Raw genomic sequence first — 72,089 nt, 5'->3', positions numbered from 1 at the left:
GGAGGTAGGTACAGGAGAAAAAGAGAAGGCAGTGGGGAGATTACTAGTTGAAGGTGTGGGTTGGAGGAGGGTTGTGTTGTTTAGCTAGTGATAGTATGGTTTAGGTGAAGTGTGTGTTGAATGAGGTAGCAATATTTTCTGAGGAGTGAGGGATGTTAGGAGGGGGGTACTGACTTTACCTGGGTGGAGGATGGAGTTTATGGAGGACCAGAATTGCTTGGGGCTGTGTTGTGAGGAGTCTAGGGCAGACTGGTAGTATTGGAATTTGTCCCGTTTTATTAGCTTTTTGACTCTATTGCGTAGTTCTAGGAATTTCTGTCTAGCTGCAGGGGTTTTGGTTTTGCACCAGTGCTCCCAGGCTTTATCCCTGTTTTTCATTTCTGACTTAGTGGTTTTCTGTAGCCATGGGGAGGGTTGTGCTTTGGTTCTGGAAAATCTTATGGGGGCATGGTAATTAAGGATGTTCAGGAAGGTAGTATTAAAAAAATTCAACTGCGTCATCTAGACTGAGGTACTTTAGAGCATGCCAGTTACATTCTTTGAGGGATGAGATGAATGTGAATGGGTTAAAGTTTATTTTTTACGTATTTGACGATAGATGACTGGTTTAGCTTGGTACAGGTATTTTTTGAGTAGGAATGTTGGGGAGTGATCACTGAGGCTATCTGATAAGCAGCCTGTTATATATGACTGGGGGTTCTTACTGACTAGTATCCAATCCAGGGTAGTGTGCTTGCTGGAGTTTTTATTTATCCTTGTTGGTGACTGGACTAGTTGGGTGAAGCCATGAAGGTGTACATGATGGGTTGGATTGTTGCCAGAACAGGATTGCCAGTCAATATTGAAATCACCTAAGATGATTTCTTGGGTGAGATGGTGGATAGACAAGCTGAGGAGGTTTTCTAGTGGAGGGATGTTTTGGCCAGGTGGGAAGTAGCATCCAATTATGTTGATGGTTTTGTTTTGGTTAATTTGAGGTTGGTATATATTATTTCTTCATTGCCTATTTGTGGAGCTGATGATTTTAAGATCTGGATGTTTAGATGCTGTTTAAATATTATAGCTACACCACCTCCTTTTTTGTTTAGCCGTTCTACTCTTAGTATGCCGTAACCTGGAAGGAGTATTTGCTCACTGGTAATGTGAGGTTTTAGCCAGGTTTCTGTCAGGATGACTATATCTGGGGAGTATAAGTCTATGGTGGCATGGAGTTCATGGACTTTGTTGGATATACTTCTAATATTTAGGCTTAGTAGAAGGAAGTCTCTTGGCTTTCTATTGGCTGTAATATGGGAGAAGTTGTGGTTTCTAGTCTGATTATGAGGATTGGGGTTGGAGATGGTAGGGCTAGGGTTGGGGTGGATGTCTCCACTTAGGGCTAGTTTTGATATGCATGAGATTATTAGTTTTCTCAGTTTTGAATGTGTTTGTTTATAAGGAAACTTTATGATTGTGCTCTGTGGGTATAGGTATGGTGGGAGGGTTACTATGTTAAGTTGTAGGGATGCTTTTCATTTGAGTAATATAGTTGGTACAATATGTGGGGGGTGCATAGGGATGGTTCTTGAGCTGGTGGGAGGAGCTGAGTATGGGTGAGACATGGGTGGTGGTGTGAGTAGTAGTACAGTGGTAGTGGTTGAGTGGGGAATGATGGAGCTTTGGTAGGATGTAAGATATGCAAGGAGAGTGCATGCAGTGAGCAAAGGAAAGGTATGCTTGTACATGTCAGTTGAGCAGGTGTGATAGTAGAGGAATATGGAGGAGGTAGTGTTGGGTTAAGCTGTGGTTAGCTATTGGAAAGATGGGAGGGGTTTGAGTGCAATAAAGGTGGGACCACTGGGGGTGGGAGAGAATAGGGGCAGGGTGGGGAGCGAAGCCGGTAGAGGCCCTGTTAGGTTCTTGTATGAGGGCTGGAAACAATCACAAAGCAAGACAAGAACATTTGAACACTTAACATCTGAATACACAGTATGTAACTCAACGTAATGTAACAATGATTTTATTAGTTTATTTTTCTTTAATTCTAAAGTTACTGTTACAAAATGAGCTGACTAGAGCCTCTTCCTGATTGGATAGGAATGAAAAAAATAACTATTTAAATTCAACTATTGCTTGAGAAGGTTGTCTGAAGAAGTTTGGGTATAACCTGAACGAAAAGCGCTTTACACATTGGATTTTAGTTTCTGTTTGGCTGCCTTGTAAACCAGGGTTGGAATTGTGTGCTTTGAAGCTTCTGTAAACTATGAAGCATATATCGTATGACAAGAAAATCCTTAAATATTCACAGTGGGAGTCTCACTAATATACTGCTGTTCTTAGGCATATAAGAACAAGTTAATGGAGTAACAGTATACCTTTCAAGTTTCAATAAATACATTGCCATATTCTTTATTTTTTAGAGGAAAGGGGTATTCATACATTAGTAGCTCTGGGAGAAGTACTACTTAATACAATAAGATGCCTTTTATACTTACTAAATTCCAAAGAAAGTTCTTAGATATGCATTTAGCCCAGACTATGTTCAAAAAATTAGATGCATATCTAGCCATTTTTCATGAAGCTGGAAAAGTTAAAAGAAACACCTTATCATTTAAAGTAGCTTTTCACACAGCGACTCTAGAGTTACCCCTATCACTGTTGACACTCCATAAATAAGAATAATGTTCTGGTATTCCAGAAAATGCCATACAAATTCCAGTATTCTGTATGGTAGCATACATAGTGTTGTTTGTTAAAATGCAACTGCAGACTGATTTTTTTAACAAAAGTTTAGCTTTATACAATGAGATCAAACAGAACAGAGAAAAATACATTTTCCTTCTCCCACTGTTGCACCCATTTACCTCACAAAGTGGGCATGGAGGTAGGTGGAGTAGGAGGGTAATTAGTGGAGAAAGGCAAGGTTTGGGGCAGTTTTGCCATAATGAAAGATAGCAATCCTTAGTGCTACTCATTTATGAATACCCCACAAAAAATAGAAGAATCACAAATGTGTGCCCTTGTGTAAACACCATTGTTAAAATTTAGTTCAGTTTACACATTCTGCTTCCCAAATGGCATCAAATAAAACCATATGAAACATCAACTTGACTAACTTAACTTGTAAACTACAGAAAAGTTACACAACCTTGTCTTACATCATATTACTTTGCTTAGTTCAAGTTACCTAAAAATCATTAGAACAAATTATATTTATTTCAACACTGACAGGTGCAGTACTACAAAAATAAATAAAATGAAGTGATAAAACAATTTAAGAATTCAGAGGTTAAGTGCCATACATGACAAGAGATAAAAAAGAATCACCTGCACATACCAAACCTGCATTAGCTAACATACAGAACAAAATTATGTAATTTACTGCATTTTGCATTGCTACAATACTGAAAAGAAATTACAAAATATACTACATTCAAATTACAAATGTTTGTGTGGGGGAGTTGGTTATTAAATCAGTTTATCACTCAAAAGCAGCATACATTTATTGAAACAGAAACTTGGAGTATGTGCCAAAACAGAAACATTAACAGTGACAAAAAGGCATACTTACAACTCTTACATCTACCTTGTAATGCATGTTGCCAGTCAGTGTTGCTGATGCTAATTCTCAGTTACTGCAAATCTGGATGATGTTTCTCACCAAAACTGTTGTACATCTTATGGTTACAGTTTTAGAAAAAATCATTGACTTCACATGTATTTATATAGGGCTCTTCATGAACCAGGCAACTATTATTGTGCAGAATTCTAGCTGCATTCTCAATTCACAAAGAAACTCTTCCAAAGTCCACAGCACAATAGCAAACACAACACTGATTTTCCTGTGGCGCAGGCATCAAGGGCACCAGGGACCAACCTTCTTCTTGGCACCCAGTTCTTCAAACTGCTGCTTCCCCATTCGATTTCCCCAGTTGCCACCAACTTTTATGAAAAAATTGATCTTACAACATCTGTAACCTGTATCAAATAATAGTCTCCTTCACCACTCCAAAATCCTGTCTCCAATCTACCAGGCACACATTCTGACCCTTTCACAGTGGGACTCCCTTCCATGCCCCATCAAAGAATTCTCCAACATAGCTATCTTCAGTAAGGGGCTGACTGTTCACCATCAACTGCAAGCCAAAGCTCCTGTTCCTATAAAGATCACATAATCTAACTCCCCAAGCCTCTGTCTTGTTATTCTGCCAGATTCTCCTTATATACTATTTCTTTTTTTTGCAGAAATAATTAAGTACTTTTGCGATGTACCATACAAACCCTTTTCATCACTATCCATTTGCAACCTATTCCTTTCAACTCCTATATGTCACGCCTACAATTTCTCTCTCTCTCTCTCTCTCTATATATATATATATATATATATATATATATATATATACTTCATTTGGATGAAAGACCACTTCACCAACAGTTATTTCACTGACTACATCACCGACAGTTTAAATCATCGAAAAACCACTTAACCGACTCTTGAATCACTGTATTTCCATTTACCTATGTATAATTAATAAAGTAACATCCACTGCTTTACTTTGCCTAGAATCTTTACAAAAGCAAGTCACACTAAATTATTTGTTGTACTTTGTACCGGACATAAGAAAAATGGATGAGTATGTGACTAACAGTCCTGGAGTTCTAGGAAGAATTTATGAGACTTGTCATATCGTGATGGAGCAAACAGATGCTGGTTATAGATGGTTTTATTTATCACTTAGAAAGAAGTAGGAACAGCCACAAGTACTAGGGGTGTAAGTATAAGATATCAGACAAATGCAGAGGCGCAACACTAGTGGCTGAAGGAGAACGCTTAGAGAAGTCTGTTTCACACAACCATATAGGTGATCAGGGTGAAACTAAGAAATACATGGTGTGTAATGAACTAAAGCAAAGATCTAAGTTAAGCAGCTATACCCCATGCTTACTTGCAGATGATGCTTTAGCATCTAATTCCTTAGAAGCTATCCATGCATTACCACCTACAAAAGCTCTCTTACAGCAAGTAGGTCATGTAAGAAGTAAAGTAGTAATCAGATAAAGAAATGAAAATGTAACTTTACACACCATAGATTTTACTAAGTTTCCTTTGAAAAGTGGAATATTTGTTAGTAAAATCTTGACTGATCCTGCTACAAGAACAACAGTAGTTGTGTTAACTACCATCAAAAATGTATATGATTTAAGCCGAGCAAGTATATGGCTCATGGATGGCACTTTTTTCTCTAAAGGTGTGTGCTGTCGGCAACTGTACAGTGTTCATGAATTAGTCAAGTTTGGCACTCACAGTAAAGCTATTCCACTTATACTTTGCTTAATGTCTAAAAAGTCATTAAAATCTTATAATTACATGTGGCACGGGATTTTCCATTTATTGTCTGAAAATTACTTTGAAGCTACTGTAAGATATGTTTTGTCCGATTATGAAACTGTTGCTACGAAAAGTATATGCCTGAATGTCAGTGGTGCTATTTCTAAAGGTTGTCTATTTCATTTAGGACAGAACATATGGCGAAAGGTGCAGCAGCTTGGACTTTGCGCTTTGTACAATAGTGACGTAAGTTTCAAATTGAGTGTTAAAAGTTTATTTGCACTGGCATTTGTGAAAGAAGACCATGTGCTTGAAACATTTCAACTGATTAAGGACAATTTTCTAACAGAAGGGAGAAAGTTACTTTGTTACTTTTCAGATTGGTACATCTATGGGAAGTTAAGGAAATTTAATACGAGAACTGCTTCATCAGTTAAGTTCTCACTGTTATTTACAGTCACATTTTGGAATGTTGCAGAGCTGAATGAGCTGTTCCTTCCAAGAACTTAGAACAACATGGAGGCGTGACATAAACACCTTAAGTGTATTCTGGGTAGTAGAGGAACTGATTTGTCTGTGTTACTTAACGCTCTTAGAAGGGAGCAGAATAGAGTTGATGAGTTCTGGATTTTGATGGTGACTGGTGTTCCCCCTTCTCCAAAGAAACATAAGTTACTTAAGAGACACTCACAATTTCAAACTGTACTTGAGAATAAAGACTCATATGTCTGTCTAGAATTTATTCAAGCAATTGCTAAACTGCTGAAGATTTAAAAGCAGTAGATTACAAAGAACATTTTCTTTGATTTCTGTTTATATTAAACATTATACTTCAAAAGACTGTGACTGAATAATAATTTACAATTTGGTGATTTTGCAGCTAATTGTGTTATATGAAGAACATTTGATTCTGTTTCACTTATAACTTTATGGATAATATGATACAAGAAGTACAATGGAATGAGTTGCTAATCAAGGAGATTTTTGAGAACTTGGGAATGGACACTATGGTGTGCTTAGCTGTTGGTGATTTGAGAGTCAGGTATTTGGTATTCGGGTAATAGTTGGATGGTTAAGTGGTTTTTCGCCAATTCAATCTGGTGGTGATGAAGTCTCAGTGAAATAACTGTCGGTGAAGTGATCTTTCGTCCAAATAAAGTAGACCCATATATATATATATATATATATATATATTACTGTTATCTATCTATATCTACAACTTTATATATATGTATATATATATATATATATATATATATATATATATATATATATATAAAATTACTACATGTCACTATTGTGAATCATCTACACCACTTTCCTAACTGTTTGCAATGTATTTAATATGTTGTTCTCATGTTTGATTTCTTATGTTTTATTCCACTGCTGTGTATCCACATTTGAATGTTCATTCACCTGGGATCCACATTCATTAAGTCTATACTGAATAGTGTGCTATATTCTTAAATAGCAACAAAAACAAATAATGAAATAAAGCAATACAAATAAATAAATTCCCACTTATAATTAGCTGATGATCGTGAGCAATTCTTGCTGGTATCATGACCTAGTGCATAATACCACAAAAATACCCCGCTTCATTTGCTGTGCATATACATCCGCCCCTCCGCAGACACACATACAGACACAACTGAACCTCAGTCTCTGACAGCATCAGAACATATTTTATGTTACTAAAATATATAAATATATACATTACATCTGGATTGTACATGTGAGCTCTGTAGTTTTCATTATTTAAGCTGTCTGTCTTCTAGAAAAGTACTCAGTCTGACTTCCTTGCTATACTTTTACTGGTTGTCTGCACAGGATGTAAGAAGTACTAACAACTGAGGCTCTCTAATACCTTCCAGTAGAGTGAAAGACTCATTAGCGTAAACCATTGTACAGTGCTACAAATAAATGCATACGTCATTAGTGCTGATATTTTAGCTATTTGTTCTATTAAACAAGTAAAGAGTGCTGGGGGTCTTTAAATAACAAAAACATCTGAAAGGTGCAAGAATGGTGAAAGTAGTTTAAAGTTGAAAGGACTCATGCCAGAGTCCAGAGTATGCCAGAGACCAGGGTTTGATTCTGTAGCCATCATCATTGTTGTGAAAGCTTCTTCAGTTGGATGGGGAACAGGAAATTCATCCCTGGCTTGGCACCTATGTCTCTAATGGACACAAGCAACTTGTAAATGTTTCATCTCCCAAATCCCTGCTTGTACTAATCAAGGGTACCAGAACTTATCAGAGGTTTGTGATGCATGGTTAGGATTAAAAAGCCCCTTGTAGTCATTAGCCTGGTAAACACCTATGAACCTATGTTTTACATGGCCTTTGCAGAACTAAAGGGGGGAAATATGTCCTTTTATTTATAATTAGCAAAGTAAGTTTGTGGATCCTATAAACAGCAGCTAATTATATTTGCACACACACACACACACACACACACACACACACACACACACACACACACACACACACACACACACACTGTTCTATTGTAAAATTTGAATGAATAAAGTTTAATTGGTGGGGCTAATATACCATTAATAAAAGCTTAGGTATAGAGCCTTTCTTAAGATATGGATTTTTTTACTAGGGGGAGCAATCTTTCCTGCATGTTCCATAACCCTTTTCTTAATTATTTGCTTTCGGAAATCACATACCCATATGGATAATTTGTGTCTCTTTTCTGAGACCTAGTTATGTGGCCACATACCCTTAGGTAAAAGGGTATAATCCTTCTCCAAGACTCTGCAGTATTATGGTCAGAATTGTGGATGTTGTTGTTATTTTGTCTTTTAAGTCAACCTTCTGATTGACATCATGACAAGTGAAACTCTTGCACAATCTGTATGGTTTTATATTTAAGCCAAAGAGTAAAAAGAGTCACACAAACTACTTAGTAAAAGCTAAAAGAAATGCCCAGCTAAGCTAAAGACTTCACTGTGTAATACCTTAAAAACATCCTGTAATGGAGGCTCATGGGGAGATATGTAAATGATCCCTTAAGGACATATAAATGTTTAAGCTGCATGGTCTCTGAATGCCCATTGTTCTTTACTTTTGGGATTATTAGCCTGAATGCACCAATAAAGACTCAAGAAAGTGAAAGAAAAAATGCATGGGCATTCAGAAGTCATGCAGCTCAAACAATGTTCTTAAGGGGTCATTTGCATATATATCATAGGCATGCACTAATTAAGTTATTACACAGTGAAGTCTTTAGCTTTGCTGAGTCTTTCTTGTAATTTGTATTATGTGGTATTTGTGACAGTCCCACCACTGTCAACCAATATGTGATAATCCCACCACTCTGCCACCAATATGTGATGACCCCTATCTGTACCTGTAATCAAGGAACCTGAATCCTCACCACTGACACTGAAGAGGGACGTTCACTTGGAATTCAGATGGATACATTTAGTATTTCCAGATGCAGACCTCTCTGCATCAAGCACAATTTCCCTTAAAAGCACACAGGGAACACATTCAGTCTGGGGTCTGGATTTTTCTGTCTCCCTCTTGGACCCCAGTAAAACTCCCCACTGGCACAGCTATAGGGATAGGGCCTCGGCTGGACTGTCCAAGCCAAGACCTCCAGCATCCTCTGTATAAACACAGTGCTTTGTGTCCTTGTGCCAAGTAGCTGACACACACACACACATGCACACACATACACACACACACACACACACACACACACACACACACACACACACACACACACACACACACACACACACATACACACACACCCTTAGGAAAGGTTGACACAAATTTACCTGCTGTGCCCCCTTCTCTCCAGAGTATAAGGTAGTTATCACTGCTATCAGACACTACACAATCAGCTATGTTAAGGCCCGTAACAAAGGGTGTTCAATTATACTGTATAATATTAGTACTAATAACAAATGGTAGTAGTTGACCCAGAGAGCTAGGCCTCCTGGAGTGACCACATAGTGTCACCAAATAAATATAAGCACTCTCAAAGGTTAACTACTTTCTAAAAGGACCATCCACAATAAAACTTTTAAATATACTTAATAATAAATAATAAAAGAACATGAAATAGTAAATATATATTTACAGTAGACCACAGAGTTCAATTCACAGAAAATAATGAAAATAACGTTGATGGACAGACTCAGACAAATAAAGAAGACAATAACTAAAAAGACAAAATCTAAACTAAGCTTCACTATATTCCTGACTGAATTTAGGAGAGTTGCTATTCCCTACTTACTTAATAGAGCAAGGCTGATGATATGGTGTCCTTCTTGTTATCAGGCCCAAGACCGAATACCCAATGCTCGGGTGTATATCACATAATCGAAATCCCAAAATATCGAACACCATAAGCTTGAACTTGGAATGTCGAAATGTGATATAATCGAAAGCTCAGAACAGCAAATTTTTCCCCAGGGAAAAAAAATTGCTGTTCCAAGAAACACACACACACAACAGAAGCACACCAAAAAAAGTAATCCACACATATACCTTTAAAACCCTACTTCTAACCCTACACTAAGCCATACATACACTAATATCTATCCACTTACCTTAACTCAAACCCTAACCCTAAGGTCCATAACTATTGCACACTCACCTTACTCGCTCCCTGACCCTAAGGTCCCTAACTATCGCACACTCACCTTACCCGCACCCTAACCCTAAGGCCCCTAACTATCGCACACTCACCTTACCCGCTCCCTTACCCTAATGTCCCTAACTATCACACACCCACCTTACCTGCTCCCTAACCCTAAGGTCCCTAACTATCCAATTCTCACACTCACCTTAACCCGGTCCATTCGCACACTTACCTTAACCCGGTCCGTAACCTTCACACCACAGTGGAGAAAATAGTGAAGCGGCAGAAACATCCCACAGAATTCTTTCCCTAGGAAAGAATTTGATGTTCTGCAGCTTCACTATTTTCAGCGTTCGCTGTTTTGGGTTCGATATTTTAGCATTCGACATTTTACTAGTTCAAAGTTATAATATAAACCACAATGCTCAGAGACTACTCCCTGAATATCTAAAACATAACTTCTGAGATGGCTGACAGAATGACTTCATCTCGTCACCTGACTCTAGGTTCTCACAGTATCACTCTTTGACACAAAGACAGGAATTTAGCATAGACAGCTACATACACATCTAAATGTTTACAGAATTGCTCTGGAGCCATGAAACATTTCCAGTACTCCCCCTGTTCTTTACAGAGGCTATTAAACATTTACCTTTCCCAGACCTACTGACTCCAGTTCCATTCAGCACAGTGGGGTGCCGTGTTTATGGCTTAACAGCTAACTTACATTTCCCTTATTTTATTTAAAGTAAGCTAGCTGGTTAACCTCTGCTATTCCAGGATCATTTGCTAACATATATACATACGGTTGTAATACATTTGTAACATAAGCATCTGTACAAGTCAGTTTGGTGTTCAAATGCCATACAGTTCTAATACATTTAAATAATAAGCATCTGTACAAATCAGTTTGATATTCAAATGCCATATATAGTTCCAATACATTTGTAACGCAAGCATCTTGTACAAATCAGTTTGATATTCAAAGGATATCATTCTTTACAAAACTCCAGCTAGCAATGCTGACACTAGCCCATATCATCACATCTCACCTCCTCTCGAAGACTCAAGCTAGTTTTTCAGGTGACCCTTGAGAAAGGTGGCATGAAAGAAATAAGCCTATCTGGGAATATGTTACCCCATTCCCTGTATTGAGAGCCCATATGTATTGGCATTGCTGATCCCACTACAGTGTTGTACTGTCATGTCATTTGCCTGCAATCCTAAGCTCCACCTTAATATCTTGGCATTTTGCTGGCTGGCTCTAAGTAGTCATGTTAATGGACTATGGTCTGTAACTACAGTGAATTTCATTCCATACAGATAAGGCTGAAGTTTCTGCAGTGACCATACTATGGCTAGACATTTATTCCATACATATAAGGCTGAAGTTTCTGCAGTGACCATACTATGGCTAGACATTCTTTTTTGCAGCTGCATCACATTCCTCTTTGGGTTGGAGTCTATGGTTGAGCTATACCAGTGGGTGCTCTTACTCTCTGAGAAAACCTGGCTAAGTACAGATGCCACCTCATGGTTTGAAGCATCTACCTGCACAAGAAATTCTTTGCTGTAATCTGGACTGGTTAACACAGGGGGTCATCCCAAAGTTCCTTTAAGCTTCTAGAATGCCTGCTCACATGCTTGGGTCCACACTACCTTATCTGGCCTGTTTTTCCTCATTGGGTCTGTGAGGGGATCAGCTATTGTACTGTAATTGGGGACAAACCTTCTATAGTACCCTGCTGTCCATAAGAATGCCCTTACCTGCTTTTTGGTAACAAGGGCAGCCCATGTCTGAATGGCTTCCACTCTGGTAGGTTCTGGCATGATTTTACCACTCTCCACTCTATGTCCCAGGTATGGGACCTCTGCCATACCCACCTGACATTTACTGGGCTTAACAGTCAACCCTGCCCTTTGCAGTCTGCCCAGCACTTCCCTGACATGCTGAAGGTGTTCTTGCCAGGAATGGCTGTAGATGGCAATATCATTCAGGTAAGTAAGGGCATAATCTCCTTTTCCTGCTAGGATATTATCTACTTGCCTCTGAAATGTCAATGGAGAATTATTCATCCCAAATGGCATCTTCATGAACTCCTACAAGCTGAGAGAAGTCACAAAGGCTGACCTCTCTCTAGCACTGAGAGTCAAGGGCACCTGCCAGTAGTTCTTAGTCAAATCAGTAGTGATCAGATACTTAATCCTACCCAGCTTCTCTAAGGTTTCATGTGTCCTAGACATGGGGTAAGCATCTGACTCTATGTGACTATTTAGTCTTCTGTAGTCCACACAGAACCTGGTGCTACCATCCTTCTTTGGTACCAGCACCACTGGGAAAGCCCAGGGACTGCCAGACTCCTGGATTACTCCCGATTCCTACATCTCCTGCATCTCTTCCCTAAGAGTCGGTCTGACTCGTGCAGGCACCCTGTAAGGGGCCTGCTTGATAGCTCATTGAGGCCCTGTATTCACATGGTGCTGTACCAGGTTGTGCATCCTGGTTTGCCAGTGAACATCTCCCCAAACTCCTGTAGCACTGCTCACATTTCTTGAACCTGTGTTGGGGATAGCCGCTGGGACATTGCTACCCCTTCCACTGAGGCATCACTCCAAGCCTCACTGAAGAGATCAGTCACCAGATCCCCCTCAGACTACTCCTGCCATCCACTGCAAATACTTAGCAGAAGGGCCTCCCTATCATGGTAAGATTTCATCATGTTAACATGGTACCATCTGTACTCCTGCCACCTGCTTGCAGTTCTACCATGTAGTTAATATCACTGACCTTCCTTACCACTTTGAAGGGACCTCCTAACCTGCCTGCAGCTTATTATTTCCAACAGGAATGAGCACCATCACCTGCTGTCCCACAGCATACTCTCTGGCTTGGTTTCCTGTCATACCAAGTCCATGAGCTCCCTAAATCTTGTCCAGAGGTTTAGGATATATGCCACAATAGACTCCTTGACAGATTCACATTTACCCTCCCACTCATCATAATTCAAATCTAAATGCCCCCTCACCCTATGCCCATACAGAAACTCAAAGGGTGAAAACCTGTGGGTTCTTGGGGCACCTCCTTGTATAAAAAACAACAGATGGGGCAAATATTTGTCCGACTCTCTCTTAAACTGGCCTGCAAATGTCTGTAGCATGGTCTTTATTGTAGAGTTTAACCTCTCCACAGGACCATTAGTCTAAGGACGGTAGGGGGTGTTTTTAAGTCTTTCACCCTACAGTGCTTTCACAGACAAGCCTGCTTGTCTGACATGAAATTGGCATATCTGTCAGTCAGTATTTTGTTTGGGAAACCTACCCTGATGAAAATCTCTAACAAAGCATTTGCCACCTTTTCTGCCTCAGTGGAGGACAGAGTCACTGCCTCAGGGTATCTAGTAGCATAATCTAATACCACTAGGATATACTTCTTCCCTGTGTAACTTGGGGTACTCAAAGGCCCCACAATATCCATAGCTACCCTCTGAAATGTATCCTCAATCACAGGTAAAGGCATCAAAGGAGCTTTGACTTTGTCTTTTACGTTGCCTACTTTTTTTCACTGCTCACATGTCCTGCAGTACCCTGTTACACTCCTGACAATCCAGGGCCAATAAAAGTTCTGCATAACATGTCTGTTGGTATGCTTTATGCCCATATGACCTGCAAAGGAAATGTCATGGGCTATGGCTAGAAGTGCCAGATGATCGGCTCTGAGCACTAACACCTACTGTATTACCTCACCTTCTAGCCCTCATTCAGGGGTCCACTCTCCATACAGTAACCCTTTGTTTCAGTATACAGACTACCCTTTTCCTTGAGAATCAAGCACCTCCCTAGCTGCCTCCCTCAAGCCTTGTAATGTAAGGTCTGAGAGCTGAGCCTGTCGCAACTATATCTTTCTGACTTTTCCCAGCTCCCCTTCCACAGGAAGTCTTGTATCTTCTGACAGCAATGCCTCACTGTCAGCTGGGTACTACCTCTCACCTCTGCCCTTGCAGTCATCCTGTCCAAGGGAACATCAGTACCTACCAGCAGCTGTGGCTCATCTTCAGGCTCACTGCTACAGGGTAGTTCCTCCCTGAATTACTCACATCAGCAGTCCTGACTTGGGGGTGCTGTCTGTCTGGATCTCCCCCAGGCTACCAGACCCACATGCCTGTCTCCAAGCCTGAATGTGTGCCACTGCATGCACACACAGTACTGCATGATCAAAATCATTATATATCAAGACATCTGCAGGGATATCCCCAAACACACCTACTTGCTTGCTTCCTTTTCCGCCCTATCAGTCAAGGTGAACCCTGTCCAAAGGCATTTGAAATAGGATCCCTCCTAAAGTTCTGACTGGAGTGGACTGCCCAATCAAGTACTGCTCCTCTTTAACCCCTGCAGTCTTCACAATGGTTATATCAGAGGCTGTGTCTCTTTCTTGGCAGTGGCATGTTTTCCATCCACCAATATAGGATACAAACTCTGGTGGTAGTTTGGTACCCCTGTTGTCTCCAAACAACTTACCACTGGCATTCTCCTACTTGCTAGTTCCTCCACCTTTTGTTCCCCACCTTGCCTCCATGTACATCTATATGCTACATGTCCCCACTGGTTACATTTAAAACATTTAACCCTTGATCCTGGCCATGTACCCAAACTAGTGGCTTCCCCTGTTACTGGCATACTCTGTTAGGCGATTTAGGCTGCTCACCATAGGTTCCCTTATATCCATGTGCAGCACTGGGTATTGCCTTCCTGTGTACTGCTGTCCTGCTTGCTAAGTAGAGATCCCCTTTTACCCAGCTCATCTGCAGAGTTGCATTCCTGGTCTGCCAACCAGATTCTCGTGTATTCAGCAAAGTGCTAAGGGCTTATTGCCTCAGCAAAAGGTCTGCCAGCCTTTCAAAAGTGGTGACCTGACACCCACTCAACTACCTATGAAAATAAGTACTTAACTCAGTAATATAATCACACACACACACTCTCATCTGCCTTGCATCTATTCTTATGAAACTTTTTTCTGTAAGCTTCAGCTGTGAACTTGAAACATTCCAACAAACATTTTTTAACTGTATCATAGATTAAGCAAGCAGTATCAGACAATTTAAAACCAACAGTTATAGCTATACCATGGAGTATGGGGGTCAGAAACTGTACCCAGAGCCCTTGGTCAACATTATACTGTTTACATACTCTTTCAAATATATGAATAACACTATCAAAATTCTCACCCTCTGCAAAATTGAGGAAAGAATTTACTGACATTTGTAGCTTCAGGGGTTCAGTTGCTCCCTTCCCCATTACCTCCATGACCCTAGCAAAGTTCCAGTTTTTCTTTTTTCCTGTTGCCTCTGTATCTCATTTTCTTTGGCCTCCAAATGCCACATTCTTTCTGCTGACTCTAATTCCATCTGTTTTGCTTACCGCAGTCTCACATTTTCTTCAGCCTCCAAAAGCCTCATTTTCTCTGCTGATTCTAATTCCAAATATTTGGCCTCCAGTTCAAGTCTCTTTAACTCCAGATGGGTTTTTAAGTCCACTAAAGAAAAGATGACCTGTCCTGTTTCTGAGAGCTGCACATCCCTAATGCCAGACTGATTGTCCTCCTGGCTGCAGCTGTGATTAAGGCTGCAATCATTTCCCCTTTAGTCAGGTTGGCATGCACCAGTCCTTTGGCTTGGCACATCTCAGACAACTGGCTGCTTGTCAGCTTGCCATAATCCTCTGCCGACTTCCTTGCCTGCTCTCCCTGACTATGCTAACAAAAGGTAAATAATTAAAACTATTGTGACATGAAACTCTGAATGTTTACTTTGTGGCTGCTTGAGAGCACAAACACCTTCTTTAGCGACCACTGCTTAAAGGCTACAGAAATTCAATATCCACACCACTGCTCACCAATATGGGTTGATCCCACCACTCTGCCACCAATATGTGATGGTCCCACCATTGCCAACCAATATGTGCCGTTCCTACCACTCTGCCACTAATATGGTATGACCCCTTTCTGAGCCAGTAATCAAGGAACCTGAATCCTCACCACTGACACTTGAGATGGATGTTCACATGGAATACAAATGGATACACTCAGTATTTCCAGCAACAGACCTTCCTGCATCAAGCACAATTTCTCTTAAGAGCACACAGAGAACACACTCAGTTAGGATCTGGATCTCTCTAACTGTCTCCTTCTAGGTCCCCAATACAACTCCCCAATGGTACAGCTGTAGGGCTAGGTTCATGGTTGGAGTGTCCAAGTCAAGTCCTCCAACACTCTCTCTGTGAGCACAGTGCTTTGTGTCCCTGCTCCAAGGAGCTGACACACACACACACACACACACACACACACACACACACACACACACACACACCTGGGAAAGGCTGTCACAGATTTACCTGCTGTGACCACTTCTGCCCAGAGTATAAGGTAGTTATCATTGACACATGACACTCCACAATCAGTTACGCTAAGGCCCTTAACAAACGGTGTTCAATTATACTCTGTAATATTAATACTAATAACAAATGGTAGCAGTTGACTAAGACAGCTAGGCCTCCTGAAGTGGCCACAAAGTGTCACCAAATAAATATAAGCACTCTCAAAGGTTAACTACTTTCTAAAAAGCCCAGCCACAGTAAAAGTTTTAAATAATAAATATTAAAAGAACATGAAAACAGCGAATATATATTTACACTAAACCACAGAGTTCAATTCACAGGAAATATTGAAACTAACATTGCTGGACAGACTCAGACAAATCAAGAAAAACAGTATCTAAACTAAGCTTCACTATATTCCTGACTGAATCTAGAAGAATTACTATTCCCTACTTATTTAATATAGCAAGGCAGATGATGTGGTGAATGGTCCTTCTTGTTGTTAGGCCCAAGACAGTATACTCAGTGCTCAGAGATTACTCCCTGTAATATCTAAAACACAATTTCCAAGATTGCTGGCAGAATGACCTCATCTGGTCACTTGATTCTAGGTTCTCACTGTATCCCCCTTAGAACCTGAGCCAGGAATTTAGCATAGATGGCTACAATACACATATAAATGTTTATGGCAGTGCTCTGGAGTCATGAAACAATTGCAGCACTTCCCTTCTTCTTTACAGAGGGTATTAAACAATGGCCTCTCCCAGACCTACTGACTTCAATTCTGTTCAGCACAGTGGAGTGTCTTGTTTATAGCTTAACAGCTAATTTACATTTCCCTTATTTTCTTAAAGTAAATAGCTGGTTATCCTCTGCTCTTCTAGGGTCCTTTGTAACATGTATACATGCAGTTATAATACATTTGTAACATAAACATCTGTACAAGTCAGTGTGGTATTCAAATGCCATATAGTTATAATACATTTGTAACATAAGCATCTGTACAAATCAGTTTGATATTCAAATGCCAAACAGTTCCAATACATTTGTAACACTAGTATTTTGTACACATCAGATTGATATTCAAAGGATATCATTCTTTACAAAACTCCAGCTAGCTATGCTGGCACTAGCTATATCATCACAATGTTATATTTATTGTTGATTATCTTGGCTGTAATTCCCTTCCACTTTTTATTATTATCCTATGCATCTGTGCAGCCACAATGTTCATTTAATGTTTCAATGCCAGACCTCAGTTTAGGAAAGTGTTAACAATTTATGATGAAAAACCTTTTTTTTGTATATGCCCTACTGTTACTCTGTGGTACACCTTCTTATGTAGACTTTAAGTTCTCACTTTGTTTTAATGTAGCTTTATTCTATATACTTTTTTCTTGGTACTTCATACAGTTAGATGTCATCAGAACATGTTTCATATAACCACATACACATAAAGTACCACCTAATACATCACTGCACATTACCAGGAAAGAAGCCCCTGATGTAAATATTTGACCTTTATTTATGCTGCACAGTTTCTACCAGTTAGGACAACCGAACTTTGAGTTGTTTCCCCTTGCAGACTGCAATGAATGTGAATGCAAAGAACTGTATTTCTGCACTGCCATCTGGTGGTGAGAGCTAGTCACCAATGAAACAATAAGTGAATTACAAATAAATTGTACAACAAAAATTTTGAGTTTTTTTAACTATTATTTTGTTTGTTTGTTTATTTGTTAGTAAATCAAGTAAAAACTACAAGTAGAGAAGCTTATTTCCATAAATGATTCCCCGGGATTCAATAAAGCCTACACTATGTACGCAATATGTATTCAATAAAATTCTTATCTCATTTTTGTGTTTTCTAGTCACTCAGAAAGATTACGCTAAGTGTACATGTAGTCTACACTTTGTGGTAACCTTTATGAATCCCTGTCAATATTTAAAGCAGCAGAAATATCAGTAGGAAAACTAAACTTAGGAGGAAGGAGGTGTGTGTTATGTCTGTGTTTGTTGTCTGTTACTCAGAACAGTGTACACTTAGTGTAGGCTTTACCGTGAGGTTATGTAAACTGTGTGTGTGTGTGGGGGGGGGGCTAAGCAAAAATGCACAAACCACATATGCAGACCCGTTTACTGCCACAGCAATATTTACTTGTATAGATGTATACTAATTGGTTGATTATAGCCCTGCTACCTCTTGAAAGTAATTATTAAATATCCATTTATCAGTCATCATATACAGTTTCTAGTAGTGCTTCAGAGCATGCGCAAAGATGCTGCAGTATGCTCATTACCTCACTATATATCTATTAGTCTATTTTCTACATCCTTACATCCAACAAGGTTGCACTATGTCCCTTGCCAGTTACCACTATCCATTATTAGCCATTCTTCATTCTGTACATATGGTACTGCTTAGTCAGTCTCAGCAAAGGGAAAAAAATTATTTCAAAATCAACATAGTTGTGATTTACTTTTCCACCTCATGCAGTTCAGAAAACAACAACCTATCCCCGATCAACCTTACTCTTTGCACTCCATTATTTATTTTTTTTACATATCACCATCCAGAGCAAACATTCATTTAACCTATACATCCTGAAATGTGCATTATAAATACAATATAATATTTTACAAACTGGCTGCTATAGAATTATGACCTGATATGCCCCTCCAACTCTGTCACCATAACAGCATCCTGAGGTAAGGGTATTATTCCATAGCTGCGCAATTTCTTCTCAAGTTGCCACTGTAATAATCCATTTTTAATGTGAGTATATGTAAGTAGGTTGAGGTGTAGCAACCTTCACTATTAACCCAATCTCAATATTAATGTGCTACCATAATCTATATTAATTTTTATTTATTTATTTATGTGTTTATTTATTTATTTATTTATTCATTTATTTATTGTTTCACTTTGGAAACCAGGGTAGAGCACTGATCCAAACTGAGCTATTTCAGTCTCAGCCAGGACAAACAAAAATGACAGTAGACAAGCAGGTTAGCAAGTATTATGAATACAAACAAAATGTTGTGTGTAGATTGCAATGAATAATTAATAATAATAGTAATAATAATAATAATAATAAAGAACACAGTACAGGGGACTATAAGAAGGGATAGTTAGAGGAAGGAGGGAGGAAGAAGAATGTTAAACAGTGAAGGGAAAGAGCACAAAGTGTAAAAGATAGCAAAGTAAGGACTCACAGAAATTAACTTTATACAATATATGCAGTGTGGAAGAGATGTCGCAGTTTAATGTAGGGAAATAATGTGAGGAAGACAAAGGCACCTGACTGGTGAAGGAGAGAGTTGGGAATTTGGTAATATATACAGAGGAAAAGCATTTGCAAACTGACTCGGACTTAAGATGGTCTTTAAGATGAGCACAAATGATGGATACAAGGTGAGGTCTAAGATTAGTAAGGAGGGATTCCTAGAATTTGGTGCCTAGGATGGAGAAGGCATCGTTAATGCATTGAAGTCTGGTTCTGGGACACTGAAGAAGTGACCAGACTGGTTAAGACATTGGATTGTAACTGGGATGGTTGTCTGAATAGGTCGGGGACAGGAGTGTGCTTTGAGGAACTTATAAAGTTGGAATCCAAGAAGTAGGTAACCAAATGGCTTTTTTAAGCATGATATGATGATTGTCATTGCTGGGACACAGGAGAGTGAAACACCAGATAGAACTGCTTGCAGTTTGCTTGGTGGAGGAGTTTTTCTGCAGCAATCAGTGGAAGTCCATGTTCAAGCTGGCAAGTAGAAAGCCTTTTCCTATGGCATTCCTGGTTGATCTGGAGTGAAGGAAGGAAATATTATAGGATCAGAATAGGAGGGAATTGATTTTCTTCTGTATTTGTTCTAAGCAAAGTCAAACGTTCAGTGTGGGATCAAACCACATTCCAAAGTATTTGAGTGAGATGACTACATCAGTGGGGTTGTCAAGATGGCCATGGTTAAGAAGTGAATGACTGTATTTTCTGTTGATTAGGAGGATGGCACCAAACAACATTATTTATGTTTTGTAAGTGTTCACCATTAGCTTTTTGTTATTTAGTCATTTGATAAAAGAAAGGAAGTCTGCTTGTAGCTGATGTATGGCCAAAGAGCTCAAGATTGAGTGAAGTAAGACCATATCATCAACATAAAGTAAGAAAGAGAGAAGAGGGAGGTGAAGTGGTAGTTTATTAATGAAAATTGAAGAAAGAAAGAGAGGGGTGGAAGCAGAGAGAGTGTTCAGAAACTGAACACAGAAATACCAATTGGAAAGATAATTTTTAAAGCAGAGAGCTGTATCTGCACTATTTCCAGTTTCATTTGTGATCTAACAGAATGTTAGTTAAACAGATTGCAAGCTCTGTTGAGGCCAATAAAGGTTGTTCCAGTGAGGAGGCCTTTGTCCATAGCAAGGAAGATGTTATCAGTAAGTGTCCAGAGTGCTGTAGAAGTACTCCTACCAGCCCCAAAGTCATGCTGTTTTGAGAATTCAGATTACACTGGGAGATTTAATGGGTGACTTGATTGTAAATTAATGTATCAAGGATTTTACAAGTATGGGAAGAATGGAGAAGGGATGGAAGCCAGTGCTCTGGGATGGGTTAGTTTTTGGGAGGAGGGGTTTAACAATGGCTGTTTTCCAGATATCAGGCATGATGATTTGAGTTAGGCAGAGATTATAAATGTGAAGAGGGGATGGAACTATGAAGTCCTTACATAGAAATAAGACTATGTGAGAAGACTGTCAGGACTAGGGGAAATTTTGGCCAAGGCACTGTCTTACTTCCCTTACACTTTTTTCCAATAAGTACAACATGATCTTTTCTATCCAACTTAGTTATGGCTAAATAATGCACATGATACCTCAGTTTAACATCTCATCCAAAGGATGAGATAACTGATAACTTTGGTCCAAACTGGATCATTGCTGATTATTGACATGGCTACTCACAAACTAAAGTATGGTAGCAAACGTATCTCCCACACCCTCAACCAGTCACATACAACAAATGTCTGAACAGTTTTACAGTCTCTTCCACATTCTTATAAAGGCAGTGCTGTAAAAAGGTTTTAGTTATAACCTACTTTTTCCTTAAAGAAATGGCAGAATAGAAATAGTTAAGGATCTGGGTTTTTTATCAAATGATCATCGAACCCAATGGGGATTTATTATTATTTATCAATGAAAAAAATCACTGAAAGTCATTTTCAGCTAACACTAAACCTTTTTATTCAAGGGTCATACCCTGCTGCATCCCTTCTGTGGGGGAGGATACCCACAACTTATATATACCAACACTACAGTCACACAACAGTGGAGAAAGTGCAACTCCATATATTCGTCTAAAGTGTCTTTCAGCAATAATGTCCTTGTGTTGCTGTCATTTGGACAAATAGCGATTGACAAAGAAACACAATGCTCTATATGGAATATATTTCTTTAAATATGATAATGTGTAGCTAAAGACAGCTTTATATCAAGTTTAATGCACTCTGTACAGAAAGTTAATGCACAATGACTAATGCTGATCCGCATTGTCTCTTGTGTATACCGAGTATTCCAATGTTCATATGCTACATTCTGTTTGAAGTAAAGAAATGTACTAGCAGAAGTAAAGAAATGCATTTTTTTCAAGAATTGATGTGTTCAGAAGTAAGTTCTTGGTGTAAATACTCCATCAGCAGCCATAATGAATGTCCTCACAGTAAGACAGTTTAGTACAAATTCATTCTGTTTCTTGTACCAAGCGGAGTAACTGAAAAGTATAAAAAGTTCCAGTGGGCATCATCTCTGTATATCACTGAAAAAGAAACCTTCAAGCATTTATAACTTGTTTAATTTTTTAGAGAAGGAAAGAATTGTTGCAATTATAGAAAAGTTCATTTTCAACAATTATTGTGAGCCCAGAATAAATTGGCATTTATTTCCCACCTTGGACTTTTTGGGGATATGTGGTCATGCAAAAACTATTGGTGCTTCTGTTATTGAGTCAAGGAATCAATCCAAATACTATGAATTTGGTAAACTGCATGATTCATTGGGCTGGATTTTTAAAGGGCTGAGCAAGTAGTGGCATGTCAAGGTGAGTGTGATACTCCACTCCTAGGTCCAAAAAATAGGTTTCTGACAGTCCCCATTTAGCATATGCCAATGGTAACTGGTGGAGCCATGCACCCAATACCAAAAGGATAATCAAGATTGTTTCACTAACATAATTTAGTATTGTGCAATGGCAGGGCTCACCAATATATGCGTCTAATTCAATGGTACAGCTTATTGGATGAATGGGCTCCTTGGTGGGGCAGAAGCTCCACTTGCATATAAAACTGGAAAATGCAAGCAGTACCAGGTCAGAAGATGGACTGCTTTCAGTACCTAAATTCATATAAAGGTGGAGGTGTTTCTGGAGCTGGGGAGGATGCCTGGCACTGCAAGTGCTAATTGTACTGTTTTTGAAAAACATGCTAAGATCCCCAATGGGCTGGTGGTCCTGGATACGTGTCCCTCTTCTTGGATGAAGTGAAATATGGTCACCTGGGATCACTTAATTGGCTCTGCTTGACAGAGGCTCAGTTAATTAATCAATGGGGTGGCGAAAGCCGACACACTCTGGCTAGGCTTATAAATGCCCTCAGGCAGATAGCCTAGAACCTACCTATGAGCCTATGAACCATACCAGTACCTACCTATGAACCTGTGAACCATGCCTGCTTTAACCAATCTGTCTTACAGACTGAGCTCTTGTAGTTAAAATCCTCATGGCTATGCAGCTCCACCTATATGTTGAACCTACATTGCAGACAGATTTTCTGCCTGCAATACCAGATTCACAACACAGATAGAGTTGCTCCACCTTAGAACTTTGGGCTTACTTGTTGGCCCCATTAAGCCCAGCTTTGGCACTACACTCAGCATGGGAAATGACATTCACTAACATAAAGTGTAAATGGATTTCATTAGCTTATCTGGGCATTGTGGAACTCCATGCATTTCAAAATATCAACACTGAAATATGTTGAATTGGGTGGATCCTACCATAAATAATGTCATCTTAGGAGCAGGTTGGAATTTAAGTTAGATTGTGTGATGTTGGGACAATAAATTATGCTCAAGTCTTGCTATGCTACTGTTTCTGAATCCAGGAGATTATGAGGCAGAATAGTTTACAGTATTAGAAGTAATTAACAAAGAGCAGACTCCTAACAAAATCAGATTTTACTTTATCAAAACACAGTGCATTTTTGTAGACAAAGTGAATTTATTAGCACAAAGTTAAAATAATTAAAGTGGAGAAACAAATACATGCAAGACAAAAGTGAATAAATTGGAAAGGTGCACATGAGAAATGAAGTAAGAATGCATTTTATATTAAAGAAAAGAATTATGAGATGTGCAGAAAATATAAGGCAGTTGAAATTTTATTCTTATAAGCTTTGTATAAGCATAAAAGGAAGCAATGACTCAGTTTGAATTAATCTTGCAGAATCTGTGCTTTAAGGAGCATTTTTTCAAAGATGTGTAAAATGAAAAACAACTGTTGAAAATAAAATGTAATCCATTGAAAAGAAGTATGACATTAACTTGCTCCCTGGCACAATTAACTTGAAAGGACCAATGTTAAATTATACATTACAGTCTGAAAATGCATAAAATGCAGTGAGATACACACAATGCAGATTGTTGGAAAAATGCTGAAAATTAATAAGCCAAATGTATAATTTAAACAACATGCAGGTGCAGTGCTGAATAATATGTTTGAATGTGATTTTGAGACACTTTGGTGCAAAATAAATGAAAAGAGAGATATGTGGACAGTGCAAATATTTATTATTATTTATTTATTTATTTATTTAGTGATATTTGTTAACCGGGAAAGTCCACTGGGCATTGACCCATTTTCAGTGGAAGCCCAGGGAGGAAAGCTCCATACAATCAGAAATGTTTACATAACATCAGCTTAACTGTTTTACACAATACAAACTGAAGTAGATATAAAAGACAAATACATATTTAGAGATATACAATACAAGAAAAATAAACCCAGTGTGTTAGATTTTTAGTAATTCTGTTTGTATATTCTCATAAGTAAGAATACTGTTTAATCAATTCTGTTTATTCAGCCACAGAAATAAAGAAAGCAAGAGAGATTGGATACAAAGACAGATAGTGTAAATTGCAACTATATTAAGTTAGTAAAAGTATTTGTAGAGTATAGTGGCCAAAACATTTAAGGTGGTTTAATTATATGACAAGAACAGACAAGGTTATTCAGATAGTGTTCTTTTAGTGCAAATTTAAATGTTTTTAAAGAGTCTAGTTGAGTAAGAGAGAGAGGGAGTGCATTCCAAAATTTGGCAATGGCATGGAAATAGAGACATTGTCCAGCTCTTTTGTTGGGTTTAGTTGTGGTTAAGAGTTGTTTGTTAGAGGACCTAAGATGCCGAGTAGGGGTGTGTGTTTGTATTATAGTTGGAAGGGATGGACAGAAGTTTGGATTATTTAGTAGTTTGTGGGTGAGAGTAAGTTGGGGGTAATGCAGGTAACAAGGGAACTCAAACCAGTTTATAGATTTAATGGCCAGGCAATGTGTGTGAGTTGGCATGTTGGAGACAAACTTGGCAATTTTATAGTAGCATGACTGCAGTTTGTTCAGGAGAGATGTGTGTAGGTTAGTGAAAATGGGGCAACCATAGAGGAGGGAAGGTAGAAGTAGACTATTAACTAGTTTCAACTTGGTAGACTTGTCCAAAATAGAGTTTATGCCTATAGAGTTTGCCAGGCTTAAAATGAGTCTTTTTGATTGAGTTGAATATATGATTCAAAAAAGATAGTTTGTCATCAATTGTGACGCCAAGTAGTGTGGCTGTTTTTACAATTTCAATTTCCGTATTGTTTTGAGAGAATATTTTAAAGTCTAGAGTTAGAGGTTTGGTTGTGAAGAGTAAAAGTTTAGATTTTTTGGTATTAAGTAGCAGTTGAGCTTCATTAAGCCAAGATTCGATGGAAGTAAATGCATTTTGTGTTAACTTCAGGAGATCTGAGATGTTGTTAGAAGATGTAATTATTGTTGAATCGTCCATGTATTGAACAAGTGTACTTTTTAGTGATGCTTTATGGAGATTATTAATAAATATGTTAAAAAGCAAGGGCCCAAGAATAGACCCTTGGGGAACACCTGTGTTGTTGAGTAGGTAATCAGATTGCTTACTTTGTCATCTAACAGATTGTTTTCTGTTGTGTAGATAGTTATGGAACCAGGATAGCAAGTGTTTTGGTCTCAAGTTGTAAAAGTAGTTTTGAGTGGGACACTGTATCAAAAGCTTTTGATAGGTCTAGTAGAATCACTGATGTTAGTAGGCCTGCATCAAGAGCTTTGTATACAGTGTTGGCAAATGACAGTAAGGCTGTTGTTGTGCTGTGTGCTGGCCGAAAACCATGTTGGGTGGGTGTGATTAGGTTATTGTCTGTGAGATGTTTAGCAATTGAGAATGAATTCACTTTTGTACAATTTTAGATAGAGGTGAAAGTATGGAGATGGGCCAGTAGTTTGATAGATCACCAGTGTTACCACCTTTGTGAAGGGGAGTAATAATTGAGTTTTTCCATAGTTGTGGGACATATGCTTCAGAGATTGATCGGTTAATGAAAATGCTAATAGGAAGAGCTATAGAATCTGCTGCAAGTTTTAGGTATTCAGCTGGAAGGCCATTGGAAGAAGGGGAGCATGGTTTTAGTTTTTAAGAGCAGTTTGCGAATGAGAGATGTGGGTACTGGTTGTAATGTAAATAGAGGAGTGGATGGGTTTTTGTTGGAATTACAGTTGATGTGGTGGGAGTGATTACAGAGTGTATTGTCGTTTATGTTGCCAATTATACTTTTGTTAATTTGTAGAGAGAAATCATTAACAAGTTTTTGTATAGTATCAATAAAGTGAGAACTGAAGGCTTGGGCAATTTCTTGAGGGTCTTTGTCAAGAGATGGGGAGGGGTTGTGTACCAGGATTTAGGAGAGAGGAAACAGATTTCCAGAACAATTTGGGGTTATTTTGTTGGGTACTGAGTTTAGTGGAGAAATAGCTATTTTTATCATTGATGACTTCCTTTTTGGCATTGTTACGGAGTTGTTTATATCTGAGTTCAAGTTGTGAGGTTCTGTTTCTATGCCATTCCTTCCAGACTTTATCCCTGGAGGTAAGTAACGGTTTAGTTTGCTTAGTTAGCCATGGGGCATGGTTAGGCTTTACTCTTTTGGTACGTATGGGGGCAAGACTGTCTAGAATATCTAAAAAGACTTTATTGAGGTAGCTGACTGCTTCATCCAGTGGAAGAAATTTGGTAGGGGACCAGTTGTGGGTTTTTAAAGTCTCTAAGAAGAGTTGTTCATTGAAATGGGTAAGATACCAAGTTGTTCTTAGACAATGCAATTTGTCAATTTGAAGTTGAGTTCTATGGGTATAGGCAGGATGATGGTCACTAAAGGTATTGGGTAGGGTCCCTGCCTTGGTGAATTTTTGAGGGTGTGAGATGAATATTCAGTCTAGGGTTGATTCTATTTGCTTTTTTACCTTATGAGTGGGGTTAGAGATGAGTTGAATAAACCTGTGCAAGTTAATACTATTTACTGGGGAGTCAGAGATGAGAGTTCGCCAGTTTATATTTGTGTCGCCAAGAATGATGGTTTCATTTGATATATTGAGGGTGGTCCGGCATAGTAGATCTTCCACAGTAGGTATGTTTTGACCTCAGGGAATACAGAGTACAGCAATGCATAATTGTTTTCTGTTGTTGATGTGAAGTTCAACTAGTAATAATTCCATATTTCCAAATGTTGCTATAGGTTTATCGTATGGTGTAACAGCTAAAGTGTCTCGGTAGAGTAATGTGACACCTCCACCTTTTTTATGTAGCCGGTCATGTCTATGTATATTATATCCTGGTGGGATTATTTCAGGGTTAGCAATATGTGGTTTTAGCCAGGTCTCTGTGAGTGCTACAATATCTGGGGAGAAGTGAGAGAGCCAGGCATGGAATTCGGTGATTTTGTTACAGAAACTACATATATTAATTGTAGTGAAGCAGAGGTTCTTGGCATTAGAAGAAAGGTTATATATTAAGTGCAGTACATATAAATATAAAAATTTGAAGAGCAGGATCCTGTTGCATGTCTCACCACTTAAGTTAGTTAATATTTGTGTAATTTAGCTTATGAAAAACTGAGAAGTGTGAAACAAATTCACATAGTGAAAGTAAAGGCTGAATGTGCTAGAACAGTTAGACAATCACAGAGACAAATGGAATATTGTACAGATCAATAGCAATGTTAACCCACACAGCTATGATGATTTATGTAAAGTTTTATAAAGTCTGTCAGGAGAACATTATATATGAAGAAATCTTAATCCTATTATAGATGTAAATAGACCTATAAAATAAACAAATGCATTTGGAATTGACAAGTGCAGGAACTAAACCAAAGAAAAAGCTTAGGCATCATTAAGAAGTAATTAGGACCAACAAAATGAGTGAATATTATGATTTCTGGTTACCATTACAGATCAGAAGATTCACATTTGCATTGATCTGTAAGAATCGGCTTAAGTGAAAAAGAGAGCATTCCAAAATGATTACATTTGAGGCTGTGACTGTTATTTCATCAATATTAAAATGGTAAGTTTAATTGTTGATTCTTTAAGCAAGCCATTAAGTATGGCATGTAAAACTAAATGATGAAAGCTCTGGGAAGTAGGTATTTAATAACGGTAGTAAGGTACATATTCCTTGGAATTCAATTTGGTATTTAATCAACAATAGAAATGTTCCACAAGTAATGGAATATCTTTTAAGTTGAGCGTGGCAAGAGAATTTTACAGCTAGTGAACAGATGAAAACCTCATAATTTCAAATTAACTAATATTAAATGTAAAATAAGATTAACAAGACTGATGTACATAGGTCATATTCTAATACCAGTGAGACTAAATTTTAATAAGGAGTACTTCAGAGCAATTCTTCAAATGTAAATGTTGGAAGACAACAGCTACTATAGAGGATTTTTTAAAAGATGCAGTATCTTACAAAGGTTGTACCAGATATGGCTAAGATAACTAAGCCACTAAGAAGTCTGTTGGTGCAGCACATAGTCTGTGAATTAAGAATAAAATGTAGTAACACAAGTATCAGTATTAAAATGCTATATCCTTGTATAAATAAGCCGTGTTGCAAGTAAATTCATAAGAAAGTTCTGGTCTTGCAAGAAATTAGATTAGCTACATATTGGCTAAGAATATTTACAGATGGGCTAAACAAATATGTACATATATAAAAGAAATGCAAAAGAATGAGCAAGTGTTCATTTACTACATTTCATTTTTAAAATCCTACACAGATTGTATTAAAACTGTTGCCAAGTGTACAACTTTTTCCATTAGATCTCATGCCACTGATGCACTGGCTGAAAAGACACTTCCCAACACCCCAGACTGCTTATGAACTGACCATATCTAGTACTTTCTAGGACCAAGATCCCGGGATGCCCACCCAAACATATTACAAACTTCTTCAAACGCAACTGCACTTAAAGCACATTGTAGACTTGTTTTCCTTACCTGCCCTTAGCCTCTGACTACTAACACACATTAAAGAAAGGAATATGTGTTGTTGGTCTAGCCACAGGCCATTACCATCCTTCTCACTACGTCCCCCCTCAAATTCTCTTCCTTAATCTCATTATCCTTTTTCTATTCCTCCTTATACTTTTTCTTAGGACATCTTTTCCAACCTGAAAGATATCTAGTATAGGAAGAAGATACCAGAGGAGAATATAAACAATTTATTAGAGTTACCCTTAGTGTTGTGAACAGACTTTTATTTATTCTGACATATAACTTTTTGTAATATTTTTTGCAATGTTTATCTACATAGGTAAGTTCTATGCTGGTTGCCTTTGCAGGCGATTTTAACCGTAGGCAGTTTCCCTTTTTGTGCTCAAATTAACCTATCCAATTTAAACTGGGATTGGCCTTATCCATCCCATAGTCTATGATTATATATTACCCCTAATGTGAATAACTGAGATATCACAGATAATTTGAGGGGACCCATGCATGAGATTAACCATTTAGGAGATGCATCTATCCATTAGAAGTACAGGGACAGTCCTGGGGTAAATTTTATGTTTCCCATCCATAGATCCAAGTTGTGCTAAAATATGGACAGGGATGAACTTTATTTTATGTGGATAGGAAGTCTGTTCCAGAGCAGGGGTATCCTCTGTGAGATATACCTGTCCCTTCTTAACGATTCTGTGGACATTGCAGAACAGGTTTAGATCCCGAAGCCAAGTATTTCTGATGCCATTTGACATTCTGATGTGCAATAAATCTATAAGTATTATGTTGCAGGATGCCTTGTATGCCAGACACAGGTCACCCCTTAGCAGTCTGTGGGATAGGGTCTATATTATATCATTGAACGCTTAAAAAAGCGAACGCTGATTGATCGACCTAATTTAAGCGAAAGCATACAATCTTGAACTGTCAGATCAGTGATTTTTTTCCCAGGGAAAAAAATCTCTGATCCAAAACACATACACACAACACAAGCACACCAAACAAACAGAAATCCACACACATACACCTAAAATCTGATACCTAACCCTACACTAAACTATGCACACACCACTAACTACCCACTTACCTTAACCCAAACCCTAACCCTAAGGCCCGTCACTATCGCACACTTACCTCACCCGCTCCCTAACCCTAACTCACTTAAATCCACCCTAACCCTCATGTCCACTCAATCACACACACACCTAACCCGAGCCCTAACCCTAACTCACTTAAATCACTATTTGTCACATCCACATAATCGCACACTTACCTGAGTCCGACCGGTAACTTTCCACCATAACACTGAAAATACTGAAGCAACAGAAACAGACAACCGAATTCTTTCCCTAGGAAAAAATTTGAGTTTCTGCTGCTTCGATATTTTGCAGTTTTGCGAAAATAAGTTCAATCAATCAGCGTTCGCTTTTTTAAGCATTCGAGGATATAATATAGACCCTGTGGGATAATGAGTATACTGACAGGGCTTTGAGTCAGTCCATATAGGTCATATTATTGAGGCCTTGTACCCTTTCAGTAAGGTATCTTTGTTGGCATTCCAGAAGTAACATGTGTCTGGATAGATACATATCAAAGGGAGCATTATATTCAATGACTGGTCTAGTGAGGGCTGAGTAAATGGAGGCAATGACATCCACAGATTTAGACATGATCTCTTTGTTTATAAGTTGTGCAATATAGAAGGACTTTCTCACAACAATGGACACATGTTGGTCAAAAGTTAGATGTCTGTCCAAATTAGTTCCTAAATCCCAAAGAATTGAGTTAGCTGTTAGTGGTGTATTGTCAGTGTGGTAGCTCCCTGGGGTTGATGACTTCCCAAAGGAAATGATAATTTTTTGGCATATAGTTTCAGTCCATAAGTTTGGCATGAGTTATTTATTTCAGACAAACCGTTCTGCTGGATGGCTAAGTCATTTAGCGATTCAATGACTGCTCCTAGCTTGCAGTCATCTGTAAACCTAGCCAACCAGATCCCTTGGGTATAGGCTTTTACTTCAGAAAGTAGATATCAAACAGGAGAGGTCCCAACTCAGAATGTTGGGTTATTCCACTGGTGACTGGTCACTTTTGTGGAAGTAACTTCCCCTATGTTTATGTATAATTTTATAGCTCATGTGTCTCATACCCCTACTGTTCTCTGTAAAACTGTTCATTCATGTATCTATACATCATTGTATACAATTCTTGTACCTGGATATGACTGAGGTGAGTCCCTTTGAATTGGTCATGTAGTTGGGCAATGGCTGCTGTGTATCCTTGTTAAATCAGTGCAATACCCCAGTACAAAAAGTCAAATCTATAAATGTTATCAATGGCTCATGGATGTGGAAAAAGCTTTAAATATGTGCATCATAAAGAAGTTAGGGTGGAAACAGGCCATACGTCCTTTCAAAGTATATTCAGAAAGTCTTTGCAATATGCACCTTCAAGTTTGTAGACTATATTATGTAATCTGCAGATGTTATAAAAAAGAAATGCAGAACAACCAAAAAAAAAATCATTCAGTGCAGATATGTTGAGTACAGCATCTTAACCAGAGAATCATGAAGACCGTTTTTGAAAAATATCCAAAGATTCTTTTAGTAATTCCATGTTTACCACAGATAGAAGAAATAATACAATTATTCCCTTGTTGTATCAGCACTTACTTGGACATTCAGCTACTGAAAGATGCTACAATGCAAGCTCAGGCTAAACAAAAACTAGGAATAAGGAAAAAAATCAGCTTAGTGATTTTTTTTTCCAGGAAAATAAATGTTTGTTATCCAGGACAGCAGACTGATCCACATGAACTTATTTCAACCAAAGCCCAGGAGCAATGTCTCATTAAAAACCTGCTCAGAGTCACACAGTATGCAAATTATGTCTGAGGGAATCAGATCCTACTGTGCTGAAGGAAGAACCAGGTGACAATACCTCTACACTAACAGCCAAATACTGCTTATTGTAAGAACTCTCCAAATAACAGTTCTGAACAGACACAAAAGGCAAGCCCTTCACAGCATACAAGCACCGAAAAAGTATAAAGACAGAGAGAAAAGGCAAAAGATGTAATGCACTGGCTGAGAATATAGAGTCAGAAAGAATGCACATCTGGCAGTTGGCGCAGAGTGTTAAGGATGTGAGCTTTGGTACAGGGTTTAATTAAATCTTTCTTCATTTGCCTACAGTGTGGCCTTGAGCAAGACACATTTTGCTTGGGTCCAACTTGGAATTTGGGCTAGTCCCCACATTCCACTGGATTGCAAGTCTAGTATGAACCTAAATATGTAATGGCAAGTTGTGTTACAATGTATTGCTTGTCATAACAACACTCCAAAGGATGAAAGGATATCCTACTTAGTACTCAGGTCATCCTTGCTGTTAAGTGGGCAATAGTTTGTTTAATTTTAAGGAAGCTTTATATCTTATATATGTAGAGTTTTATTCGAAGGACACTGAAATAAATGGACAGACACAAGTACAATTGTGATTAGTGCATTAAATTATGTCTTACTGACAAAGGGTATACTTGATGTTGGCATATCTTACAATGGTCAGCAATGAAATTATCACCAGCTCAGAGCATTTCTACTTCAGCTGTAATGCAGGCATACAACATCTAGTCCATGTTCTACACAGTCTAATGGACAGATGGAGAGAACTGCCCAAACATTAAACAATCTCATGACAAAAATGTAACAAAATATATTAAGAATTCCATCTCACAGTAATACAGACTACACAATTTCAAAGACACGGTCTCTAGCCAGCTCTGATGCTAATGGGAAGAAAGCTGAAAAGCAAATGATCTCTTCAACTATATTACTGATATATGAAAATTACTACAAAGTAAAGGGAACAGTGCAAATATACTGACAGAGAAATAGATCGTATTGTGATAGAAACTGCAGGAGACTCCCAGATTTACATGTCCAAGACAAAGTAAAAATTCAAACAAAGATGTAAAGATTGTAGCCTGAAGATGAAATATGTGGTAGAAGATCTAAACTGAGGTTCTATGATATAAACGTGGAAGATAAAATACTGCATAGAGGAACCAGAGCCATTTGTATAAAACAGAGGAAATGAAATCTACGGAAAGTTTGGAAAAAGGAATGCCACATCACATACTTTCAGAGGAAAATAAAAACTGTAAAAGTGTGATAGTGAAAAGTTATGGGACAGGGCAGTCAGCAGAACAGTGACAGTGGTGTTTGTTGCTTCACCCAGAAAAAGTTTACTTATTAGTTCAATGGAAATTTAAATGTGGATAACATGGTTAAACTTGTACATTTAGAAAACTGTTTTTAGTTTCCATCAAATTAAAACATTAAAAGCATTCACAAACTATAGCAGAAAAAATATGTATCAGAGAAGATACCTAATCACAGAATGCCTTGATATTGGTAAGCTAATTTAAGCAGAAGTGCATGTGGTATTCTGTTTGGAAACTGAAATCACTAAAACCTTTGACACGCAGTGCAACCTTTGGCCATGATTTAGCTGCATTTGTATCTATTAAACCATTATTTATGATTTATGACTACACAATATAAAGTTTTCAAAGGCTGATTTGTGCCATGCATATAGACCATACACACCATAATGATGGCAACATTTTTCACCTTTGAACTTTATTACTTACAAAAACATCCTCTTATGTGTCCTGTGACTAGGTCTAAGAACAAAAGGGATAGTATAACTGACAAATTATGTAAAAGCAATTCAATATACCTTCAGAGGTTATCATTTTATTTTATAAATTAAAATTTGTGAAAAATCGCTGTGCATATGGAAGGAGACAATAATTTACTATATAGCAATCAAAGTTTCAGCAGTATCGAACTAAGATTAGTAGTACTCACAATATTTATTTTTCAGTTGGAAAGTGTTTACATCTAGCTGTTCATGAGTTATAGGTTTGATTACCACTGCTTTGTGAAAAGAAAACATTCCATAATGCACATTTCTATTTGATTTACGAATTAGTATTAACAAATTGAAACTATAGAATATGTTACAAAAAAGTTTTAGTTGATTGGAAAAAATCCGTCAGATGTGGAATGCAATTGCAGTCTACTGACACTAAAAACTGAACTTTGTGAATGAGGATCCTGAATTCCTTAAAACTATGTCATTATCTTTACAACATAAGTCTTGCTGAAAGCATCATTGCCCATAGTCTAGGCAAAGAGCTTACTGAAATGATATTTTTACTCAGGATGTAGGCCCAGCATTGGTTCTGTCTACATGCATAGTCAACCAGGATAACAATCTCTACTCCTCCACTCTCACATAGCCACCTATACTGTGTGGTATGTGTAAAGAAAGTTCAGCAGATGACTTTAGAGTCAGAATGATGCTTAAAAAAAGATGTTGCTTAGAAATAATGTGAACTAAAAATGGACCTACCTTAACTCACGAGATGAAACATTTCACATGAGATGCAATGCGATGAGATGGAACTTATCAAGATAGTGACCTAACTTTCAACCAGCATGTGTCCACTGCTATGTTAAAGTTTATCTATATTGCGCAGAGTATAAACAAAGGGATTTGTCTAGATCTGCGTATGTCATTGTCTCCCTTATTTAGCCCTCTTTAGGTCAGTAATTAAGTATAATAATCCTTATGGCACTTGTATGTCCAGACACATGCAATAGCAGGAATGTCAACAGATACACCTTACTAGAAGGATATAATGCCTAAACAATATGCCCTACATGGACCAACTCAAAGCCCTGCCACTATACTTGGTCACGTACAGACTACTAAGAGGTGCCCTGTATATGGCATACAAGGCAACCTCTGACTCAATACTGCTGGATTAACTGAACATCAGCAAGTCCAATGCCACTAGAAATACTTGGTTTATAGATTTAAACCTCTTCTACAACATCAAGAGAGCAGTTTGGATGGAGGGATATACCTTGCAGATGATATCATTGCTGTCAAGCAGACTCCCTATCCAAATAAAACAAAGCTCATCCATGTTCATATTCAAGTGCAACTTGAATCTATAGATAGGAAAAAGAAAATTTATCCTAGGACTGCATTCAAACTACTAATGGACAGAGGCAGCTTCTAAATACTTTATCCTATGCATGGGTGTGACACCCCACCACTGGCAACAGTAATCAAGGAACCTCAATCCTCACCACTAGCACCAGTGGGGGATGTACTTTCGGAAGGATGACCAGTACACACACAGTAAAGTGCAATTTACCTTAAGAGTGAACAGAGACCACAGTCAGTCTGGGGCTGGCTTCTCTCTATTTCTCCAGATCCCCAATAAGACTCCCACTGGCACAGCTATAGGGTTGAGATCTCAGCTGAGTGGCCAAGCCAAGACATCCAGTACCGTCTCTGTCCAGACCGTGCTTTGAGTCCCTGCCCAAGTAGCTGACATACACACACAATTTGAAGTTTGATTTATATATAAACACACTCGCACACACACCTGGAGAAGGCTGGCACTAGTTTAGTAGCTATGCCCCTTTTTTGCTCAGACTATAAGGTAGCTGCCATCAGCCACGTTCTTATCAGCTATTTTAAAGCCCTTAACAAGGATGTCCAATCTTACTGTGCAATGTTACTGTTAATACAAATGGTAGTTTGACCAAGAGCAAAGCTATTAGGAGTGGCCCACGGTGTCACCAAATAAATATGCAAGTACTCTCAGAACTTAAATATGTCTCACAAATATCAGCCACAATGAAAGGTTTAAATGTATTTAATTATAAATAATAAAATAACATGAAAATACTCAGTATATAATCACAGTTACATGAGAGTTCAAAATCACAGGAAATATTTAAAACAACATTGCAGGACAGTCTCAAATAAATAAAGAAAACATCCAAGCTATACTTAACTATATTCCTGACTGTATCAAAGAGAAATTACTGTACCCTAGTTAACTTACTTACAGAGCAACAAGTAGGTAGATGTGGTGAGTGGATGCTCTTGTCAGGTCAAAGACAAAATACAAAATGCTCAGTCTCTCTCTCTCTCAGAGAGTTTTTAAATTAATATTTCAAATATTACTGCTTGGGTAGCTTGCAGCATGACATCACTTCTTGTCATCTGACTCTATCCCAGATGAAACCCCACACTAATGCAGCTGGTAGCATTTAGCATCTACCTGTAAAAATACAAAGACCTCAGATCTTTTGGCAAATGGTGGAAGTCATAAAATAATTTACATTTCTCCACATTTAAAGACAATACAAAAAATAACTTCTAGTTCTAGACATTATGTCTCTTGTTGCACTGAAACTATTCTTCTGAAGTTTTTTTGTGTTGCAATTTCCATTGTTAAAATATATACATCTAAACAGTTACAATAGTGTATATACATTTCTGCTCAATACTTTATAAAATATGTCTTCAGCACACATCTGTACAATATGACATATAGTTATAATACAGCTGTAACACAAGCATCTTGCATGAAGCATGTTGACATTCACAAATGACACATAACCATTTACAAAATTCCAGACAGCTGTGCTGGCAATATCTCCCTTTTGTTACACTTCTATATAAATCATGTTAATATTTGCAAATGACATATTATTATTTACAAAATTCCAGCTAGCTGGGCTGGTAGATTTTCCTTTTGTAAACCAGGAAAAGAAAGCCGACAAACTACTATAACACAAAAACCAAGTCAGCAGCACCAAGACACACCACAAAAAGTATCAGGAATCCAAAAATATAAAATGAAACAATTTATTGAAGCACTTTTCGTTGCTTGTCATATAGCAAATTCTTCAGAAAAAATACACAGTTTCAAACAGCAGTTTTTAAGTAATTGAGACATGTCACATGATGACCACGCCTCCAGTGAATCAAATACTTAAAAAAAGATTTGCTAAAAGACCACATATGTTCGTAAAACCTAAATACAAAAGCTGCAAGTTTGTCAATAAGAATATCATTCAAAATATTATAAATAATTATACAGAAGGCACTGAACTGTTAAACTCAAACAATAACATAATTAAACTAAGCTTCAAAATTACGGTACAACTAACCAGATATGTTCTCTAAAATGTTACAAAGCTGAAATAAATAGAATTATGTTCAAACATAATACCAACTATCGTCTCAGACTTCTTAATTTCAGAAGACAGGCAATGTTACAAGCATCATTTAGACCTGGTGCAACAAAAGCATTCAAACAGATTTGCCATTCCAGCTTGTGTTCCTCTAGAAGTATATTCAGTGGGCTACCTCTCAAATTAGCTTGAACTTGATCTATAGCTTTGAAAATAAATTTATGGCCCACATTATTTGCTGTATGTCTTGCTAGTGGATTGTCAATTTTATTGACTGAAATAGCATAGGTGTGTTCATAAACCCTGTCCCGCAGTCTACGTTCAGTCTTCCCCATGTAGAATGCGGGACAGCAGACACATCTTGCTATATAGACTACCAGTCTAGAATTACAGTTAAGTTTAAATTTAATCTTATACTTGTTGTCACCTATACAGAATGTGTTGCCCACTTCCATGAATCTACACATCCTACAAGATTCACACAAATTAATTCCAGCATACCTATATGTTTTAAATTGTTGCCCTCCACATTCAATTCCAATCAGGTCTCTGGGATACCCTCGCTTTTCGAACATCTTCCTAAGTAAATCACACTCTTGATGGAAATCAAGGTTAAGTGTGATCATTCTAGCTGCCCTTGTCAATTGGCCTTTTATGATGGACCATTTCTGGTGGAACGGGTGGCAGCTAGAAAATGTAGAAATGAGTTACAGTACGTGGGTTTTCTAAAAATCTGTGAAACATACCCCCTATTGACTTTATCTTTTGAGAGTTTCACATCTAAATAATCGATCATAGCTGTGTGAAATGTTGATGTATGACCTGATTGGTACTTTAGTCAGTGAAGTTTCTGACAAAAGAAGACTTGGAACTGTCCATCCCATCCTTGGGTCAAATAGTTTAGAACAGGACAGTACAGTTCCTCATACAGTAGATTGTGAAAACAGTGTTTTTGGTCCAACACAAACTTCATCACAAACTTTAGCCCCTACCTTCAAAAGTTGATTTATTACTACTTTTAGTAATGATAGTGGCCAAGTTAAATGTATTTTATGTAAAAACTGGCAGTTTATTTTGAGTGATGTTTCACTATTCAGTAAACTAGGTCCAGTTCCAAATATTGTATTTCGTAGAGGCCACAATCTTAAAAATTTACTTGAATGTGGGGGGCAATAATTTAAAACGTATAGGTATGCTGGAATTGATTTGTGTGAATCTTGTAAGATGTGTAGATTCATGGAAGTGGGCAACACATTCTGTATAGGTGACAACAAGTATAAGATTAAATTTAAACTTAACTGTAATTCTAGACTGGTAGTCTATATAGCAAGATGTGTCTGCTGTCCCACATTCTACGTGGGGAAGACTGAACATAGACTTCGGGACAGGGTTTATAAACACACCTATGCTATTTCAGTCAATAAAATTAACAATCCACTAGCAAGACATACAGAAAATAATGTGGGCCATAAATTTATTTTCAAAGCTATAGATCAAGTTCAAGCTAATTTGAGAGGTGGCCCACTGAATTTACTTCTAGAGGAACACGAGCTGGAATGGCAAATCCGTTTGAATGCTTTTGTTGCACCAGGTCTAAATGATGCTTGTAACATCGCCTGTCTTCTGAAATTAAGAAGTCTGAGACGATAGCTGGCATTATGTTTGAACATAATTCTATTTATTTCAGCTTTATAACATTTTAGAGTAACATACCCGGTTAGTTGTACTGTAATTTTGAAGCTTAGTTTAATTATGTTATTGTTTGAGTTTAACAGTTCAATGCCTTCTGTATAATTATTTATAATATTTTGAACGATATTCTTATTGACAAACTTGCAGCTTTTGTATTTAGGTTTTACGAACATATGTGGTCTTTTATCAAATGTTTTTTTAAGTATTTGATTCACTGGAGGCGTGGTCATCATGTGACATGTCTCAATTACTTAAAAACTGCTGCTTGAAACTATGTATTTTTTCTGAAGAAGTTGCTAGATTACAAGCAAAGAAAAACGCTTCAATAAATTGTTTCATTTTATATTTTTATAAAATATAATATATATATATATATATATATATATATATATATATATATATATATATATATATTTATATATTTTGCTGGGTGGCGCAGTGGTGCAGCGGTTAATGCTGTCGCCTCACAGCAAGAGGTTCTCCAATTCGATTCTCATCTGGGGTGCCTTCTGTGTGGAGTTTGCATGTTCTCCCTGCGTTCACGTGGGTTTCCTCCGGGCACTCCGGTTTCCTCCCACATTCTAAAGACATGCTTCTGGAGCATTTCTCCCCGGGCCTCCGCTGAAAACAGGATCCATGGAACCTAGTCAGACATTCCCGGTCAATAAAAATAAATAAAAAAATGTTTGGATTCCTGATACTTTTTGTGGTGGGTCTTGGTGCTGCTGACTTGGTTTTCGTGTTATAGTAGATTCTCCTTTTGTAACAATGGGTCCCCTCAAATTATCTATGGTAGGATTCTGATTATATTCACCAGTGGTATTATATAGTTACTGACCATGGAAAGCCCAATATAACACCAAATAGGGTAGGGTAATTCTAGTACCAAAAGAGGAACTGGATAAGATTGAAATGTCTCAGAAGGGCATCTAGCCTAGTACTTACTTATGAACCTAGGTACTTATGTGACTTAATGAGCACCAAAATGGCTCCAGATTTTCAGAAAATAACATAGAAAGGCACGGAATGTGAAATGACATAACCTGGTATTATATAGTTACTGACCATGGAAAGCCCAATATAACACCAAGTAGGGTAGGGTAATTCTAGTACCAAAAGAGGAACTGGATAAGATTGAAATGTCTCACAAGGCTATCTAGCCTAGTACTTACCTATGAACCTAGGTACTTATGTGACTTAATGAGCACCAAAATGGCTCCAGATTTTCAGAAAATAACATAGAAAGGCATGGAATGTGAAATGACATAACCTGCAACAGCAGTAATTATGTGGAATGGTACAGAGTATAAAGCAAAACAGTCACGAACAGCTTTCTTAAAATTCAAACAGATTAGCTTAATATGACATAATTAACAATCATATAAAAGATAGTAAACTTGAACATTCATGAATCAAAAATATTCTGTGACCTCTAAGGAGACGTGGAAGTGTTCAGAATATAAGAAAGGAGCAGCTGATAGAATCAAAAATATTCTATGACTTATAACGAGACATTTATAAGTTCAGAATACAAGTAAGGCACATTGGATAGAAATGAACAAGTAAAATTAATATACAGCTAATATATTAGTGGATAAGACATTACTGACATATGTGAACCTTGCCCATGAAAATTGGTTTCAATATTAGTATGCTACAAAGCTGTTCAAATACAGTATATAAATGTGATTATCTCTATAGAACGTTTTTTTTCATTGATGAAGGGGAGATATCTATGTAAAATGACACAAAGGCTGATGTAAGAAACTGTTATGGTCTAGCTGGACACTACTAACTGAAGGAGTGCACCTTCGGATTAACTTGTTATATATACAGTGCAATGATCTGACTTTGCAGAGATAAACTTATGAACTAATTTGAAGTTCTAAGGTTAACAAGCTAAAACACATGATTTAAACTGATAGTCCAAAAACAACCAAGACATCTATTGCACACACCGTAATTTTAATGATTAGTATTTGTTCCAGATGTGTAAATTGGTCTTATTTTCTTTGGTGTTTGCATTATAAATGAAACATAGACAAACTGGATGTGTCTGACTTAAATCAAAGTAACTCTTAAGTATGCAATCCAATTCATCATCATCATCATCACCACCACCATCATCATCACCAATCCCCCTTTCCCATTTTCTGCATGGGGTCGAGGTGTCATGTTAACTGTCACCATCTCTCGATTCAATGTTACATTCCAGCCTTCTTTGACACTTATGCCTGACTGTCGAAGATCTTCTCTCACATAATTCATCCACCTCTTTGCTGGACGCCCTCGATGCTGCTTACTTCTTCCTGTCTGTCCCAAATTTTCTTCACCAGACTGACTTCTGCTTTTCTGCACATGCCCAAACCACGATAATCTGTTCTCTTTGATCTTTTCAGCAAATGGAGCTACTTTGGCTTTTGCTCTCATATCTTCATTTCTTCATCTGTCCTATAGTGTGCATCCCACCACCCATCCCAGGCACTTCATTTATGTCACCTCTAGCTATCTCATCTAATCTCCTTTACTGCCCAAATTTGTGTCCCATACAGTAGTACTGGTTGCACCACTATTTTGTACACCTTACTTTTCAGTTTCTTTGGCATTCTTCTGGCATACACTACACCTGACACTCTGTCAGTTGGCTGCAGCCTTTCTGATTCTAATTTTGACCTCTTCATTCAGACTTCCCTTCTCCTCAACCACCCCTTCCAGATACTTGAAGCTGTTAACCTGTTCCAGTGTCTTCCCTTCTTCTCACTTTCTTCTGATTTTACCAATATGCTGCCATTACCACTGTCTTATCTGCACTTAATTTCACCCCATGTGCATTCAGTTTTTCATTCCATCCCCCTACTCTTTGCTGAAGTTCTTGTTCAGAGTCTGCATGTAATGCCACATCATCTGCATATAGCAACTTTGTTGATCTGTCCCGTCTGTCCTGTTTGCTAATGTAGTCCAGTACCAGTATGAACAGCAGTGGGCTTAGAGCTTAACCATGATGTACACCTACTCCCACTGGGAATCCCTCTGTGCCATCTAAGTCTGGAATATAAAGTCAACATTTGTTTATGGTGTCCATGAACTTAGTGGCAACATCAGTGAACCAGAGATGATTTAGTAGATCTATCAACACTTGTTTGGTAGATGAGTTATCCTTATTTTTGATGCTTAGCAAGAAATATTTGAGAGTGCCTTAATTTGGTCTTGTTCAGATGCTCTTGCCAAATGTATTTTACAGGCAAAGTTTTCTATCCAGAAGGGTAAGAGGCATTTCTCTTCTCAAGACCATGATCTAGTTTGACAGAATTCAATATGTGAGTTTTGTTTTACAGTTCAAACATTCGCTAATGCAATTATTATTCTATATTGCACTAAGCAGATTAATGTTTTAGACAATATTTTGATACATTACTTGTAAGAGATTATATTATAGAAATGTGAATGTCCAAGTTTTAATGTTAATTATTTTCTTTTTTGAAGGACAGGGACATGAATTCATGCATTCATAAAAATGATTAAGTTTCTTGTGATAATATATTATGAACTATATTTCTTGTACCATTGTTTGTCTTTAAAATAAGTAGTTTAAGAATTAATTGGTGATAGAACAGGGGTCTGACATCCTTTCTCCCTTCTGTTGGGGCAGCAGGATGAGTTCCAGACGTCTAGGCAGCAGTCGCAGTTTATTAGACATATTTCATGGATATCCATTATTCAGATACCCCACACACACACACACATACACACACACACACACACACACACATACACACACACACACACACACTCATGTACATGCACACAGTGATGAATTAGCTTGCTCCCTCAGCTAATTTAAAAAAATATATACATAGATATATAGATACACACACACAGACACATATATATGTATATATATATATATATATATATATATATATATATATATATATATAATATATATATATATATATATATATATATATATATATATATATATATATATATATATATATAAACATTGGGTTCAATTAATTGTAACTGCAGCTTTGTTGTTGTGGTTTGATTCAAACTGGAGACTTGAAATCATTGCATCACTTTGTATGAGTGTACTGTCTAGTTTTCCTGCAAAAAAATATATTCCAACTGAGTATCCCAATACTGGATTTCTATACATGTACACACAACAAATCCCTGACAGCACTGTGCATAACCAGACATCAGTTCCCTTTAATGAATGTATATGACTGACACAACCAATAATGTGTTTCAAAGCAGAAATAAAGTATGAGCATATGATTTAAGATGCATATCAATAACTAGACATTAACTTTTCATGAGCTGGTGTGAGTTAGTATAGATAAGTAGATTTGTGTATTACTTGAATTTATTAACTAAATGATGACAGTGCCACAGTGTGAAATGTTATCAGCTAAGCTTAGTTTTTCAGATAATACTATAAAAAGGAAGTGGGAGACTAGAATGTGTCCTTCATTTGTCATACCCTGCAAACAAGTGGTATATTTATATTTAAAGTATTTACATTTTGAAGAAATCATTTGATATAATTAAATAGTTGATTGGCAAAGCTATCACCAAAATTAAAGCTATTTGTATTTTGAGGAAGGGTACAGGTTTGCTTAGCTTACTGCAACAAATTCTTAGTGCACTGAATTGCTTACTGTTGATTTGCCCTCAAAATGGTGTCAACATGGTCACTGAAGTAAAATGGTGGCAAGGCTCTGTCTGTTTGATGTAACTGGATATAAATGAAAGATACTTAGGAAGTACAGCAAATCCCTGTAAAGAGTGTATAAAGATTTCAATTTTGTAATAAATCCAATAGAATATGTAATTTAAAAGGGGTAAATATAATTGCTGAAACAGATGTATACATGTATATAAATAATGACTTAGACATCCAAGTGAGACTTGGCATTAGGGATCCAAGGGAGACTGAGGCATTAAGAATCCAAGTGAGATTCAGGCATTAGGGATCCAAGTGAGACTCAGACATTAGAGATCCAAGTGAGACTCAGGCACAAGGATCCAAGTGAGACTCAGGCATTAGGGATTCAAGTGAGACTCGGGCATTAGGGATCCAAGTGAGACTCGGGCATTAGGAATCCAAGCGAGACTTGGGCACCTTATTGCTGAGCCACATTTAGATCCAAGCATGGATCTTGTTATAGGTACAGGAGGCCTTACTAGGAGAAATGTATTGAAAAGCAAAACATGGCACAAATAGACATTGCTTAATGGAATCTCCATCACGTCAGGCATTCCCAAAAAGAAAACTCTTTTGACACTAGTATATCAAATGAATGTGAAAATTTGCTAAATATTGGAAACCTGTAGTTTTGTCTCTCTGATTAATGGTTATAAATGAAAGCAACTTCCAAATATCTTTGCTGCAGTTGATTAATCTAATACAATAATGTGCCAATCCCAGTCAAGAGAAATGGCCCATTTCAAATAATTCATGCCACAGTAAAATGATTTGAGCTGGTATGATACAATGTAATATTCTTTTTAATGAAACTATTAATTATAGCAGCAGTATACACTTGTAGAACAGGAAGTTAACTTCCTCAGCACTATTTATTTGACGTATTGTCATATTCTGATAGGCATGAATACATGTTAGATAGAGATGAAAGTCTAACACTATACTTAGGTTCATAGGTTCATAGGTTGATACTAGGCTATCTGCCCTAGGGCATTTACAAGCCTAGCCCAGAGTATGTTTGGCTTTCACCAGACAGAACCTGGATCAGACACTACACCTAAAAATAGAGACTAGTCATGGCTTAAGGACCTAATGAGTATCAGTGACTTGTTTAATACATTTAGTTCTTCAATCACTGAAGGAAGGGACTATACTTTATTTTCTCCTGCACATAATGCATGATCGGGAATAGATTTTTTGTTGCTTTTGAAGCCAATAAGAAACTATAATAGGGAATGTAAAACATAACATGAGCATCTCTTAGATCCTCCATTAATACAGTTAAATTTTAAATTGACATAAAGCACTAGTTCAAACTACATATTTAATCCTGAGTTGTGAAAGGATGTTGTTGAACAGATACTGTAACTTACTAAACTTTATTTTTCAGACTGTTCTAAATAAAAACACAGTCTTATATAAGATGGGCAGCATTTAAAATTATACTATGGGGAAATTACTTTGTGAAGTTATTATCTAAAAATGTAGAAAGGAGAACACAATTTAACTAAAGAAAGAAATGCCTAAATTACATTGAAATTTGCAAAAGAAATCCATCCAAGCATCCACAACCCTTTTTGCCCTTTTTGCACGAAGTGACAATCGTCAAGATTCAAGGTTCACACCACCTAGTGGCTAGCCCTGCCATGGCTGCTTTTCCATACATTGAATCAAAATGTTCAAACGTGATGGTGTCCAAGGTGAATCCAGAGCTATTGCTGACACAAATTCCATGTCTGAAACAATGATGATAACTAAATGTATTTATTTGCCATTTGTTAACCAGGTTCGTCTGGCTGGGCAGGTGCCCTTTTTCAGCAGAGACCCAAGGAGAAAAGATCCAGAAATACAATGATTACAGTTTGTTATGAAAGTGAGTTGGAGATATAAACAAAAGTAAAAGTATAGACATGTAAAAAATCCTGTAATGATAATAATTGTTTCCAAACATTTTTTTTTTTATTAAAGACCTGTAGTTGAATCATTGTTAGAATGGATCGGGAAATAGGAGATAGAAGAAAGGATGGATAAGAAGATAGGCAAGTCCAACTTATGGAATAGAAGTTGAGTGCAGGAAAATAGTGGGGAAGGGACAAGGTAACAGAGAGAAAGGTATCAGTGTGAGTTGGTTGATGCAGTAAAAACTGATTAAGAACAGAAGATAGAAGCATTGATTACTGAAAATAGAAGTAGAAAACTTATCTGCGGGAGAGTTTAGAAAGAAAGGAAAAAGAGGTGGTGGCTTGATGGGAGAAAGGGGCTATGGAGGAAATGTGCATCAAGTAGGGTCTTTACAGGGGCAGGACCAGGAGTTACATAGGTAGTCCTTTAGGGCAAGTTTGAAGTTGAGAGAATTTTGGTGAGATCTGATATGGAGAGGGAGCTTGTTCCAAGATGTGGAAATTGCATGACTATAAAGACTTTTACCTCTGGGTTTATTAGGTTTGGAAACTTGGAGAATGTATTGGTCAGAACTATGAAGCACACAGTTAGGGATGTAGGGGGAGAGGAGAGTAGCTAGTGAAGGACAGGCTTGGGGTTGTAGTAAGATGGAATGTGTCATGTGAAGTTGAGGCAGAAGGAGTTGGTTATAGAACTCTAGCCAGTTAAGTTTTTTTAAGGAGATGCAGTGGTGTGACTTATAGGGGAGATTTGTGGCAAACCTAGCAATTTTGTTGTATGTTAGTTCAAGTTTCTTTAAGAGATTTTTCTGCAAGTTTGTGAAAATGGGGTGGCATATAGTTAAGTAGGTAGGAGGTAGGCTTGTGCAAGGATGCTTTAGATTCTTGTGTAAGGAATTTTTTATTTCAATAAAGCAGTCCAAGTTTCTGGTGGGTCTTTTTGATGCAGTTGTTGATGTGGGAGTCATCTATGAGTATACCTAGAAGTTTTGTGTATGGCGCAGCGAGAATAGTTGTGTTGTTTAGGGAAGAGATTATGAAGGATGATTTAAGGTGATGGTGAGGTATGGGAAGGAAAAGAAGAAGTTTAGTTTTATTTGGGTTAAGTAGAAGTTGATTAGTAGTGAGCCATCTTTTGACAGAGTGTAATCTATCTTGTGTGAGGGTACATAGGTGGGCTATATTGTCAGAGGTAGAGATGATTGTAGAGTCATCAGCATATTGTATTAGTTTTGAGTGGGGGAAGGACTGGAAAAGATCATTAGTAAAAATGTTAAATAGTAGGGGACCCAAGATGGAACCTTGGGGGACTCCAGTATGACTGACAAGGAATGGGGAATTTGCTGATGTCCATCTGACAGATAGTGCACTGTTAGATATGTATGAAGATTACCAGTTAAGGGTGTAGGTAGAGAGGTTGAAGGATGCAAGTTTGGAGAGCAAGAGGTTATTTGAAACAGTAGCAGAAGTTTTCGATGGTAAAGGAAGAGTGAAGACACTAGTTTGTTGTTATTTAGAGAAGTGGTGAGAGAGGTAGTAAAGGACAGTAGGGTGGTATTTGTACTATGGTGTGGGCAGAAGCCATATTGGGTAGGGGTGAGGAGATTTTCTTGAATTATATGTGCCATGACTTGTTTGTGAATACACTTTTGTAGGATTTTAGAGATCAGGGATAAAATAGTGATAGGCCTGAAGTTTGAGGTGTTGGTGGAGTTGCCACCTTTGTGCAAGGGAATAATATAGGATTTTTTTCCATATTTGAGAGACTAGATTTTCCTGAATTGACTGGTTGATAAGTATGGAGACTGGATAGGCTATGGAGGGGGCAGCTATTTTGAGGTATAGGGGTGTCAGGTTATCTGCTAAAGGGAAGCAGGGTTTAAAGTTAAAGAGTAGGGATCTGATGACAGTTGTGGGGATAGGCTTGATAGAGAAGGTGTCTTGGTTGGAGGTAGGCGGGGGGGGTGTGTTATAGTTAATGTTTGTGTTAGATTTTATAGTTTTTGTATAGAGTCTATGAAGAAGGAGTTGAGGAATGTAGCAGTATCTAGGGGGGAGCAGTTTGGGAAGGGGTCAAGAGGGGAAGGGTTACCTGGGTGCAAAAGCTTATTTATGGTACTCCAGAACCTTTTGGGGTTAGTGTGGGGGTTTCTTTTGAGGGTTTAGGTAAAAGTTTTTCTTATCAAGTGTCATTTGTTTTTGTGGTGTTTTAAGTTTTCTATAGAGTGGGACGCTGGAAGGGGTTTTCTGTTTGTTCCAGGTTTTCCATGCAGTGTCTCTTTTCTGCATGAGGGAGAGACTGGCTTTACTTATCCATGGAGCAAAGTTTGTTTTAACACAAATGTTTCTAGTATGAGCTAGGGAATTAAGAGTGTTAAGGAAGATGCTGTGAATGTGAAAACAGCTTCTTTGAGGGGGGAGCTGCTGGAGAAAAAGCGATTTATCGATGAGAATGTTTGATTAAATGAATCTTTTAGATGGTTGGGACAGGTGACGATTTATAGAGATAGGGTGGTGATCACTAAGCGTGTCAGGGAGGATAGAGGGATAATGATGGCGGTCCGGGTGGGAGGTAAGTATCCAGTCTAGAGTGGTGCTGGAATTGGTTTGTTTATTAATATGAACTGGGGTGATGATGAGTTGGGAGAAGCCATATAGGTTAATGCTGGCATTGGGAGAGTGAGTGGTGAGAGAATTCCAGTCGATGTTAATACCTCCTTTAATAATGGTTTTGTAGGTTATGGTTTGGGAGATCCAGGCAAGAAAGAGTTCTAGTATAGGGATATTACTCCCAGGTGGAATACAAACAGTAGCAATGGCAATCTTTTTATGACTGTTTAGGTTACAATTAACTATGAGTATCTCAGCTGGGTGGAAACTGGGGCGGAGTATGGTAAGGAGTGAGCGGAGAGGTTTTCTGAGTAAAGGATAACTACCCCACCACCTGTGTTAGAAGGTCTGTCTTGGCAGAAGATATTGTAGCCTGAGGGGAGAATTTTTTTGTTAGATATGTCTGGTTTGAGCCAGGTTTTGGAGATGGAGAGGATGTCTGGAGAGTGTAATGATATCCAGGAGTGAAGTTCAGGGAGCTTATTTACTGTGCTACGAATATTGAGACCTAGGATTTTAAGGTGATTTGTGGAAGGGGGGCTGAGATGGAGTGGGAATCTGAGTGGCGGTGGAATGGGGGGGGGTGGTAGGGTCAGAGGAGTGGGCTGTTGGACCAGGGTTGGGATGAATATCTCCTGTGAGGAGTAGAGAAAGAATAGGGATGCAAAGGGGTATATTTAAGGGGGTGTAGCAGAAGGAGTTTGGATTTGAGTTTGGGGGTTGGAGAGTTTAGGGGATATATTGTGTTTGCAAAGGTGTAAGAAGTGGTGAGAGAACAGAGAGAATAATATATGGAAGGAGTATGGTGTAGAACTATCTGAGTGTAGATAAGGAAGTGTGGGGCTAGAGAAATGATCAGGTAGAGCCCTGTGGTAGGATGTGGTTAGTGTTGGAACTGTAAGTAGAGGTATTGAAAGGAGTAAGTGTAAGAGCATGTTGTGGTAATAGAGAGGAAAGAGAGTAAGATTCAAATGAGAGTGTGGGAGTTGACCAAGAAAGAGGTGGAAATAGAGTAATAGTTAGACAAGTGGGAAATAGAATCTAGAGTAATATGAGGAGTGGGGGGAGGGGATTTGTTAAACAGTTACTTGAGGGAAATTGGTGGGAGTGGTAGTTAGAACCTGATGGACGATTCCATTGGGTGTAGATGTAATGGGTATGGAGAGGGAGGTGGGGAGTAGTAAGAACAGGATGAGGATAAATGTAATTGGAGTGGGGGTGTGTGGGAATGGGAGTAGGGTAGAGGAGCAAAGTGAGCTTGAGCATTAACGAGTGCAAATGGAGCAGGGCTACTCGGGTTGGGAAAAAGCAGAGAAAGCCAAAAAAATCAGTAAGTATGGTTTGGGTCAGAAGACAGCAGCTAATGCAAAATGGGCAGCCATTTTACTTTTAATTTCTTTGTTTTGCCTTTATCTATGGAGGGAGGACTGGCAGACTGCAGTGTTTCAAAAACTAAACCTAAAGAGTTAGTGGGGCAGAAGTATGAAGAAGGTATGAGGTGGAAGTTTATTTAGGCACTATACAGGTTAAGTCAAGAAATGTAGCTTAGGCAGGTTAAGATATGTGGAAAAAAGGAGTTTGCAAGCACTGGAGCTGGCAGAAACAGGCAGACGAGCAACTAGTTAAGTGAGTAAGAGTATCTAACTGTAGGCTGAAAGAGCTGTGGACTGGGGTGGACACAATGAGATTGTAGCTGATTACGACCAATTACTTGTCTAAGCACATAAACATGGAATAGGGCAGAGATAAATTATACAGAGACACATGCACTATGCTTAGTAGCACGTTTACTGGGAATGTCCACTGCCACATGCAATATGCTTAGTAGTACAGTTACTGGGAATGTCCACTGCCAGAGCAAGACTCAGAGAGGGATGGGTGGTCTTCCTGTGTTGGCGAGGGTTTTACAAAGCCTTTTGTTGATGTAAGAGACTTGTAAAATAAAGATAGAATAGAAGTCACCAGGTGAGAAGAATGAGAGCAATATTAGGAGGGACAATGCAATAAAGGAGAGAAGGGGGTTGTAGGACAGGAAAGAGAGAGTTATGCAAAGGAACTAGATTGTAGGAGTGCAGGTGAGAAGGAATATGAGAGAAATACAGGGAGTAGGATGGGCAGGAATAGTATATAGGAAGTGCACAGATGGAAAGAGATATGGGAGGAAGAAATGTGGAGACAGGGCCAGACAGGGCTGAAATGAGATAGCAGAGGGAAATAGAAGCTACACAACAGGGTGAAAAATGTCTGAAATATACAACAGTGCAGCTCAAGATTTGTAAAACAATCACATCCAGCAATTCAGTATGCAGATATAATGTGTAACAGAAGCAGACTATTAGCTCAAGATTTGCAAAACAATTACTTCCAGCAATTTAGTACGCACATATAATGTCTATCAGAAGCAGACTATTTGGTTTAGAGCTTATCACAGATCAGCTATGCAGTTAGTGAAATGTAGCATCATGCCAGAAGACATTTTGCCAAACAAAAATGAAAACAAGTACAAACAATTTGTAATTAACTAAAGTAGATTCAGCAACAACAAGATAGCGACCCTACTAAAAGCTATAGAGTAATAGGTGTATTGAGTAGACTAATGTTCCATGTTCCCTACAAATATTTTAAATGTAAACTCTCTGTTTCTATGTTTGTGTGTGTGTGTGTGTGTGTGTGTGTGTGTGTGTGTGTGTGTGTGTGTGTGTGTGTGTGTGTGTGTGTGTGTGTGTGTGTGTGTGTGTGTGTGTGTGTGTGTGTGTGTGTGTGTATAACATCAAAGACAGGAAGATGATCTACAGTAATCATCAGGAAATGTTAAAAGTCTTCTTTAGCACATGTAAATTAAATACAAAGAATACTGAAACTTATACATTATGCAATCATATATACAATTACATTAGATATCTTAGAAATTAGGGATATTAAACTAGGGATAATATATATTAATGGACAGAGACAAAGCTATAGAATAGAGGGGACTTACTCTGTACTGCCTCCTTTAGTGTACCATCTTTATTGACATATAGTGGGTTCTTATGTGAATAACCTAAAAGGGCCGATATTACCTATGGAAATAAAAGAACACTATACATGGATGCATGAATTGCATTCAGTGAGATGATACACCTATGCTAAAATGAAGTGAGGGCCCACATTAGTTGCATCAGTTAAATAAGCACAGGTTTTCTGTTTCTTTCTGTTTCTCATTCTCTATTCAAACAATAAAACAATATGCTTTTATGTAGTAGAAGGGAGTGGAACATGCATAAAATATCTATCTGGAAGGCTATTTATTTGATTTTTATTATATGTAGTTTTGTTGTTGTTGTTCTTTCTTATCCTCTTGATAGACATGACCATGACCCTGACTAGAATGATGCACAGATGTATGTGATATACATTAATCTGTAAGAAGTTTTCAATAAATTGATTGATTTCTTAAAAAAAGGAATAGCATTGCAACTCATAACTTTAATTTTATAAATGGCAATTACTACAGCCTTTATTCAATTTTGTATATTTTTGAAAGCAAGATACAGTATCTCAGAAACCTTATCATCTCAACACCTAGTATCTGTAGCTGATTTGTATGGATGGTAATTTCCAAATGAGACCTAAGGCAACATTTTGCAATGCTTGTTTACTGAGATACAGACATTGTGAGTCATTATCTGCTAAATAACCAGACTGGTATAACTCATAGCTGTAGCTGATATACATCAGTGGGCAATTATTCTAGACTGCTGTTGGCATCAAAAATGTGCATCTCTGTTAAAGCTGCCATGACCCCTTAAGGAGATATTTGCAAAAAAAAAAAAAAAAATGAAAAAAAAAAAGAAAAATATAGATTCATAGGTTCATAGGTGTGTACTAGGCTAATGGCCCTGGGGCCTTTACAAGCCTGGCCCATAGGATTACCCTGGCATCGTGCCACCCGACCTTAGTTCCCAGTGCCTCTGTAAAAATATAATATTCAGAATTTGAAACATAAACAAATTCTGGAACTTTTGCAGGCATGCTAGATAAGGATCATATTTCTGGCACACTCCTCTAAGCAGAAATCATCTTTTAAATTGTACCTCACCCAATATGTTTCTATGATGTCTTAAATACTGACACAAAATCAAAATTGTGGGAGTATATTTGTCTGGACTGGGTTTAGCTAGCCATTGCTACTTTACAGTGTTATTTTAAAAGCTTTACATACACAGAAAATATATAACAGATGTGTCACTGAACTGTCATTATAAATTACCTTCTGAGAAGAAGGTAGTTTTCCTACTCATTGCAGCCAGGTTATGGGTGGTATGGAGGAAAGAGACACAGATAGGCATTGTATATAAATATATGTTTCAAGTGCATAAATTTTGAATATAGCAAAATGTATATGTATATCTAAATCATTTGCCATTCTTGGTAGATGCTTAGATATTTAAGACAGAGCTGCAATAACTTGGCATATGAGTCTTAGAATAGAAATGAGAATTTGTAATGGAAAACAAAACTACAGAATATGTTTTTGAAATAAATGGCAAAAAATGAAATTTACTTTGCTGTTCTTGAGTAATGGGAAAAAAAACTTAAATGGCAGTCCTAATCAGTTTTAGCAAAGGACAACATGAAGGTTTAAGAAGGTATTATAATAGTATTGCCTTATTAGAAATTATGTTCTTTCATATGTCAAATTGATCAGAGAAATATCAAAAAACTTTGAAAATTGTTCAGTCCTTAATGATTCATTATTAATAGTAATACTAAGAAAAAAGTGACAACCACAAACAAAATTCATTGCATAACTTCATTTTGACTAATAGTGTCTAAAAATCTAAAATAATGAGATCTAGACATGCTGGTAATTGAATGAATCCTTTACAAGGACTGCTATTAAAAGGTGTAACTCTATGTGAAAGAGTCAGTTTTATTTTATTTTATTTATTTTATTTTGCATTTGTTTACGTGGAAGGTCCGACTGGACACAGGTTAATTTTCAGTGGAGGCCCGGCGAGAAAAGCTCCAATACAATACAATATACAAAGAAAAAAGTTCAGAACACAATACATAGTTTGTAAGGATTAAAACATGCAGTGTAGTAAAAAAAGTTATCACCATATGGTAGTTTATGGCAGCAGGTAATGGTTTCTAAAAAAAAATAGTTCTTAGTACTATACAGCAAATAGCAAAAATAGCAACATTCTTTGATATATAACTAGAATATCAGCCTTAATAGGGGAACTGGTATCGCATAACAGTATCCACATAACAATACATACATTAGTATGTATTTAACCTAGGGAGTAACAAGAACATAACCAGTTGTTTGTATAGTGGGGTTTCAGGAGTTTTTTAAATTGTGTATTAGAGCTATTACATGTTAGGTGGTTAGGTAGTGTATTCCAGACTTTTGCAATAGTGCAACCAAAAGAGAGATTTACCAGCATCATTCTTATATTTGATAACATTTAGAAGGTTCTGGTTACTAGATCTTAAGGTTCTAGTAGTAGCATAGGGTTGAATTAGATGCTGGAGTGCTGGGGTTTTATCAGGAAAGTAGTATAACGTGTGTACTATTGACAATTGACTGAGCAGCAGTAGTTGAGGCGGCTCAAGCCAGTTAAGCTGCAGTGATGGAACCTATATGAGGCTTCTGTAGCAAACTTGGCAAACTTGTTATAACAAGATTCTAGCTTAAGTCAGCCTTGTGGAGATTAGTCTGAATTGGGGATGCATAGAGGAGGATGGATAAGAGATGTGTCCTAGCTATTGTGGTTTTGGTGTATCTAGTGAGAAATTGTTTGTTCCAGTAGAGTAGTCCTAGCTTTTTGTGAACTTTCTTGATGGTTTGTGCTATGTGGAGGTAGAACCTCAGGTTGTTGTCTTTTTGTACACCTAGCACTTTAGTGTGGGTGGTTGGAGTGCTATGAGTATTGTCTTTGGAACTGATGCTAAAATCATTGTTTAGAGTAGGGGATCTACCTGGGCTGAAAATAATTAGTTTTGTTTTTTTGGGATTAAGAATAAGTTGGGTATTAGTGAACCATGTTTCTGCTAAAGTAAAGTTGTTTTGGGTTAGGGTGTGCACTTCTTTTATTGTGGGGGCCATACATATAAGGGTGGTGTTGTCAGCATATTGTGCTACTGAGGTAGTGAGTGTGGAGGAAGAGAGCTGTTTGGTAAATATAGAGAACAGTAAAGGGCCAGGGATGGAGCCTTGAGGGACTCCTAAGGAAACTGGTAACAGAGGAGACAATTGGTTTTGCCATAGGACTGCTTGTTGATGGCCTGATAGGTAGCTCTTGAACCATGAGATAGAGGAGGGGCTAATGTTTAGTGTGGATAGAGTATTAAGAAGCATATTGTGGTTAACCATGTCGAATTTTTGATCAATTTAAAAATATGGAGAATAGGAATAGGTCCTTGTTTCTGTAGTGGTTAACTGTGTTGGTAAAAGCCAGTAGTGCTGCTGTGGAGCTGTGGGAGGACCTAAAGTCATGCTGTGATTTAGATAGCAGATTGGTTTTTTGGAGGTAGTGCATTACTTGAGTGTGAATAACTCTTTCTAATATTTTTGATAAGGGCAATAGAATAGCAATTGGGTGGTAGTTAGTGAGTTCTAAGGAGTTACCTCCTTTGTGTAGTCATATGATATGTGATCTTTTCCATATGGTACGTACCTTGCACTCTGATAGAGATCTATTTCATGAGAACAGCAACAGGATAGGCTATAGCTTCTGCCGTTATCTGAAGGAAATCTGCTGGTAAGTTATAAGCAGCAAATGTTATCAGTTTAAGTTTATGAAGGAGTTTAGAAATAACTTGGGTGGACACATGGTGCAGAGAAAAGTGACAGGCATTGTTTTTGTGAGTTGGGATAGGTTTGGGTAGTAGTCAGTATGGGGCTGTTAGCATTATTTTGGGCATTGGCAAGGGTTTGAACTGCTTCAGTAAATTATTTATTGAATTGTGTGGGAATGTTATCATGGTTGTTTACTACTACTGGGATTGGAGTTGTGGATTTCCCTGGCTGAAGTAGAGTATTTATTGTAGCCCAGAATTTTTGTTTTTCTTGTATTTTCTTGTATGTTTTGGTAGTAGTTGGTTTTGTCAAGTTTAATTTTGTTTTTAATTTGTGACCGTGTGGCTTAAAACTATAAGACAGTATTTTGAGAATTAGGTGTTCATAGAAATAATAGAAAACAGCCTAATACGGGACACAGGTGGACAGTGGTCTCACTTTCGATAACCACATCACCACAACAGTCAGGAAATCCTTCTATGTGGCACACCTCATCATTAAGGGCTTCTCATCCAGAAAAAAAGGAAGTCATTGTCCCACTGTACTCATCCCTCATTAGACCCATTATAGAGTATAATGCCCCATTTGATATGTACCTCACAAGACATCTGCAACAGCTGGCAAGGCCACAGAAATACCTCACTAAAAGAATCACAGGCCTAAAGCAGATGCCATATGCTGACCGCCTAAACAAACTCCAGCTATACCCTGTGGCATATCGTCTACTCAGAGGCGATCTAAATTTCATAACATACAAGGCCATGTCAAACCCTGAGCTGTTGGACATGCTCCACTTAAAGAAATCCCAATCCCTCAGAGCCACACGCTCCAGGGATCTAAACCTTGTCATCACAATGAAAAAAACATGCTGGAGGGATAGGTTCCTGACCCAGAGACTACCCATACTCTGGAATAGACTGCCCATACATGTCAAGCAGAACGCCTCCTTGGCCCTCTTCAAAAGGAACCTTGATGATTGGATGGGAGATAGGAAATTCACCCCGGGGATCATGTCAGTCACCCTGCTAGACAGGGGTGCAGAGAAGTAAATATTGTGGGAAGAAATATCCAGGGAATTGTTATGGCTAGACTTGCATAGGCCCTAGGGCCGATAGCCTAGTACCAGCCTATGAACCTATGAACCTAATAACACTCATAGAGAGACAGAAAAGGTATAGGTTTGTAAGTTTTAAACCATCCTGGATCTTTGGGTCACAAAGTTTATATAAACTGAAACAACATTTTTTTTTCCCATCCCAAATATAGTTGGTTATGAGGTTATTAATTACCTTGAACCATGTCAGACATATTCTGGAGACTGTGTTAACTGCAGTCATAATACACTCATGGAAACATTCATTTTAACTATTGACAATAATGACATAAGAAATTTAAATTTAGACCAGGATATTAATTAATTTTCTGTCATTATGTAAATAACCTATATTTATGCAAGAACGTATTTTAGAATCTAGCTTGTGCTTAACTCCAAGATAATTAAACTTCCATAATGATATATTAATTTTGGGGACAAGCTCAGTACATTCACTAATATCCATAACTGTATCAGGGAATAAGGTACATTTATCTACATTCAGCTTGTTGAAATTGTGTTATAGTTTCTTACTACTTTTATCACCTTGGGTATGGCTTGCTTGCTTGCTATTGGTAAAATAAAGTAAGATATCATCTGTAAAGTATGTGATATTGTTAATCTTTCCTTCAAAGCACATATGTTTAAGAGCAGTATAATATAATAAAAGAGAGGCTCATAGGATACAATAAAGATCTAAATGGAAAGAAGGCATTCTCGCTGGGTTCTATTTAGAATATTAATAGGAGAAAAGGCTAGCCCACTCACCATAATGCAATTACAGACAGCTTCATAAAGAATATTAAGAAAGTAAATTGCTTGAGAAAATCATATAGGAAGGGAATATGAACCCTGGCAAAAACTTTTTTCTAGCATCAAGTATAAAAAGTTACCTAGATTATGATATGGAATTACTTCTAACACAGGATAATTATTTTATGTTTGACAATTTTGCATAATGATAGATTGGAACCTTGAGATTACTGGACCACCTACAAGTTTAAAACATTTAGCTAAGATTGTAGCAAATAGTTTAATATCTAAAATACTACATTGCTTAAATAATAATAGATAAAAATTGGTGTATGAACTGCCTTAATAAATATTGTCCACCTAGAATAACATTCTTCTAGATCATTCCACAAGGGCTGAGAATCCACTGACAAAATTAACCGCCTGGTCCTGCCACTGCAGTGAGGTTGTTTTCCAAAATTTAAATAGGAAACGTAACCTGGTTAGTGGCATGACCCTAATCCATACATAAATAGAATGTTCAGCTTTGAAATGGGAGCAGGGGTTGAACCCGATATCCCGAAAATGTCCTCTTCTCTTTATGGCATCTGTGTTCTATTCAACCAACACACAGCATTAAGTACTGTATCTCCCATGGAGTCTATACATAGACCATATGATGTCTCAATAGTCTGATTATAATTTGGCATGTTACCATCATTAGTTTGTCATAGATGACCTAAGTTTATATAGTCTTAAGAAGAGAATGCTGTCATGCAAGCATTCGTTTAAACATAGTAAACTGTTGCATACTAGGAATATATATGCCAATACACAAACATTAGCTTGTACCAAACCCTGTTTGATTGAGATATCAAACATTCATTTCTATTTTTTTCCACTGCATCATCAATACGTTTGATATTTATATTGCCTGAGTCTTTATAAAACATCTTGGATACTTCCTTATAGTTATTATCATCTACTTTCTATTTCTGGATCAGAGGAAAAATAGAGTTTCAAAGTATGGAGTCTCTTACCCTGTGTGCCACCATTGTAAGACCTTGAAATTGAAATATAAGTTCATTGTAATCCAATATTTTATTCATATTAAGATCCCAAATGTCCTGTATAAACATCTTTCTACTTTTAATCTCATAGCTGCAGAAAATTGGATTCTTATAAACCGGGAATTTTCTCTTCCAATATGCTGCTTCCATAGAATCCGCATCCCAATTCTACATCCTAGTCTCAACCCAGTTCTCCAGTATTTAATCATGTGCCATCTGAAACCAAACAGGAAGGCACACTAGAAAGTTTTAAAAATATACTGAAAAAGAACTTTCTCAAAGAAGCATCATACTCCACTTACAAGAAAGTAATTTTCATAACATACAAGGCCATGTCAAACCCTGAGCTGTTGGACATGCTCCACTTAAAGAAATCCCAATCCCTCAGAGCCACACGCTCCAGGGATCTAAACCTTGTCATCACAATGAAAAAAACATGCTGGAGGGATAGGTTCCTGACCCAGAGACTACCCATACTCTGGAATAGACTGCCCATACATGTCAAGCAGAACGCCTCCTTGGCCCTCTTCAAAAGGAACCTTGATGATTGGATGGGAGATAGGAAATTCACCCTTGGGATCATGTCAGTCACCCTGCTAGACAGGGGTGCAGAGAAGTAAATATTGTGGGAAGAAATATCCAGGGAATTGCTATGGCTAGGCTTGCATAGGCCCTAGGGCCGATAGCCTAGTACCAGCCTATGAACCTATGAACCTAATAACACTCACAGAGAGACAGAAAAGGTATAGGTTTGTAAGTTTTAAACCATCCTGGATCTTTGGGTCACAAAGTTTGTATAAACTGAAACAACATTTTTTTTTCCCATCCCAAATATACTTGGTTATGAGGTTATTAATTACCTTGAACCATGTCAGACATATTCTGGAGACTGTGTTAACTGCAGTCATAATACACTCATGGAAACATTCATTTTAACTATTGACAATAATGACATATGAAATTTAAATTTAGACCAGGATATTAATTAATTTTCTGTCATTATGTAAATAACCTATATTTATGCAAGAACGTATTTTAGAATCTAGCTTGTGCTTAACTCCAAGATAGTTAAACTTCCATAATGATATATTAATTTTGGGGACAAGCTCAGTACATTCACTAATATCCATAACTGTATCAGGGGAATAAGGTACATTTATCTACATTCAGCTTGTTGAAATTGTGTTATAGTTTCTTACTACTTTTATCACCTTGGGTATGGCTTGCTTGCTTGCTATTGGTAAAATAAAGTAAGATATCATCTGTAAAGTATGTGATATTGTTAATCTTTCCTTCAAAGCACATATGTTTAAGAGCAGTATAATATAATAAAAGAGAGGCTCATATGATACAATAAAGATCTAAATGGAAAGAAGGCATTCTCGCTGGGTTCTATTTAGAATATTAATAGGAGAAAAGGCTAGCCCACTCACCATAATGCAATTACAGACAGCTTCATAAAGAATATTAAGAAAGTAAATTGCTTGAGAAAATCATATAGGAAGGGAATATGAACCCTGGCAAAAACTTTTTTCTAGCATCAAGTATAAAAAGTTACCTAGATTATGATATGGAATTACTTCTAACACAGGATAATTATTTTATGTTTGACAATTTTGCATAATGATAGATTGGAACCTTGAGATTACTGGACCACCTACAAGTTTAAAACATTTAGCTAAGATTGTAGCAAATAGTTTAATATCTAAAATACTACATTGCTTAAATAATAATAGATAAAAATTGGTGTATGAACTGCCTTAATAAATATTGTCCACCTAGAATAACATTCTTCTAGATCATTCCACAAGGGCTGAGAATCCACTGACAAAATTAACCACCTGGTCCTGCCACTGCAGTGAGGTTGTTTTCCAAAATTTAAATAGGAAACGTAACCTGGTTAGTGGCATGACCCTAATCCATACATAAATAGAATGTTCAGCTTTGAAATGGGAGCAGGGGTTGAACCCGATATCCTGAAAATGTCCTCTTCTCTTTATGGCATCTGTGTTCTATTCAACCAACACACAGCATTAAGTACTGTATCTCCCATGGAGTCTATACATAGACCATATGATGTCTCAATAGTCTGATTATAATTTGGCATGTTACCATCATTAGTTTGTCATAGATGACCTAAGTTTATATAGTCTTAAGAAGAGAATGCTGTCATGCAAGCATTCGTTTAAACATAGTAAACTGTTGCATACTAGGAATATATATGCCAATACACAAACATTAGCTTGTACCAAACCCTGTTTGATTGAGATATCAAACATTCATTTCTATTTTTTTCCACTGCATCATCAATACGTTTGATATTTATATTGCCTGAGTCTTTATAAAACATCTTGAATACTTCCTTATAGTTATTATCATCTACTTTCTATTTCTGGATCAGAGGGAAAATAGAGTTTCAAAGTATGGAGTCTCTTACCCTGTGTGCCACCATTGTAAGACCTTGAAATTGAAATATAAGTTCATTGTAATCCAATATTTTATTCATATTAAGATCCCAAATGTCCTGTATAAACATCTTTCTACTTTTAATCTCATAGCTGCAGAAAATTGGATTCTTATAAACCGGGAATTTTCTCTTCCAATATGCTGCTTCCATAGAATCCGCATCCCAATTCTACATCCTAGTCTCAACCCAGTTCTCCAGTATTTAATCATGTGCCATCTGAAACCAGACAGGAAGGCACACTAGCAAGTTTTAAAAATATACTGAAAAAGAACTTTCTCAAAGAAGCATCATACTCCAGTTACAAGAAAGACTAGTCTAGGCATATATCACATCAAGAAGGTAGGAAACTAAACCAATTGGCAGCAGTTATGATAGTCAATTAAGTCTCTCCTAATGATCTGTCAACATCATGGTATAATGTGCTAAAGCAAATGTTAACCATTCTGTCTCCAGCTGTTATCGTATAATACAAAATAGCTCCCTACCTGTACATATTGTTAATATGTCCAGAATGGTTTCATGTTCTCTAGGCTGCAATGCAACTGTTATCTTGTATACCAAATTTTGAGAATGCGAATATCTACATATCCATATATGTTCTGTAACTTGTTTTAATTGGTATATGTTTGTAACTAGTTTTAAATGGCAAATGTTTATCATCTTAGAAGTTCTTGAATATTTTGCTATTTTTTCCATGTTCTGATTTGAACTGTTACTTGAATTGTTGCCCTATGGACCGGGGTCATGGCTGAAAAGTTTCTGTGGACCAGCCCATTTATCCAGTTTTTCAAATGTAATAAATAAATAAAATAATCTGGAACCAAGAGGTGAAAATAATACAGGCAATTCAATTTATGAAAATAAGGAAGGTGTCTTAAAACAAGTAACATTCTAGGGAAAATATGCATTTTGACAATTTGGACCTCCGAGAGAAATGTGAATTTCTTCTTTTTCTAACCAAAAAGTTTATATATTAATTGGTGAAAACTCTGATATGGGAGTGGGTTCACAGCCTGTCAACTGAAGCAAGTAAATATAAGTGTCACATGATCTGACCATAGTTAGGGAGAATTTGGGTTTGTCCTACACTAGTGATTAAGGTACTCAAGAAGAGAAATAAGTTGATATGGCTTGCTTTCCGCAGTTCAGGGGCTATATATTCATAATTCTTTTTTGTGGGATGTATTGCTCTATAACCATCTATTAAATCATACTCGTCTAATATAGCTATAAATACAGCTGAGGTTTTCTGATTCCTGTTTCTCTCCTAAGGAAGTCTGTTCCATGATTAGGTCCATAGCCAGCCTTGGCATAGGCCAATTAGGCGGCCTCCTAGGGCGCCGCACTATCAGGGGTGTTTTTCCAGTATTTATTTAATGTAGGTAGACCAGGATGGGAGCATTGGGTGTTGAGGTGGGGGGTGCCATGGAGCCCTTTTGCCTAGGGCACCAGTTGACCTAAGGCCGCCCCTGATTAGGTCAACCACTGTATTAAAGCTTCTTGTTAGTATAATCCCATCAGTACTTTCTTTGTTGTCCTCTGCTGCCTGACTAAAGTGAGCAAATGGAGTAGTATAGTATTGGGACCATAAAAATTCCAATCAGAAGTTTCTGGTGTGCAGTTTTGGCCGCCACTATGGCCCATCTGACTTCCCCATCAATGATCACTTTTAAATTAGCCCAGCCTGAAGAGTTATGTATTAAATTCACAATATAGGTAAACCCAGCCTAAACAATTATGTATTAAAACCACAACTACTCTTTTTTCTGATCCTCAACAATGTATGCATCCCCAGCCATTCTCCACAACACAACATAACCCAGGTTTGTCCTTTTTCATATTAGCTTCATCTAGGCACCCTACTATGGCTTTACTTTTGTGAATATAACTAAGATGGCATTCATCTTTTAAAGTGTGGAAACATCCCTATTATTTAGAGGTACACCTGCAATATATAGCTGTGGTCCCCAAGTCTTGCCCAGTGTGACCTGATCTTTCTGCACATGTCAGAGTTGATTTGAATTTGACTGCTGTGCATAGATCTGTAACCCTTTATATTTGATAATCAAATGGTTTAGTGAAGAAATTTAAAGTCCTCCTGACTATATTCTATATGGAACCATATTGTGGCCAGATGTATTTAGTAGTAGCCTAGCCCTTTCTCCACTCATCCCTTCATTGAAATGTCCTCTCTGAATTTACCCAAACCAAGCATTATCAATTTCTGTCACTATTTGTGAGTGAAATATTATATAGAATTATAACCCCATATTCTGAAAACATGGATATCTGAACAACTACAATACTCAGCTGTTTACAGTAGTATGCAGTTTATAAATAACAGATGTGTATCATCAGGATCCCATTAGATGATGCTGGAAAAGAATCTGACCACCCCAGTACACCATTTTATAACATTAGTTGTCGTTTGTAACCAATTATACAACAAAGCAAACATTTTCATAAGACTGATTAAACTGGCAGCATATACATACCAGCTAATGACTCCACATAAATATGACCAAACATCATTCAAGGTCCATGCTTTTGGCCCATGCATTGTTCACTATGTCCATGTCAGGCATGCCAGTCTACAAGATCACTTCATTTGAACCATTTGGGGTTGGGGGCTGACACTCACTGACTCCACTGCACAAGGCTTGACTGATTCTATCATAACTACCTCTGTTTCTGGTGCATAAACTCCACTTCAGTTTGCCAATCTCCCTCATCAGAATGGAGTATACAATGAACCAAACTGGTTCTCCAACTTACTGTCTGAATTCCTTTGATCTAGTGCACGTGTGTAATATTAGCATTACTATTACTACTAACAGCTGACATATATATATACACACACACACACACACACACACACACACACACACATATATATATATATATATATATATATATATATATACACACACACACACACACACACACACACACACACACATATATATATATATATATACACACACACACACACACACACACACACACACACACACATATATATATATATATATATACACACACACACACACACACACACACATATATATATATATATATATATATATATATATATATATATATATACAACACATTTAGAACTGTTAACCATTTCTGAAGAAGTGAATACTGATGAAAACGTGTTTGGAAATTGTGGCAGCGTTATTTTTTGTTTGGTTCTGCTTGTGCCGTGATTTTACGTGTGGAGTGTCATTAAACTTTCACTTGCTGATTTCTTGTGCCTTTCCTTTGGTTAAAAGTACACTATGCACAGAGGTGAGATTGGGTAATATTACACACAAAGAAGTGACTGGAATTGCACTTAAATGAGAATATATTAATTTTAGAAATAAATAAACAGAATTACTGTATGAAAAAAAGGAAAAGAATGAAAGTGTAACAATCTATTATAGTTTTGATACATCCAGATTTATGACTGCATTAATGAGTTTTATTGCAGCTGGATAAAAACTGTTCATGAATCTGGAGGTCCTGCAGCAGATACTCCGTAGCCTTCTACCAGATGCAAGGTTAGGGAACCAACCATACGCTGGATGAGAAGTGTCACTCAGTATTTTGCAGAACCTTTTTTTTACACCTCATTTCAAAGAGCTCCTGTAAGGTAGTAAGATTAGTGCCCACGATCTTTTCTGCTGTTCTTATTATTCTTTGCAGCTTCTGCCTTTCAGCCATTGTGCTGTTACTGAACCACACAGTGCAGTTGCTGGTGATAATGCTCTCAATGGTTCCTCAGTAGAAGGTACTTAGAGCATTCATAGAGAGCTTTGCTTTTCTCAGCCTGCTTAGGATTTGTAGTCACTGGTGGGCTTTTTTAATTAGCTGGCCTGAGTTTGTACTCCAAGAAAGATCCTCTGATATATCTACTCCCAGGAACTTTGTAGTTTGGACTCTCTCAACTTCACCATTGATCTTGAGGGGCAGGTGCATGGCAGAGCTCTTTCTGAAGTCAATAATGATTTCTTTTGTTTGATTGACATTCAGGTCCAAATTGTTATTATTGCACCATCCAGTAAGGGAGTTGACCTCATTCCTATACCCACTCTCGTCATCACGGATTATGAGTCCCACCACTGCGGTGTCATCTGCAAATTTGATAATGTGGTTCTTGCTAGCTTTCACAGAGCAGTCATGAGTAAGGATTGTGAACAGTAGAGGACTCTGCATACAACCCAGGGTACTCCGGTGTTGATTGTAATACTCCCTAAAGTGTTGTTACTAGCAAAGATCCTTTGTTGTCTTCCAGTCAGGAAACTGAGGATCCAGTTGCACACCCCTTTATTTATGCTAAGTTCGATTAGCTTTTCTATAAATTGCATTGGAATCACCATATTGAATGCTGAGCTGAAATCTATGAATGGCCTGGTGTAGTTGTTCTCTTCAAGATGCTCCAGTGTGAGGTGAAGTGTCACCGAAATGGCAGTGGATCTGTTTGCCCAGTAGGCAAACTGCTGCAGGTCAAAGGATTGGGGAAGTATTGTAGTCAAATACCTTTTAACCAGTCTTTTGAAGCATTTCATAGGATCATAGGATCATAGGAGGTTACTAGGCTATTGGCCCTGAGGACCTTGTAAGTCCAACCAAGAGTTTAGCCCATGTTAGACAAATCAGCCCTCGATGCCCCTGTCCAGCAGGGACACAGGTGGAATCCCAGGGATATATTTTCTGTTTCCCATCCCATTATCCAGGTTGCACTTAAAAAGGGGTAAAGAGGTACTCTGCTTGATGTAAAGAGGGAGTGTATAGTATAGATGGGGGGAGTCTCTGGGACATAAATCTGTCCCACCAACAAGTGTTCTTGATGTCACAGATAAGGTCTAGGCCACGTGTGCAGGTTACTCGAGTGGAGCTTGACTTGCAGATAGGCAGCAGTCCCATCAAGTTGTGGTCCATGATCACCTTGTATGCCTGTCACATCTGAGGATTCTGTATGAAACTGAGTAGAGGGATAAGGCTTTAGCCTATCTGCATATGGTAGATGTTTAAGGCCCTGGGTTCTCTTGGTGAGGAACCTCTGTGGTGTCTCCAGCTGCTACATGTGCTTTGCGAGGTACATGCTGAAAGGAGCATTGTACTCAATAATGGGCCTTATAAGGGAACAATACAGGGATGTTATGACTTTCTTGCCCCTGGATGAGATACCATTACCTATGAGGTGGGCCATGTCAAAGGCTTTCCTTACAATGGAAGCAACATGGTGTTCAAAAGTCAGGTTGCTATCAACCTGGGTGCCCAAATCCCACATGACTGATTGCATGCTTAGGTCATTGTTATTAATGTGATAATTTGTGGGGACATCACTCTCCCCAAAGGGGATTATGATGTATTTTTTAGTATTCAGCTTGAGGCCATGTTTCTGGCACCAGTCATTTGTCTGAGTGAGACCCTCTTGTAGGATGTCCACATCACCAGAAGAATTGATGACAGCACCCAGCTTGCAGTCATCTGCAAACTTGGTCAGCCATAGCCCACTGGTTTTGGCCTGGACCTCATAAAAGTGTATCCCAAATAACAGAGGCCCCAAGACCAAACCCTGGGGTCCGCCGCTTGATACAGGTCTACTGCTTGAGGTGGCTTCCCCTATTTTGACTACATGGGTTCTATCAGTAAGCCAGTTTGCTACCCATCTGGTAACATATGGGTTCATGTCTAGTTGAGAGAGTTTATCTATTATGCCTGAGTGGAGAATAGTGTCAAAGGTTTCAGCCAGGTCAGGGTAGGCAGTGTACACCGTCTTTCCCTCACCGATGGCTTTGGAGACTGTCTCAAAGAATTCAACCAGATTTAGCAGACACAACCTTTCCTTGATGAAGCCAAACTGTGTGGGATCAAGTATTTGGAAGTTTGAAATGTCCTTGTTAATGAGGACCATGATAATCCATTCCATGGCCTTGCATATCAGGCTAGTTAGGCGAATGGATCTATAATTTCCCAGATTAGTAGACACTCCACCTTTGTGTAAAGGGATGACAGTGGCTATACTCCACTCAACTGGGATAAAGCCAGTACTCAGGCTTTGGTTGAATAGGGTGCCTAATGGTGATGCAAGTTCCTGCCTGTGTTCATGTAAGATGCAACCTGGGATGTTATTGGGTCCATGGAGGCTGTATTTTTTGCCTTTGAGAGAGCAGTGATAACCTGTTCTATAGATATAAGGGGAAGGGGGCAGGCACTGGGGATGTCCTGATTTACTGATGGGGGGCAGAGGGGTAAAGCTTTCACTGAATCTGTCAGCCAACAAGTTTTCTATATCTATGGCATTTGTATATGTGGTGTCCTTGACCACCAGTTCTGAGCAGATCTTGGTGCTTCCTTTGAAGTTGCGGACATACATGAAGAAGGCCTTATGATTGTCTTTAGTAGATGTGGCCAATTTGGACATGAAGTTTGTTTTGGAGGATGTCACTAGTGCTCTTATTTGCTTGTTCAGGCTAAGGAGACATTGCTTCCAATTTGGCACCTGCTCCTTCTTGGTCTTGGACAGCAAATTTTTCCTTTTGTTATAGAGTTTATTTATTGCAGATGTCCACTAGACAGGTTTACTCTTTGCCGAGGATAATTTAGTCCTGTCGGGTATTCCTGATTCCATGCAAATATATAAATGCTCATATAGTACTTTGATGTAGTTTTGGATATTGGTGCCAGTTTCTACAGAGGTGGTGGGGGTTATGAAGCTGTTTATACCATCCCTGAGGAGGCTGTAATCAGCTTTAAAGAAGTTTTTATGTCTGATCCTAGCTAGAGGGGGGTTAGGGAGATGGCGACTTTGTAAGTGACTGCTTTGTGGTTGGATCTTACCAGGGAGGATGATACCATAGGGGTGCTGCAGTGGTTACTCATGTTGGTTAATACCAAGTTCAAGATATTATCACCTCTTGTGGGGGTGTCGTCTAGCTGTTCCAAGGCACTTGCATTGACAAAATCAAAGAATCTCTGGGCATTTTTGTTCTGTCATGAATAGTTCTTCCACTCTTCCAATCTATGGTTGGGAAGTTAAAGTCACCTAGGATCAGGGTAAAGGGGTGAACCTTGATAGATTCAAACAGGTCCAAATAGGCAGATTGGGCATCTTGAGTCAGATTTGGGTGCCGATAGCTAGGTATGATTTGAATAAGGGTCTTGTCAATGGTTAACTGCACCTGGAGTGTCTCCTAGACTTCATACTGTTTGACCAGCCTGGAGGTGTGTATGTCTTTAATGTATATTGAAACTGCACCTCCTTTGGCTTTACTGCCCACAGTTTGGGATCTGAATGTATGATAGGATGAGTAACAAGTTAAGGCTAAGGTGCTCTCCACAGCTTTGAACCAGGTTTCTGTGACTGCACAGATGTCAGAATTTTTCAGGGTTAGGAATGCTTGCAATTGGTTCAGTTTCATGTTTAAACCCCTAGTGTTTAGCAGCATGACCTTTAATTTGTGTTTTGTTGAAATTTCTATGTTGGTAGTTTTAACCATCACTTTTCCTAAAAAAAGCACTATAGGGGCGGCAAGAGCATTTGCCAGAAGCCTGAAGCCCAGGTAAGACAGATACAGGCCATCTCTGGCAAAGCATCGTGGTCTGTCAGTCATATCTTCCCAGGCTGTCAGGTACTGCATCCCCCTGGAATGACAACAGAAACTAAGCCAATTCTTAAAGTCAATCATTTTCTATTTGTATTGAGGCATCTTTCTGGGTGACGGCAGTGCTGCCTAAGGCTATGGACTTACCTGCCTTGGACACATAATCACCAAGCTCAATCATGTCTCTCTTCATATAATCCAGAGAAGTACATCTCAAGACATTCACATCAACATGGACTATGACAGAGTCATAACAGTACCTGTTGTTGAGAGACTTGAGTGCATATGTGATGTGGCGGATTCTGGCACCTGACAGAAAACTAACTGTGGCTTTCTCCTTAACCAGCCTGGTGAGAAGTACATCTGTGTGTCTCACAATGGAGTCTCCTATGACTAATATTTTGAGATTATGGTGAAGCCTTAGTGGCTGTGAGGCATAGGTGTGTGGACTATGCATGGTATGTAGTGTGGAAGGATGTGGAGATCGTGTGTGTTTTTGCCTCGGAGGTCTCCTTTATTTTGGTATGTTTATGTGGAAGACCTCCTCTTTTATATAGGTGTGTATTGTGTAGGTGTGGGTGGTGTTTGAGGTGTAGTGATTGTGTTGACAACCTTTTTGGTGCTAGATATACTGGCTTGAGGGGGAGAGAGCTTGAACTTTAGGTTCTCAATATAATTGCATCTCTCACAAATTGTGTTCCTAGGTGGTAGTAGTAGATGGTTGTCCATGTACATGAGGCAGTTGCTACAATGTCTCAGGAAGCCCATATCAACCTGACTGGAAGGAGAAACTGTAGGAAATTCTCCATCCATAATTGTCAGAATCTGAGGGAGAAAGGCCAGGGAGATCTAAGGGGTGGGCCTAAAGCCCAAGTGCTTAAACCAAAAACTAAGAGCTAAGAATAACACTTAAGAATAACACAACAATTTAGACAGGCTATAAACAAGCAGTAATAAATGCAACAGAAAACATGCAGTTGAACACTGTAGAGAACAGCCAACAAGTATAAGAAAAAAGCAAAGCAAGACAAAGTAACAGAATAGTAGGTAGAAACACAAATTAGAAAAATATAAGTAGCTGAATAAAGTTTAATTACATTTGATGTAAGGGCCACTGGCCTGTATTCATTTAGACAGATGGGGTTGTTTTTTTTGGGGGGCAGAGGGATTATTTTGTTAACTTTGAAGCATGCTGGTACTTTTTCCTGGACAAGTAAGGTTTTGAAGATGTCTGTCAGGACTATGCTAAGTTGGTCTACAGAACCTTTCAATACTTTCCCCAGAATGTTATCAGGGCCATTAGCCTTCCTGGGGTTCACTTTTCTCAGTCGGTTCCTTACATCTAAAGCATTGATGTTGAGTACTTCTTCCTTTTGGTCATTGAGAAGCTTTACATCATCCAGGTTGTTTTTCTCTTCAAACCTGCTGTAAAATGTGTTTAGGTTGTCCAAAAATGTTATGTTATCATAGCACAGAACTGACTTGATCTTGTAGTCGGTTAGCTGTTGAATACCATGCCACAGGCTTCTTGAGTCATTCTCAGCCTCAAAGCATCCCTGTATCCTCTTTCCATACTCACTCTTAGCCTCCTTGATACCCTTTTAGATCAGCCCTTGCCACACTTAGATCCTTCTTATCCTTTGTCCTGAAAGCAGTGTTTCTTGCCCTCAGCAACTCATACACCTTGCTGTTTAACCATCGTTTTTGTTGGCTCTTGCTTTTATATTTTTGATGTTTGTTCATCCTCCATGCATTTAGATATGTATAAAGCCATAGATGTCGCAGCGTATTCATCTACATTCACCAGATTGTTCACCGTGGCTGCCTCCCTGAAGACATCACAGTTTGTTGTATCACAGCAGTCCCTGAGACTTTCCATGGCTCTTTCATACCAGACCCTGATTTGTTTCACAGTGGGCTTATCTCTGATCAAGAGAGGTTTGTAAACTGGTATTAATTTTATGGAGATGTGAGCAGAGCCATCCAGGTTTGGTTGTTATACAGCTCTGTATACCCCTTTTATGTTAGTGTAAGCCTTGTACAGAGTATTTATTCCCCTTGTGGGAAATCTACAATTTGGTAGTAATTGGGTAGCACCTCCCTGAGATCTGCTTTGTTGAAGCCACCAACTATCATAAATGCACAGTCAGAATTCTTGCATTGCATCTCACTGAATCCAGTCCCAAATGGCTCTTGGCAATCTCAACCTGTCACCTTCCCCTGCTTTTTCTTCCCCACCTCCCTGAATACCTATATGTATTGGCCTTTCCGTGTGGTCTCACTCCCTAGTATCATATGTTTTAGGATAGCCCCTGTCCTGAAGTGAAGTTGTGCATGCTGGTAAGATGCCCTTCACATTTACTGTTCGCTGTTTGTTAATACTGATGATTTAAATGGTATCTTTACCTAGTATGTCTTTCTTCTGGGTCCACTGGTGATGTTATTTATGTACTGTATTTCGATTCCTTGTTTTGTATTGGTGCATGCAACCAATTGAAAACCCAGGCCATTGAGGTTTGGTTGTTGTACAGCTCTGTATGCCCCTTTTGTGTTAGTGTAAGCCTTGTCCAGAGTATTTGCTCCCCTTGTGGGAAATCTACAATTTGGTAGTAATTGGGTAGTGCCTCCCTGAGATCTGCTTTGTTGAAGTCACCAACTATCATAAATGCACAGTCAGAATTCTTGCAGTGCATCTCACTGTAATTCCCTAGCTCTGTATCCAATCCCAATTGGTCCTTGGCAATCTGAAACTATCACCTTCCCCTGCTTTTTCTCCCCCACCTCCTTGACTACCTATATGTATTGGCCTTTCCACATGATCTCACTCCCTAGTATTATACCTTTTAGGATAGCCCCTGTCCCGACATTAGGTTGTGCACTCTGGTAAGATGCCCTTCACATTTGCTGTTTATTGTTTGTTAATACTGATGATTTAAATGGTATCTTTACCTAGTATGTCTTTCTTCTGGGTCCACTGGTGATGTCATTTATGTACTGTATTATGATTCCTTGTTTTTGCATTGGTACAATAGTCTATTGCTCAGTGTTAAATTTATGATCTGTTATGGTTGTATTGTAAACTGGATTAGAGCTCTCTAGTGAGCACTGTAATTTGCAAACTATTTTAATTTAGCCTGGACTGCTCCAGCTTAGCAAAGAAAACTGCTTCTGAATAGCTCTGTGTGGGACTGTATATACTGTGATAACAGCGCTCCCTCTACCCTTGGAATCCCAAAACAACTGTTTATCATTTCAGCATGAAAACACCTTGAGTAGACGCCACTCTCTAACAGCATCGCATAGCCTCGCTACATCTATACTAGATAAATATGTAATATTGATATGCAATAGCATTTTTCACTACTGGCCCAAATATTTGCTGTGTCCACATAACTGTTACAATAATTTCACAATTGTATTCACTTTCCTCCTTAATTCTCTCTGTCATAGTGCATTATCTAAACTGCACCACCGTGCATAGCAAACAGTTTGGCAGAAGCTGTCTGCCTAGATGATAGAAAAAAATCATTGTGCCCATAGCATATTGCAGCCATCTCACAGACCAAACTAGTTTTGAAACTTTATTGTTTGTTGAAAGCCTGTGTTGAAACTTTAAAGTGAACTGTGTTTCATATAACTAAGAGAATTACTTGAAAGAACTGTATTTTTACTGTGTTGTTTTCCTCTCTGTTGCTAAACTTTCTGCCTTTCAGCTCCTCACTCTCCAAACCAACTCATCGAATACACCACTCACTCACTCACTCACTCACTCACTCACTCACTCACTCACTCACTCACTCACTCACTCACTCACTCACTCTTTTAATCTATCCCTATGCTTTCTTTCCCCAACAATAGTCCAGTTCTCTCACTCTGATCCTCTTTTTTTCTCATTCGCTTTCTTTTTATCTCGCAGTAACCAGGTTTCACTCCTGTGCAGGGCACCTAACGCCATCAATCCCACCACTTAGAGCAAACTTTCTCCCTCAAAAGAAAACTAATTTCTTCCCTAGACAGTGAACAAGTGCTGCTCTATTAAATGTAAGCTTCAGTGGATTTAAGATACTGAATTACTGAGTTAAACACGTGTACTTTTTTGTGGCCTTGTTAGCCTGCACACTCACTCTCCTTCTGGGATGACCCCCCCTTCCCCCACTAGTTCTTTTTCTTCCTGTACCACCTGCACCTCCACAGTAGATGGTAGTAAAGCTCTGTTCTTTTTGCCCACTGAGGAAATTCTGCTCCTGTTATTAGTGCTAGCCCGAAGAGTTATCTTCAATCTTCAGACCTTAATCTCTAGATATCTCCTCGACCTAGCATTTTATTAGGTAAGAAGACATTTCCTCCCCTTTTAATTTCAAGACCAGATTCTCTTTGACAGAAAAGAAATTAAAACAAATAAAATAAAAAGAAATAACTAGTGAAATAGCTGCAATTGCCCTTCACCATTCTTA

Source organism: Protopterus annectens, chromosome 2.part0 (genome assembly GCF_019279795.1).
Source record: "Protopterus annectens isolate FY-2018-M chromosome 2.part0, PAN1.0, whole genome shotgun sequence".
Classification (NCBI taxonomy): Eukaryota; Metazoa; Chordata; order Ceratodontiformes; family Protopteridae; genus Protopterus; species Protopterus annectens.
The sequence above is the reverse complement of the archived record's forward strand: the minus strand, read 5'-3'. Positions refer to the sequence as shown.